A 72,089-nucleotide genomic window follows, 5' to 3' on the forward strand; every position below is an offset into this window, starting at 1 on the left:
GATGATGTCCCAACTCCCATCCATAAAGAAAAAGCACCCCTATGCTTTGACTTTAATGTTATGGGAGTTCTCTTTTCGTATGAAAAGAATGAGCCAACGTATAACGAAGACAACTCTTTGCTCATTCAAAATGTACTACAGAGTGATGACTTTGATCCTTCCAAACTTATCACTCCAGCAGAGGGTCTAGTTCAAGGATGGCAAAAGACTGTGAAGGTGACTACTCAAAGTGGAAGAAAGATCTCCATAACAACCGGCCAAGGACCAATGTTCGAAGAGTCATCTAAATCAGAGTCTTACCCTATCGAGTCTTTTAAGTCTTTAGTCGTAGCACCCCCTCTTAGCTCTTCTTATTTAGCGTCTTCCCCTAGAATAGTTAATAATCAAGTCCCAACGGACATAGCTTTATTTGATGTAATGGTTTTTGAATTCAATAATATGACTTCTTTTGCTTACTCCTCGTATCATTCCTTAACTCAAGATGATGAGCATTGCTTAACTAACAACGAAAGTGACAAAGAAATATTTAAAGCAATGGAAACACTTGAATGTAAAACACCGGTAATTGAGGATACTGAAACGGTTGATATCTCAAAAGATCCAACCATTAAAACAGAATTTAAAATCGAACTAACACTTAATAAAGGTGAAAGAACCGATTTTATCAATCTATTAAAAGAATTTATTGATGTATTCGCTTGGTCATATGAAGATATGCCAGGCACCAATAGATAAATAGCTCAACACACAATTCCATTAATTCCAGGAATGAAATCTGTAAAACAAAAGTTACGTCGAATGAAACCCGACGTAGCTCTTAAAATAAAAGAAGAAGTACAAAAAAAAAATAACAACAGGTTTTATCAGGGTATCCAAATACCCCGAATGGGTTGCGAATCTAGTCCAGTTCCGAAGAAGGATGGAGAGGTACGAATGTGTGTCGACTATTGAGATCTAAATAAGGCAAGTCCAAAGGAAGACTTCCCTTTACCAAACATCGATATTGTAGTAGATAATACAGCAAACCATACACTTCTCTCATTCATGGACGGATACGCAGGGTACAATCAGATCCTCATGGCAGAAGAAGACATGGAGAAGACAACGTTCATAACACCTTGGGGCACTTATTGCTACACAATGATGCCATTCAGGTTGAAAAATGCGGGTGCCACTTACCAACGAGCATCAACTGCTTTACTCCATGACATGATGCACAAGGAAGTCGAAGTTTATGTAGATGACATGATTGTAAAATCAAAGGATCTACCAGGGCATTTGGTAGCTCTAAGAAAATCCTTTGAAAGATTAAGAAAATACAACATGAGGTTGAACCCATCAAAGTGTGCTTTTGGAGTCACCTCAGGGAAACTCTTGGGATACGTCATTAGCTGTAGGGGAATAGAGATAGACCCAACCAAGATCAAAGCAATCATGTCAATGCCACCGCCCTGAACCAAAAAGCAAATTTGGGGATTCATTAGCCGGTTGAAATACATAAGTAGGTTCATATCTAAATTGACAACGATATGTGAACCAATATTCAAAAAGCTTAAAAAGAATGTGCCAGTAATATGGGATGACGAGGGTCAAATAGCCTTTGAGAAGATCAAAGCCTATCTCGCTAATCTTCCTGTATTAGCACCAACACTCCCAGGATTCCCTCTTAGGTTGTACTTAACAGCCACCAAAGAGATAATAGGGGCTATGCTCACAAAATAAGTAGAAGGAAAGAAGAACACCATCTACTATCTAAGAAAAAATATGCTCGAGTATGAAATATGCTATACACCACTTGAGAAATTGTTCCTCGCATTGGTGTGGGCCATAACCGAGTTAAGACATTACATTCTCGTTCATACGATCTTCATAGTATCTCGAATGGACCCACTCAAGTATCTCTTCGAGAAATCTACACTAAATGGGCGAATATCGAGATGGATAGTGAACCCATCCCAATTAAATGTAAGGTTCATGCCCCAAAAGCCTATTAAAGGATCCGTGGTTTCAAATTTCTTATCGGATTTTCCAATAGAAGATTCCATGCCTATACACGAGAATGATTTTCTAGATGAAGACTTGATGGTCATAGAAGATGATATGTGGACTCTCTACTTTGATGGAGCCTTAAACCAAAAGGGATGTGGTGTAGGAGTACTATTGATATCACCTAAAGAAGAACATGTTCCAATCTCCATAAAGCTAGATTTCGACGTTACCAACAAGGCTGCAGAATACGAAGCATGCATGGTAGGCCTCGAAACAGTATTGGCGTTGGGAGTAAAGAAATTCCGAATTTTTGGGGATTCTTCGCTGATCATTAATCAAATTTGCAAAAGATGGAAAGTAAGGAGTGAAAGCTTGGCCCCTTACCAAACATACTTGGAAACTCTCACAAACCAATTGGAAAAGGTAGAATACACATATCTACCTAGAAAGGAAAATCAATTTGCTGATGCCTTGGCAAGACTAGCCTCAATGGTTAGGATTCTTACGGATATTGAGCAAATGCCCTTAACAACAAAAAAGAGGCATAAACCAGCTTATATCTAAGCAATAGAGGATGACAAAGCAACCCGGGAAGAAGAAAAAGAAGAGGAAGAGCCTTGGTATACAGACATCCTCCATTATGTCACAAAGGGAGAATATCCACCCATGATTACAAAAGAGAAAAACGAGCCTTAAGACTTTTGGCTTCCAAAAATGTACTCATTAATGACGAGTTACACAAAAGGGTACCTAAAGGTCGAACTCTTCTATTTGTAGGAAAAAAGGAAGCCCAAAGAGCTATGAGAATAGTCCACGAAGGGGTATGTGGAGCACACGTTAATGGCAAAATGCTAGTCCTAAAGATAATGCGCGAAGGGTATTATTGGACTACCATGAATAGGGACTGTCATCAATATGTCAAAAGATGCCCTAAATGCCAAATATATGCTAACTTGCAACATGTTACTCTGTCTCTCCTCTACACCTATACATCACCATGACCATTCTCAACATGGGGAATATATATTATTGGAAGAATTACTCCTCCAGGAACAGAAGGCCATGAATACATATTAGTAGCAATTGATTACTTCACTAAATGGGTTGAAGCAAAATCATATGCTAAACTCACTGCAAAATATGTGGCACTCTTTATCGAAAGAAACATCATTTGTCAATATGGAGTCCCACATGAAATGATAAGTGACAATGGAACTCACTTTCAAGTAGATTGTGAAGAATTGTTACAAAAGTATGGAATTAAACACCATCATTCTTCTCCATATAGACCTCAGGCCAATGGTGCAGTTGAGGTAGCTAATAAAAATTTAAAGACAATCATTGTGAAAATGACAGAAAATTACAAAGATTGGCCTGACAAACTCCACTTTGCTCCGTGGGTTATCGCACATCAATTCGGACGTCAACAGGGAATACACCATTTTCCTTAGTATACGGAATGGACGTCGTACAACCTGTAGAGCTAGAAATACCTTTTTTACACATCACGTTAGAAAGTAAACACGATGAAGTAGAATGTACTAGAGCGAGGTATGAAGAGCTAATTCTACTTGATGAAAAACGACTAGAGGCTCTAAATCATACTCAATGTTATCAAAATCATATGGCTAGACACTTCAACAAGAAATTCAAGATAAGAAATATCAAAGTAGGAGATTTATTCTTAAAAGCATTAAGGAAAAATGTTATAGACCCAAGAGGCAAGTTTAGACCCAATTGGTCTGCGCCATATATTGTCAAAACTATCCTATTAGGAGGAGCTACAAAACTGACTGATATGGATGGCAATGAGTTCTCAAACATGACAAACCTTGACCAACTTAAGAAGTACTACCCATAATTACTTGAGTAGGACACTCAAGAGAGCTACGTTTGGCTGGATTCCTTAGGAAAGGATACATAGGCAACCCTTATAGGGTGCGGCCACTTTAATTTTTATAAACCTCGCATTTATTCACAATTCTCTAATGTATTCACAATTTTCTAATTTATTAATAAATAAGTAGCAAGATCACTAATTCTCTAATTTATTCACAATTCTCTAATTTATTCACAGTTCTCTAAATTATTCACAATTCTCTAGTGTATTGACAATTCTCTAATTTATTCAAAACTAAGTACCAAGGTCACTAATTCTCTAATTTATTCATAATTCTCTAATTTATTCACAACTATATAGCAAGATCACTAATTCTCTAATTTATTCACAATTTTCTAAAGTATTCACAATTCTCTAATTTATTCACAATTCTCTAATTTATTCACAACTAAGTAGCAAGGTCACTAGTTCTCTAATATATTCAGAATTACCCATTAAAACAACCTTAAATTACACATTAAAACATACCAAAATTCAACTAATTAAGTAACACTTTTACTAATCTCTAATGTATTCAAATTAATCATTAAATCAACCTAAAATTACCCATTAAAACATACAAAATTTCAACTAAGGAACAAGGTTACTATCTAATCTATAACGTATTAAAAATTTCCCAATAAAACAAGAAAAAATTAAGAAAAATTAGGGTAAAATTATATTCAAACCTTAACTTTAATTTGCTTAACAATTGTTTAAAATGCAATTGAAAATAATATAAGTACATATTTCAAAATAATTGTTCAATTTTCAACAAAAAAAATAAAAACTTACCCTAATTTAAGCTAGTTGGAGGTGGAAGCTAAGAAGAGGAGAGATTGAGGACGACCCTCGGTGGTGGAGGAACCAGCGGCGGTGGCACAGCGTTGGAGTGGTGGCGACAGCTGCGTAGTGGTGGAGGCGGCTATGGTGGAGTGGTTTTCGGACCTCAGAAAATGAAAGAGAAAGAAAAGGGAAAGAGAAGGACATGGGAGAAAGAGAAGGCGGTTGTGGTGGAAGGTTTTTGACCCTCCGCCGGCGACGGTGGCAGCTGTGGTGGAGGGAAAAAGGGGAGAATGCAGCTGAGGGTTTTCGCGAATGCAATAGTGCGTGAAAACTTGAAAATGAAAATGAAAGAGAAAGAGAAGGAAGAAAGGAAGGGGAAGGATAAACGCGAGGTTTTTTTTTTAAAAAAAAAGCCACCGGTTCATTGGCAATGGTTCAAAACGGTGGCCTACATATTTTTGCCACTGGTTTGAATTGAACCGGTGCCATTATGCTCCCCCGATTTGAACTTTCCCATTTTTAGCCTTTTTTGCCACCAGTTTGGACTGAACCGGTGGCAATATAGGGGTGCCTTTTTCATTTTTTCTACTAGTGAATTAGTGCAAAAATCTGCAAACGCATCCCAGAAAAGTTGTCTTGATGACAGATGTCAGTGTCGACCGACGAACAGTGTCGCCTGGCGACGAGGACTTCGCCAACTGACGAAGACCAACATCTGGTGACAGACTTAAATTTCGACGTAAATATTTCCGCATTAAGTTGGGCGAATTTCGGTGTATTTCAGAAAATTTTGACTTTCGTACTCGAATATTTTCAGAAAAATAATTAAGTGTTTTTATTGCTTTAATAATGGAGATTATAATGTAAACGTTGATTTAATTAAAAAGCTGAAAATTGCATTAATAAAATAAAGTAAAATTACATTACTGATGGAATTTAAATAAAAGCTTAAAAAAATAAATTAACTTGAAATTTAAATTTTCCTAATAAGTTGAAAGTAAAGAAATGATCTAATCTTTCTTTTCTTTCTTTGCTCTCTTCAAATTCTTGTCAGCTTCTTCTTCCTCATCCATTACTTTTGCTAGCAAGCATCCTTTAGAGGATCTGCATTCAATTTTGGCGTAAATAGTTTCTCCCTTAGCCAAAACACCATGTTTCATCTCAACCCATATCTTCTTTTCTGTATAGTCAACTTTCCTTTTCTCTTTGCCTTTAGTAGTGTCTTTCTTTCTAGGCATCATAGGGGTTTTAAATTCAAATTTTTCTCCTAAGCATTCCTTAACAGGAGCTATCTTGTCTCCTAGACGATTTTTCACATTAGTTTTATTTTGATCTCTCTTGTCCTTTTTAGGCCTATCAAGTAGCCAATGCTTCACATCCTTGGATAAAGAAGGAGGAACCTTTTGGGTAACAATTTCCCATAAAGGCCTAGCACTCCAATAAGCATCAAACCTCTCCACTTCTTGTGAAATAAGAAATTCATAAGGACAACGAAGATCTCTAGAAGGAATGGTTTGAGCAAGGCTGCACTGCCTTTTTACCCTGCAGGGGTAATAAAAAGTCAACTTGGATAGGCTTGGAGAACGGCAGAAGGGTTGCTTGTTGACACCAACCATTATCTCAATTTTCCACCATGGGATGATCCATTTTATAGCAAAATTATAAGAGGCGAATATTTTGCTCCACTCCCGGCGACCCATCTTTATGGAAAAATGCTTCTTTCGCCTCACACAACAGTTTGGTGTATATTTTTCAATGTTGTCAGGAAGACTAATTACTTCTAGCCTCTCCACTAGCCACATCTACAAAAATTCAATGCAAATAATTTGTATTACTATACAAAAATATATATTTTTGATTTCTGTAATTAAAAATATATTTTTCTACCTGTAATAAGATTGGAGAGCCTCGAAAAGGTGCTTTTGGATTTTTCTTTGATTCATCCAAACTAAGCATAGTTTCTCCAATAATTAATGGCATTGGATTCCTCCTTGATTCAATTTGTTCCATCACTGACACTAAAATTGCTTGACCCTCACGATTATTTCCACTAGTGAGGAGATATTGGCTAAACATGCAAAAGAGAAAAGCTCTCCTTCTATTAACATTAAAAGACTCAGACCAAGTGATGAATACCTTTCATGTCATTTGATAATCGAACGAAGTGAAAGTGTGAAAAGTCTAGTGATGAGGATGTTTTTATTAAAATATTTCTCTTTCTGATTTTAAAAATATTTCTTTTCTTACTCTACTTTATGAAAAATAGTCAGTCCAATTTGGTTTGGTTCATGATAAGGGTCCAATAATAGTGTAGTTTGATTGGACTCAAAAAGAGCTTTTCAATGATATATTATAAGCCCAATTCCGTTGAATTATGAGGAAGTTATGGATTAAATTAAATTAGGCCCAATGATTTTACATGTGCCCCAATGATCTAGAGGAGGGCCTATTAATTATTATTATTCCTAAAGTGATTAGGATTGATTTTAATCTTCTAGGAATGTCTAGAAGGTTCTCTTTAATTCTAATGATGTTAGGATTGATAATTATATTTTAAAAGATGTTTTATTTGGTTAAAATATGTTAAATTTGATTTTAATACTGCTTGGATGCAGAATTACCTGCAATCGGTTTGAAAGGTAATTACGCGTGTAAAAGTGCGTTGACTTTTAAACCAGCGCGAGACGACAGAGTCGTCGGTAGGCACTGACTTTCGTCGCCTAGTGCTGACCTTCATCGTCTGGAGACAAGGTTGTCGTCTGGCGCTGACTCTTGTCGTTTGCGACGGGAGGTATTTTATTCTGAATATGATTTTCTTTGATCCCGTGCTATTTTCTTATAAATAGGAGTCGTATCTCCCTGTTTTCAAATCATCAACACCCAGAAATCTCTCTCTCTCCAAAACTAGAAGCTTTCTCTCTCTATTCTTTTTCTAAACCTTCGCTTTTACAAAATTCCTCACTCTTTAGTTCTAGACACACCTAGCCAAGTTCAAAGTTGCATTTGCCCTAGACGTGAAAGGTTTGATATTTTTGAGGGTTTGGTCCCAAATCTCTTTTTTAATTATTTAATTTAATTGTTTTGTTTATTCTTTTCCTTGAAGTTATTAATGTGTGTATTTTGTTATTAGAAAGAGGTACGAGGCATCGTAGTAAGTAATTTAATTTCTTTATTGATCTTTTGATATAGAAATCATGCTTAGATTATTTAATTGATTACTAGTATCATATTTAGGGTTAATTAATATTTCTAATATTAAGTATGATTATTGGGATGCTTCCTATTTATTTCCTAATATCATGTTAGTATCATGTTAGGGCTAAAGCTTTGATTTTTAATGTTTAGTGACATGCTAGGGTTTTGTTATTAATCTTGTTATTATCATGCCTAGGATCTTGCTAATAATATTATGCTTTAACATGATTATGATATTTATGCTTTATTATTATAATGATTATTATGTTGCTAGATATTTATTATTATATATTGCTTGATCACACCCTCTCTTGCAGGATTAAAGTGAATTTATACTTGTAATCACGCTTAATAAGATAATTAATAATCTTGTTTAGGGTTAATATAATTATAATTCAAGTGATCGCCAATAATATTTTAGTTTGTGCATTAATATTTGCAGGGAATAATTTCAAGCGTTAACCCCCTAGCTTGAACCCCACTGTGATCATACACTAAAGTACGGTGGCGTCCAAAAGGGAAGAAGATAGAGCAAAAGAGTCGCCAACAAGTTTTAGGAACTTGTAAACCGTTCACAGGGTGAAGGTTACACCCCTTAACGATCCAAGAGATCGTCAACTCCATAAGTTCTTGAACCAAATAAGGGTTCGGGGATGAAGGTACAAATCCAACCTAAAAGAGATTGAACCTGCCCTAACAATAGGCCTCTACTTTATTACGATCGTATTCATGTGCGCTTTTTGACTAACATGCAATCAATAGGATTCACCCTAAACCTTTTTATCTATGTTGGTTGAATTTAATGCACAAATAAACTATTACTGGCGATCACTTGAATTAAAATCAAATTAACCCTAACAAGATTATTAATTATCTTATTAAGCGTGATTACAAGTACAAATTCCCTTTAAACATGCATAAAAGGTGTGATCAAGCAATAAAAATAAATATCAAGCAACACAATAATAATCAATAAATAATTATAACAATAATTATAATAACAATTATAATAATCATAATCATAATAATCATGTTAAAGCATAATAATAATAGCAAGATCCTAGGCATGATACTAACAAGATTAATAACAAACCCTAGCATGTCACTAAGAAATAAAAATCAAATCTTTAACTCTAACATGATACTAACAATCATAAATATTAGGAAGAACATAGGAAGCATCATACTTTTAATCATACTTGATATTAAAGTTACCCTAGACATGATACTAAGAATCAAAATAACAATCTAAGCATGAACTCTATATCATAACATCAATAAAAACCATTAAAATACTTACTTTGATGCCTCGTACCTCTTTCTAATAACAAAATACACAAGTAAGTAACTTCAAGGAAAATAATAAACAACAATTAAATTAAATAATAATTGAAAGAGAGATTTGGGACCAAACCCTCAGAAATTAAACCTTTCACGTCTAGGGCGAAGGCAACTTTGAATATGGCTAAGTGTATCTAGATCTAATGAATGCGAAATTTTGTATGTAAAAGCTAGTTTAGAAAAAGAGAGAAAGAGAGAGAGAGAGAGAGAGAGAGAGAGAGAGAGAGAGAGAGAGAGAGAGAGAGAGAGAGATGGTGAATGATTAAAGAGAATGAGAATGAAAACTGGTTGTAGGTGAATGAAAACGGAGTTTTTAATACGTTATTTATAGAGAAAATCAGCCAAAAAGATAAAATTATTAAAATAGAGCGTTGACGCAAAAAAAAACCGAACCAGCGCCAACGCTGGCTGTTGGCGCCAGGCGCTACAGTTGGCGTTTGGCGCTGATCTGGAAAATTACGCGTTTTCCTAAAATCAGATAAAATGACCGTACAGGAGGATAAAATCGTATTTTTCCTCAAAAATGCTCTTTGATTTTAATTAAAACTCTAAAAAGTCAACAAAAGTCCATTTATCAACGCTAATTGAATTAGGAATGAAAAGAACCTTCAAGAAGAATCTAGAAGACTAAAACCATTCTTAATTGCATTAGGAATGATAAATCATATTAGGCCCTCCCCTAGATCATTGGGCCGCATATAAGGCTCAAACCGGACCCAGTTTAGTAAATTGGCCATAACTTCCTCAATATTCATCGGAATTGGGGTTATAATATATCGTTGGAAAGCTCTTGTCAAGCCCCATCCAACTACACTACTATTGGACCCATATCATGGACCAAAAAACTGGATTGGCTGTTTTCTTAAAATAAGTTTTCAAAAACAGAGAGAAGAGAAGGAGAAAATTAAAACTATCCGCAACACTAAACTTTCCACACTTTTGCTTCATTCGATTATGATTCGACGCGAAAGGTACTCATCACTGGGTTTGGTTTTGAGGAGACACAAATGGGTGTCTACAGAAGCCCCAACTTTGACTGAGTTTGGAGAAACGCAAATTTTGAAAACAAAAGTCAAAGTATCGATAGGGACGAAGAATGATTCAGAACGTTCCGCGATCCTAAACCACTCTTGAAACGCCGATACCTGCAAACTAGCGTTAGTTAAACTGATAAAAGTGTTAAGAAACACGTATCTTGCATCGTCGAGCACACGTCTCTGAAAGTAACCGATTGTTTCGATGACCTCCTGCAAGCTAGAGAATGCCATCCTGCTTGAAAACCGCTACGCCTGTAACTGCTTCCAATATAGAAGACTGCTTCGCCTGAAACGATCCTCCTCCGCTATGATAATATTCCACGTCCAAGGGAATACCATCGAAGATTGTTTCACTTGAAACAATCCTCTTCCGCTATGATAATATTCCACGTCCAAGGGAATACTATCGAAGATTATTTCACTTGAAACAATCCTCATCCGCATTGATAATATTCCATGTCCAAGGGAATACTATCGAAGATTGATTCTCTTGAAACAATCCTCAGTTGTTTGTGACAACTCTCCACATACTAGGGAACGCCACCTTGTTGTTTCGATGTTCACTCGTCTCTGAACAAAGAGCTTCTTTTTGATATGTTCACGCGCCTCTGAACAATAGAGCTTCTTTTTGATATGTTCACGCGCCTCTGAACAATAGAGCTTCTTTTTGATATGTTCACGCGCCTCTGAACAATAGAGCTTCTTTTTGATATGATATTCTAAATGATGTGTCCACGCGTCTTTGAACAAAGAGCTTGATAATAGGATGCCCACGCGTTTCTGAGCAAAAGAGCTTGTAGGAAATCTTCACGCGTCTCTAAACAAAAGAGCTTGAAAAGGATTGTCTACGCGTCTTTGAACAAAAGAGCTTGAAAAGGATTGTCTACGCGTCTCTGAACAAAAGAGCTTGATTGATATGCCCACGCGTCTCTGGACAATAGAGCTTGAATGAAATGTCCACGCTTCTCTAAACAAAAGAGCTTTGATGATATGCCCACGCATCTCTGGAGCAAAGAGCTTTGATTAAATGTTCACGCGTCTCTGAACTAAAGAGCTTTGATGGAGATGTTCACGCGTCTCTGAACAAAAGAGCTTTGATGATATGCCCACGCGTCTCTGAAGCAAAGAGCTTTGATGGAGATGTTCACGCGTCTCTGAATAATAGAGCTTCGGTACTTGAACGTTTGTTGCGATAATATTCTGAAGAAGAATTTCCGAAGACCAACGTTTGTCGATCTCTAAAGCTCGCTTGAACTTTGCTTCCGCTAAAACCATTATGTCGGTGTCTCCATGATAAGCCAACGCTTAGGCGCTTTAAGCTAAGTGAGACGATATTTCATCAGGTCGACCACTTATTGTGATTGTAATCAAACTGACTACTTAATCAAGTCAAATTGCTTATAGGGGCTAACTGGCGTACCAAGGAACCCAAAATTGCCGTATGAGGTCGAAATCACCTTTCTGAGAGGCTTCGAGCTCTGTCGTTGCTGATATATCTCTGGCACCAGGAATTGGAGTAGGGTCTTCCCTATTCTGCTGCACCTGTATTTATTTTTTACTATAGAACTTAGCCAATTTCTTTAAATATCTTAGGGTTGACCTAAGGTTTAATGTAACTTGACTCATTGACTTGACACAACTCAAGGTATAAACTTGACTCGCTGTGATTGACTCGAGGTTGACTCGACTCAAACTGTTTGACACATGTGTTAGACTCAAATCAAAGTGATATGACACGACATTACTCAATGTGTACATGACTCGTGTATGCATTGTAATGTGATCGTGCGACTCGAAAATGCAAAAAAGTAAAAAATTTCCGTCATTTTTGTGGAGGGTACCGACTTTCTCCCAAAAAAGAAAGACGCAAAAAAGAATCGAAGTTTTGAAGATGCATGTTGAATGAGCTTAGTTAAATGTTGTTTGATAATATCTCTCATGGTGCAAGGATTAATCCATCCTAGGCTATCTCAATGGTTGACTCAATGATGAAATTATTTGGGTAACTTAGGCACGGAGGCTAAGCACTTCATACTTCGTGATGCAATGACAATTATGAGTGATGAGTGGTGTTGATATGACAATGCATACTTCAACGTGTGTTAAGATTTCATGAAAAAGGGTTCCTAAGGGAAGTATATTTGGTCATATATTTGTGTAGTGTGTGATAGTGACACTAAAGTTAGGCCGCAAAGGCTAAGTGTGTGGAGAAAAGATGTTAAAGAGTCAAACGGTGGTAACTCTTAGGCTAAGTAAGCTAATGACGTAAGGATCAATCCCCCAAGTCTAGCTCTAAATGAATAGGGATGAGCATAGGAGATCCCTTGATATGATCATGGTGTAAGTGTGAATGCATTTTTATTACGGCCGCACCTCGATGTGAGGTTGCCTACGTATCCGTTAGGAATCCGGCCGAACGTAGCTCTAGCCGAACCTCGCAAAATGTGTGTATACCTCAAAAAGGTCTTTTTAAGGGTTGTAATGTGGTTAGGCTAAAGGTTTTAAGAAGAAGGGGATAAAGGCTCAAGACCCTAGATAAGCCCCCAAGGTGTGCAACCTTGCTTTTGAATCTTTATTTGTATTTTCATGCTTGAGGTTTTACCCTTTTTTTAGCTCTTTTTGCTTTAGCATTTATTTTAATAAGTGTGGGCAATCTCGATCATGCGGTCTATCACTCACTTGGCATTCATGTTTCTTAGGCACGGTACCGAGCACTCGATAAGAGACGCAATCTGAGCATGTTTTATCAAAGATATTTTCATATCAAAGACATTGGAACACTTGCCCTTTTATAAACTTTTATTTATTTATTTTTTGCTTATTTTTTTTCTTTTGAAATCACTCAAGCCTTTTTTATAATTGCATAAGTTACACACCATCCCATCCCAAGGTTAGGTAGATGTAGGTAAAAAAAGAAAGGTTTATCGTTAGACGAGGCTCAAAGTGGTTTGTGAAGAAAGGATTGCATATTAGAAAGGTGAAAGGTAATATGATGTGGCTACAAGGGGTGCCTTAAATCATTGGTATACCTTGTACTTAGTTCGACATGGTTTTTTTTTTTTTTTTTTTTATGCAATATAATGAAATGATTATATATAAGGAAATAAATGCTCATTTTTATTAAAATAAAATATATAATGATCCTACAAAGTAAATCTAAGGAGAATAAAAAGGTGCCTATGCTAGACTTATTGGAGAAATGGTAAATAAAAAAGAAATAGAAAAAAGAGGTCACGAAATCTTGTTGTTGAAGCTCGCCCTATGTCTTGTGTTGTTTCTTTTATCATCACTCGCTCTTCTTGTTAACTGGAGGCATGGGAAGCTTGTTATTATCAATCAAATATTGGATATCCTCCTTTAGCTTCCAACATCTCTCAGTAGCATGACCCCTACCTTGATGGTACTTGCAGTGTTTGTTTGGATTCCAACTAGGCACTCTCTTCCCAGGCGGGGGATTTGAAGAGGTCCAATAGGAGTAATGATTCCCTTGGCATGGATTCGATCGAAAGCATCATCGTAGCTAATTCCAATAGGGGTAAATTCCCTTTTCGGTTGCTTTCGATTACCCATGGCTAGGATCTCACTAAGGTTGAAAGTACAAATACTATTACTATAGTAGGTGTTTTTGGAAGAAGAAGGATAGTCGTTCTTTTTCCCTTTACAGCCACTGTTACTATTGTCACTAATCTTGGCCTTCTTATCGCGCGAAGGAACATGAAGGAGATTTGAATCAATGAAGTCTTGAACATGATCCTTGAGGGCGAGGCACTTTTCAGTAGTGTGACTGGGACCTCTATGGTATCACAATAGGAATTTAGAACCCAATTGGGAAAACGTTTTTCAGGTGGAGGGTCTTGACCTTGATCGTAAAGACAGCCAAAAGCTTCATTGTAAGTCATTCCTATTGGTGTGTATTCTTCAATGGTTCGTTTTGCCTGTGGCTTAGGAGCATTGAGTTCTTCATTAAAGCCTTGGCGAGAATTTTGTTCGATGGCTATTACCCGATTTGCTAATCCTTCTACCACATTCAAGAGCATGGCAATGACATCTTGCAGTTTTCGAACATCCTCTTTTAGACTTGACGAGTCTTCCCTGGTATTATCTAAGAAAAGACTTTCATCCTGCCCAATTATGGCCACCTCATCGAGAGAGGTTATATAAGTTGTCTCGATCATGGGCTCTCCTATAGGTATGATAAGAAGTGATGGATCGAAGGATGTTTGATCTTCTTCGATGTCTAGAATCACAGAAGTTTCATTGTTATCGATCAGATCTTGAATAGCTTCGTTGAGTTTCCAACACTCCTCGGTGTCGTGACCCTTTCCTTGGTGATATTTGCAGTGCTTACTAGGGTCCCACTTTGATGGGCCCTATGGGCATGACTAGTCCTTTATGATGTAGATTCTCGAAATCCATTTCATAACTCATACCAAGTGGAGTGAACACTCTTTTTGATCTTTGGATTCGTGGTTTAGAGGCGTTCGTGGCATGTACTTCACTAATGGAGAGGAAGAAGAAGGATGGTCGTTCTTCTTTCCTCTCGCACTATTATCTTTCAGAAGGTCATCTTCAATATCAATGATTATATTATAGACAGCCTTGAAAGTATTCAAATTGTGTTGGTATTTTAAGTTTTTTGAATACTTCCCTTGGAGATTCTTGATAAACATCCTCACAGATTCTTTTTCGGTAGGAGCCTTGACCATATTAGCGGAAGTTTCCCTCCATTTATTGAAGAAAGACGTCAACCCTTCGTTTTCTTTTTGTTTTAACATCTCAAGTTGTCTGTGGTCGGTTTCGTCTTGGATGTTGCACTTATATCTATCTATGAAAGCGTTTGTTATCGACTCCCAAGAAGAGGTTTTTTCTTTCTCGAGAGAAAAGAACCATTGTTGACAAACGGTTTCGAGAGATAGTGGGAACAGAGAGGGGAAAACCTTCTTATCGATACCCTTAATGTTCATTATGGTTTAGAAAGCTGTTAGATGAAAGTAAGGGTTATTTGTTGCCTTGAATTTAGGAAAGTCAGTGGCGTTGAACTTATGTGGAAGAAGTTCCTTGTCCAGCGAGACCCCTTGTGAACTCATGCCCTGAAATTTGTAGTCACTAGATAGCTTGCTTAAACTCTCTTGCATGAGGTTCATCTGTTGTTGCTTCACGGGATCATCGATCTTGAGTGTAAGGAGCTTCAGTGTCTTAGTCACGGTAACCAATTGGTTCCTAAGCTCATTCACTTCTTCTTGACTTGCCATTATCTTTTCAGCCTCCCTCTTTTGACGAATTGGTTTATCAAAAATTAAGACTTGAATAAAGAGGTTATCCTTGATTAATCGCCCTTCTCTCCTCGACCAAGTAATGTGGAAAAGGAATTTGGGGATATTCATTGTTAATTATCTGACTGAAACTCTATTCAACATGCAATGGATGGAGGAGGTAAATAAAGATTGGAATAGAATGTGAAGAAAAATGACGTAGATGGAGGGATATGAAGAATTAGGAATAGAATGTACCCCCCAACTCAAATGACGGAAAGACCGACTCATGCATGGACCTAAGACATGGTCATGGTGACATATACTCAAAGTGTGTGCTAAGACTAGTGAGTGTAGGTGATATGTTAAGACTCGTGTCATGACCATGCGGCTAGACTATGTGACTAGACTCAATTAATGACTTAACAAGGTATTATTGACAGCGAAATTTAACCGACTTAATTTAGCAAAATGGTTAATTAGACACTAGGTGATGACTCGATCAATAATCCGAACTGTCGGCAAAACGACAGGACTGGCGTCGCACTGTGTAGTGTAACGCCAGACGACAGAGCTGTCGCTAGGCGCCACACTCCACAGAGTGGCGCTACAGCTCATCTTTTGGCGCCAATGCTGGAGCTTCAATCTGAGACTGTTTTCGGTGATATTAATCAACAAGGGCATGCCTAAAGTCGTACTAGGTCAATTCTGATTAAAATAATAGACTTTATTTACTCAAATTAATTAATTAATTAATTAGGCAAAGTTATTTTAGTCATTAATTTATTTAATCTCAACACAAGTCAAACAAACGGTTAAGAAAACATAGCATATGCGCAACAAATAATGCATAATTAGTCAAGTAGGCACAATATGATGCAATGAGTTTGCAACCTAACCATAGCTCTAATTCTCTAAAGTTCGGGATATGGTTTAGTCAATAGAGGGTCCATGGTTAATTGTCCGGATGCACCACGCGGAAGCCTTACCGTGAAGGGTTGGCGCGAGTGGATGGGACACCGCGAGTTTTAGAAAAACTCGCTTCCATGGTTTGGTGAATTCAACATTCTCGGATGTACCCTTTGTTGCTCAGAGCGTTCAATCAGGTGGATGGAGCATGAATTCCTAGAGGGTTTAAAAAAGTGAGAAAAAAATTCAATCAGGAAGTAGGATCGAGCAAACAATACGAAAAACTGGTCGAAATTAGAACGCATATTTCTGGCTTGGTATTGGAGGAATTTGGCGCCAGCAAACAGAGACTGGCGCCACGTTTTAGCTGTAGCGCTTGGCGCCAATGCTGGCGTCTGGCGCTACAGTTAAAATCCTGGCGCCAATGCTCTGGCCCCTGGCGCTGATTCCTACATGCCTCAGCAGCTTTTTGTGCTTGATAAAATTTTTCAGTTTCGCGCAGTGTTATTTCGGTCCTAGTTGTGAAAGATATTTCTCAAATTTCCAACGTGTAAAATCCTATGTTTTAACTCATTACGGATGGTCTTTCCAATGAGATCTTTTTTATGCATATGACAATAATGTTAATCAAAATTACGCACATGAAATAATTAGAATGTTTCGAGTCTCATCCACTCATTCTAAATCATTGCCGAAACAAATTCAGGAATTAAAATAGAAATCGTCCCTAGTGGAGTCGCCAAAAACTGTAGGGAATAATTTCAAGCATTAACCCCTAGCTTGAACCCCAATGTGATCATAAACTAAAGTACGGTGGTGTCCAAAAGGGAAGAAGATAGAGCAAAAGAGTCGCCAACAAGTTTTAGGAACTTGTAAACCGTTCACAGGGTGAAGGTTACACCACTTAACGATCCAAGAGATCGTCAACTCCATAAGGTCTTGAACCAAATAAGGGTTCGGGGATGAAGGTACAAATCCAACCTAAAAGAGATTGAACCTGCCCTAATAATAGGCCTCTACTTTATTCATATCGTATTCATGTGCGCTTTTTGACTAACATGCAATCAAGAGGATTAACCCTAAACCTTTTTATCTATGTTGGTTGAATTTAATGCACAAATAAACTATTATTGGCGATCTCTTGAATTATAATCAAATTAACCCTAACAAGATTATTAATTATCTTATTAAGCGTGATTACAAGTACAAATTCCCTTTAAACATGCATAAAAGGTGTGATCAAGCAATAAAAATAAATATCAAGCAACATAATAATAATCAATAAATAATTATTACAATAATTATAATAACAATTATAATAATCATAATCATAATAATCATGTTAAAGCATAATAATAATAGCAAGATCCTAGGCGTGATACTAACAAGATTAATAACAAACCCTAGTATGTCACTAAGCAATAAAAATCAAATCTTTAACCCTAACATGATACTAACAATCATAAATATTAGGAAGAACATAGGAAGCATCATATTTTTAATCATAATTGATATTAAAGTTACCCTAGACATGATATTAGGAATCAAAATAACAATCTAAGCATGAACTCTATATCATAATATCAATAAAAACCATTAAAGTACTTACTTTGATGCCTTGTACCTTTTTCTAATAACAAAATACACACGTTAGTAACTTCAAGGAAAATAATAAACAACAATTAAATTGAATAATAATTGAAAGAGAAATTTGGGACCAAACCCTCAGAAATTAAACCTTCCACGTCTAGGGCGAAGGCAACTTCGAATATGGCTAAGTGTATCTAGATATTATGAATGCGGAATTTTGTATGTAAAAGCTAGTTTAGAAAGAGAGAGAGAGAGAGAGATGGTGAATGATTAAAGAGAATGAGAATGAAAACTGGTTGTAGGTGAATGAAAACATAGTTTTGAATACGTTATTTATAGAGAAAATCAGCCAAAAAGATAAAATTATTAAAACAGAGCATTGGCGCACAAAAAACCAAACCAGCGCCAACGCTGGCTGTTGGCGCCAGGCGCTACAGTTGGCGTTTGGCGCTGATCTGGAAAATTACGCGTTTTCCTAAAATCAGATAAAATGACCGTACAGGAGGATAAAATCGTATTTTTCCTCAAAAATGCTCTTTGATTTTAATTAAAACTCTAAAAAGTCAACAAAAGTCAATTTATCAATGCTAATTGAATTAGGAATGAAAAGAACCTTCAAGTAGAATCTAGAAGACTAAAACCATTCCTAATTGCATTAGGAATGATAAATCATATTAGGCCCTCCCCTAGATTATTGGGTCGTATATAAGGCTCAAACTAGGCCCAGTTTAGTAAATTGGCCATAACTTCCTCAATAGTCATCGGAATTGGGCTTATAATGTATCGTTGGAAAGCTCTTGTCAAGCCCCATCCCACTACACTACTATTGGACCCATATCATGGACAAACCAAACTGGATTGGCTGTTTTCTTAAAATAAGTTTTCAAAAACAGATAGAAGAGAAAAGAACTTAAAACTATCCCCAACACTAAACTTTCCACACATTCACTTCATTCGATTATGATTTGATGTGAAAGGTACTCATCATTGGGTTTGGTTTTGGGGAGACACAAATGGGTGTCTACAATATTCAACCAACATAGATAAACAGGTTTAGGGTTAATCTATTGATTGTATGTTAGTCAGAAAGAGAGCATGAATACGAGAAGAATAAAGTAGAGGCCTATTTTTTAGGGCAAGTTTAACCTCTTTTAGGTTGGATTTATACTTTCATCCTCGAACTTCCAGTCATGGTTCCAGACCTATTAGAGTTAACGATCTTTTGGATCGTTAAGGGGTGTAACCTTCACCCTGTGAACGTTTTACAAGTTCCTAAAACTTGTTGGCGACTCTTTTACTCTAGCTTCCTTCCCTTTGGACGCCACCATGCTTAAGTGTATGATCACAGTGGGTCTCAAGTGTGGGATGACTTGAAATATTCCCTACAACTTGGCAGTGAGGTATACGTGTGATAACGATCATTTTTTCATGTAGCGATCATGTTCAATCATTGTTCCTCGCTTATTAGAGAAGATTGAGATATCCCACGCAGACGAACATATTAGTTTCTCATTATAAGTGAGAAGACCAATGCTTAAGAGTTGTAAAAGACATCTAAAGTTGACGTCGAGGCTGTCGATATATCGAATCAATTTATCGTATTAACTCTTTTTTCTTTCTAGGCAATGTATATAGAACTTGAATTACCTTGGTAATAAATAGCCCTATTATTAAAAGAAAATCAGATGATTTTTTTAAAAAAAAAATTTAAAAGTGATAGTCATCTCATTTTTCTTAGGCGAAAGATATGGAAAACATCGAATTTAGTTTGATTAGATTGCTTTAATAACATGATGTAATCAAGCCAATGGCTATCAAATCATCTAAATCATTTTTATATGATTTTGTAATCATAACTCAACACTTCATGCATTTTATTTATGACTACTCAATAGTAGGTCCATATGTGAAAATGCCTAAGGTTGGCCATTTTTTCATGGTATGATGATTTTGGTACATGGTTAGGGTCTACCTCAAGGAGGCCCTTTCCAAGGTTGTAACATAGCTAGGCTTGGGGTTATGAAGAATGGACAGGCTCAAGTGTACTCCCAAAATCCCTTACTTTTGGTGCTTCTCAAATTAAAACATTTATACTTTGTGTGATAACTCCTACATTAGGTGCCTTTTCCTTGTCATCTCTCTTATTTTTTTCTTTCTCTTATTTTTTTCTTTCTCTTATTTTTTTTTTTTGACAAGTTTTGTTTTGGGTTTAGAACGATTTTTTCCCTTTGCATTTAATCTTTCCTTTTGGGTTTAGACTAACTTTGTGTCCCCCCTCTTATGTTTCGTTCTCCCAATTTCCTATTTGTAGCTTTGCACCATTCCCATCCCAAGGTATGGAATAATGTAGGTTGAATAACTAAGGCTCAATTGTCGAGGCTCATAAGGGCTTCCAAAAAGATGGATTTTCTCTAAGGTTAAGAACATAGGATTATATTGTGGAGTTTCAAGTTGCCTCCTGTGTTGGTGAAATCGTCATATCCTTTCTTTGTGGGCCTAAGATAGACCTCTTTTCATTCAATACATCTTGTAAGCCAAAGCTCATCAAGATTCTTAAAGTGTTGAGTATGTCTGCCTTTTGATATTGTCTGTTTGTATGTATACGTTTTATTCAAATTCAAGTAAAAAACAATAAAGAGATTGAAAAGAGAACAATATAGACGTACTTGAAAATATATTTTTTATTCATTAATTAATGAGAGTACAAAATAAGTAGATTCGACAGAATGAATCTCTTAGTCTATCATAAAAAATACAAAGGAAAGAAACAAAACAAGACCTAGGGTGCTACAACTTGAATTGTTGACAACTTCTTGAGATTGCGTCTTTAAGCTTTGTCCGTTTCCGACGTAGGCGAAATCCTCTCTAAAAATCAAGTCCATCTATATAATTCATGGTTTTATTTATCAAGTCCTTTTCAATTAATGTTCCTACAGTATAGACTATTTGAAATGTGTCTAAACCAAGGTATTGTAAATGGCACTTGTATGGTGGAGACATATTGTCTATGAACTTTGGCACAAGTTCATGATCCAGAGGTCTTTGTGAAATAAGAGCAATTTTTTATCGCCACCTAGAAAAGAAGTCAATGAAGCTTTCTTCTTCCCCTTGCTTAAGCAATTCGAGATCGCGCAAGGTAGTTATGAGCTCGATGTTAACTCCATATTGAGTTAAAAATGCTTTTACAACGTCACTCCAAGTGGAAGTTTGTTTCTCATCGAGGTTATAAAACCATGATCTAGCAGTTGGGTCCAATGAAAGAGGAAAAAAAACATGCATATAGGCTTGGATCAACCCCTTTCAATGCCATAATTCCAATAAATCTCATTAAGTGAGTCTTAGGATTGTCTGTAACCTTAAAGGTTGGCAAATCTGTAGTCAAGACCTTTTCTGGGAGAGTCTTGCCACTAGGTTGTGGTGCAAGCTCATAATTGAAGTACTTATTCCCTGAGTTAGCTCGAAGGACAAGTTTCTCCAAGGCCTCTACTCTTTCGGCTCTTGCTTTTTCTTGCCAAATGTTTTCTTTTTCATTTTTTGCTTTTATTTTAGCCTGTTTTGCTTTTTTATGAGCCTTCATTTGGGCTTCTTCTTCTCATAGGACCTTTAGGTTTTGGAGTTCCACTCTTAGTTTCTCCAATGCTGGTTTGTCACCCATGATTGGACTAGTATGCAAATGTGGAAGATGATCTAGTAATGTGTACCACGAGAAATTGAGCGCGTTCACTTAAATATTTTCTGCCAAGCATTCAAACAATGAATCAAAGTAAAAATGATTGTTTTATTTCTTTTTTTTAATCCTTGTAATACGAATTCACTTTAAGCAAGTTTGTTGATGAAGAATGAATGTCAAAAAATTCACGAACAATCATTAATGGAATGTCATGATTTGTGTTGACTTCAACAAGGTAATCATCTAAGGATTTTACTTTAAATGAATTGTTTTCGAAAGAGGTAGAAGAGAAAGACAAGAAAGTTGGAGTGAAAATGCTCATCAAATTTTAAGGAATATTAATGAACCCGAACATACTCCTTAAAATGATCATATACTATGTTATTTGTTGATCATTTAGATTGCAATAGAGATCTATATCATATTTTTTTCAATTATGATTCTCATATTGCTCATCTTAAAAGGATAATATATTACTATTTGCTTAAACAAAATGATGGCCTCCGAATGTAAAATCCTAGGAATAATTAAATCATTTTCTCGGTTTTATCATTCATCATCTCTTTTTTTTTTTGGAATAATTATTTTTTGTATCATTTTTTTTAAGAACGATTTTTTTTTTTTATTGTGTGTGGCAAACATCCCAAGTAAGGTTCTCGGGATTTTCTTTTTCAACCATAGAAGAGGTAAATAAGTTATACTCTTAAATCAAGGTTGATCAATTACAACTAAAACATGATGAACACGAAAGTAGTCACGTTTAAGAATAAACATATTGATGACGTCCTATTAAGGGATGCAGACTTCTAATGACGAACCTCATAAGAAGTAATGTCATTAGTTCGATTATAAAGTACGTAAACGAATCATTATGATAAAAATAGTATCGCTCTTTATTTTCCGTCTTGCACTAAGGTGAAAAGTGCATTTTAAGAGTAGCATCTACCACATACCTTTTTTTTTTTTTTTTGCAAAAACGCAAAAAGAACGATTTAAAAACATTTTTTTTCGAATTTTTTTTAAACCCAAAAAGAACAATAAAAAAAAGGAAATTTTGACTTTTACCACCTAAAAAATTGGACAAATTGTTTTTTACCACCTACTATTTTAAAAGTTGTATTTTAACACCAAATAATGATATAAAAATTGTTTTTACCACCTACCGTTAAGAAAACCGTTAAATCTAACGGTGTTAAAAAACATTCTTCGATTTTCGTGCCCGAAATATGTTTTTTTTTATAGGTTTAGGGGGGAATTTTGGCCCTACGTGTCCAATTTGAGGTCAAAATTGATAAAAAATGATCGAAAATACCTTCTTTTGCGTGTTCACGCAATTCGATGTATTTTTAAACACGCAAAACGAGGTATTTTCGATCATTTTTTATCAATTTTGACCTCAAAATGGGCCCATAGGGCCAAAATGCCCCCCTAAACCTATGAAGAACATATTTTGGGCACGAAAATCGAAGAATTTAAAAACATTTCGTTAGATTTAACGGTTTTCTAAACGGTAGGTGGTAAAAAACAATTTTTTGAGTTTTATTTGGTGGTAAAATATAACTTTTAAAATAGTAGGTGGTAAAAAACAATTTGTCCAAATTTTTTGGTGGTAAAAGTGAAAATTTTCATAAAAAAATTCGATAAATTTTTTTTTTCGTTTTTTCTAAAAAAAAAAAAATGAAAACGACGATCAATGTAAAGGTAACTAAGTTAGACAACGTTGTTAGCCAAAGAGATATTTTTTAGCACCTACTTAACGATTAACCTTGAAGCGGTAATATCATTTTCCTTGTATGATATTGCTCGTAACTAGTCAAAGTCAACGTTGAACAGTGGGCGCGCGCAAGACTTAGAGTTGCGCGGAGGTGCCGCGCGCAACTTCTGAAATTGCGCTTGGAGGGCGCGTGCGACTTTGACAGTTGTGCGTGCCACCTGGTATGTTCGACAATTTTTCATTTTTTTTCTTTTTTTTTTTTGCGAAAATACAAAAAGAACGATAACAAACTTTTTTTTTTCGTCGTACCATAATTTTTGCGAATTTTTTTATTTATTATATCTCTAGGGAACAAGTTGTAATTAGTTAGATTAGGCAGAAAGCACATATTCATGTAGTCACATAAGCACATAAAAGGAACCGTCAAAGCATACAATGCCATTCTAAGGTCAAGGCTTGGGTGTCTAAAGGAACCATATCTTAAGGGACGATGCACGAATCAATCACTCAACGTGTTGACCCATGACATAGCCCTGCCAACATTTTGTTGGCGATATGGGTGGGATGATTGTTTTTTATTTTGGGATAGAAGCCTAGTGTTGGCAACCCCTAGTCAATGAGCCAATCCCCAATGGTTAAAGTGTGTTATGATTATGCATGATGAAATGTTGCTTGTTTGATTGTTACTTTTGTGCAAAAGAAAGATATTATGCGTTCAAGTCTCGTTCTCTAACTAGAGATTATTCAAGTTAATTCGCGTTACAACCCATAGGCAACCTAGTGTTGGAAACCTTGGACCATAACTAAGAACTAATCTTGTAACCTCTAAGTCCCCAGTTGAGTTGCCACTGTAAGGAGGGTATTCCCATCATAGCGGATCCTTCTCCTTACATGCCCATGACCCTTTAAACACCTAGGACCACTTGTTAGGGTGTATTAGGATTTGAATTCCTGACTGTTTGGGGGACCTTGAATTAGAATTGATTATATCATTACGCTTTTTTGTAAGAAACAAGTAGGAGTCGCCAATGAGTTTTAGGAAAACTCATAAACCTCGTTCATGCCTTTCTCCCATGTGGAGTTCATGAGATAATTAGCACGAATCGTAAGTTTACCTATGTCCAAACTGGTCTACATAAACCAGAAATGAGTTCGGGAGCGAGGGTATTAAGATAACGTTCACTTTAGAGGGGAATCACTATCCTAGCCCTAGTGCGACCTCTACTAGCTCTTCATTTTTTTTTACAATTTCATCACCAAACAATATATGCAACGCAATACCTAAAAACTAAGTTAGTTGATTTTATTTACACGCATCAATCACGTAGGAATTACATTGCAAAGTCGTTATTCTTTATTTAATTCAAATTCATGAAAGGAGCAAAAATAAACCAGATTTGCCTTGGCTTACGTGTTCAATCAATAAATTAATTATTTAATTCTAATCTTATTTAACGCAAGATACTATGTGGAATTGATTAATTAAATATCCTTTTAAAGTGGTCAAACAACACTATTTAATTGATTAAGGTTCTTTTAAACAAGAAAAGTGAATATGATTTATCTAAGCTAAGTGCTCGGGAATTTACCACTTCTCTTTGCTAGATCTCCGTTTAGAACACTTATGGGCTCCTTCTTGTTCGGGAACCTCCACCGTAGTAACAAAGATTAAGAGGGGTGAGTGTTTAGGGCAAGAGGGTTTGGTTGCACACAAGTTCACAAGTTTTCTGCCAGCGTTTTAGGTTAATTTCTATGTATTTAATCCTTGTATTAAGCCTCTATTTATAGGGGATGGATGCAATTAGGGTTTAAGCATTATGTTGCAGCAGGTGTCGCGCGCATCTGGATGAGTTGCGCGTGACATCCCAGCGCAAGTGATTTAGTTGCGCTGCTATGGGCAGCGTAACTGGAAGTCTTGCTTGCGGCATTATGGTAAGATTCGATTTCATATATTTATGAAATTCTGAATCTTCCGCGAGCACATCACTGGCAGTTGCGCTGGGTGTCGCACGTAACTGTATTAGTTGCGCGCGCCAGACCAGCGCAACTCATTGAGATGCGCACGGTTTTTTTTCTGCGGCAACATTAAATTTAACCTAGGCGCCTCTAAATCCGTCATTATTGGGTCTTAAGCATGGGCCTTAGTCTAATTATGATCGGGTTTAGTTAATTGGACCTTGTTTGTATTTGTTTTTGGGTTAGGCTAGTCTATTTGTGTCTTTGCGGTTTAGCCAGTCATTCATAAGTATTTCACTTTGATCCAACATGAAGATGGTTTTATTTATTGTCATTGCACTTCCTGTTGGGACATGAGGCCAAAAGTAGATGTCTACACCGCCAACAAGTTTTTAAGAAACTTGTAAACTGTTCACGGATCATAAAAGACACCCACGATAAAGGGACAACGAAAGGCAATAACAATTGACCAGTGAAGGTTACACCCCATTCATAATACATGAGATTAATAACTCCATATGGTTCGAAACCATAAAAGGAGGATCGGGGATGATGATATGAAGTGAGTCATGGAGTCACAATCGCCCGTATTGGCCTCTACTCGATTCTTATAGTGAAAAGCGATTCCTGCAATCTCAAAAGCATACAAACAAAGATTCAATTTGCTTCAATCTATTATTAGGCTAAATTGTTTGAATATTAATGCAGCACATAATTTTAAAAAAATTGTGATCACTTAATTAAACAACAAAATTAAAAAGGAACCTAAACCGGTTGTCCAAATTATCTTATTAGGCGTTACTTTCATTACATATTCCTTTTAACATGCAATATGGTGATCATAAAAATATAATAGAATAAACATTAATATAGGAAGCAATTTAACAATAAATCCAACAATTAATATATGACAAACATAATAAAAATTGTTAGAAAAATAACAGAAATAAAAGGAACATGATTCCTTACTCTAATTTTGTTTACTTGCAATTACAAAATAATAAACGCGTTGGTAACTTCAAGGAGATCAATAAACAATAATTGAAATTAAATTAAATTAAGGTTGATTTGAGGCCAAACCCTCAAACAATTCTACCTTTCATGCCTTGGTTTAAGGACAGAACCTCGGGTAAAGTATGGGCTTCTTGGACTGCTTGGGGGAAGTATTGTAAGAGAATAGGGTAGGCTAGAATTTAGGCTAGAGCATAGATGAGAAAATAGAGAATTATTTGATGCCCCAAACTAAAGAAAAGAGGGGGGTATTTATAGAGGAAATGAGCAGGAGATCACACAAAGCCCTAGAAAAGATAAGAGCCATGGAAAAACCCTAATTGGGCACCGTGACACGGTGTGTTTACCGCAACACGATACTGGATACCGTGTCACAAAATTTTCCACCATGGTGTGGCAGATGGCGCCGTGTCACGGTGCATAGTTTTGCCCAAAAAACGTCCTGATTCATTCCTAACTTAATTCTTAATAATTAATGTTCTGTATTTTTAAGTGTCGATTTATAATTCCAGGCTTATTTAAGTTATTATTCGTTAATCGGGCTTAATTAATAAATAATACGAAATGAATTAAAAAGGTTCAGGCCAAAGTGTAAATTTTACTATGCATTGACTAAACATTAGGATTGATTCGTTGACTATTTTGTGAGCTAGGTAAGATTGAATATGGATTTTAAGCACTTCCGGGATTAAATACTCGACCCGACCAATAATGGCAGTGAAAGGTTGTTCATCATCGGGTTTGGTTTCGGGGAGACATTTGTAGGTGTCTATAAAAGCCCCCACTTTGACTAAGTTTGTAGAAACGTTAATTTCAAAAACGATAGTCAAAGTATTCGATTGGGACGGAGAATTATTTAAGACATTTTGTGATCCTAAATCACTCTTTATACGCCGATACCTGTAGAAAAACGTTAGTTCCACAGATAAAACAGTAAAGATAGAATGCTAATCTATCACTAGTGTATCGGTGGAAAATATGTTCGATAGTATCTAACACTAGTGTATCGGTGACGAATATGTTCGATAGTATCTGACACCAGTGTATCAGTGGCAAATGAATTTGGGAGTTTTCTATGCTTGAAGAAATCCACCGAATGAAGTTTGTTTTGATATTTTCCATGCTTGAGGAATGATGATAGATGATATAATCACTGACTTCTTCGCCTTAAGAGGTGGCAACAACCGACAATTTTCTATGCTTGAGGATTAACTTGTCTGATGATGAGATTGCATGTATGTGTGTATCGAGAACCTTGCGATGTGAGCCCGTGAATCGTCTTTTCCTGGGAGATGATCACTAAAAATGATGATGGTTCAATTTTCCTCGAACGTGGGTCGTAGATGGTTCGCTTGTCCCCGAACGTGGGCTGTAGATGGTTCGTTGTCCCCGAACGTGGATCGTAGATGATTATACATTCATGCCGAGTATATTCGACTATATTAGGTACTCAAAATATCAGAAGTATGATTTTAATGCTTGCTAAGGGTAAAATGGTAATTTTGGTACTATCTAAATATCAATTAGAATTTCTCGCGAGTTTGCAGTGAAGAAATAACTGTCAAAAGCTGCGAAAACCCATTCAAATTGGTCAAAAGATGCTTGGAAGATTTGCTGAAAAAATCCTACAGTTTACAGGACATACGAGCGCGTGCACCGTTTCACATGGCTGGGAACCGTGACATGGTATTATGTGCCTTTACGCGGCGTGATTTACCGTGTCACGGCATACAGACAGTTGACACGGTGTTTTTCCTTTGCCTTTATATTCAAAAATCGCGACTTCTTCCTCATTCATTTCTTTACTGCTCGAGTTCGCGTTCGTTGCTGGTGCGGTTTTTCAGGCTTACCTCACTTGTTTCTTTACCGTTTTTGCTCCAAATTCTTGTAAAGTTCCTCATTTTTGAATTCCTACAAGGATCCATGTAAGTTTACTTGCCTCTTGTTTCAAATGTTGCTACAAATGAGAAATTTTTGTGTAAAAATCCTTGAAAAATTAAATTAGGGGTTTTTATGTTGAGCTTTTATGTTGAAATTCTTGCTATGATTTTGCTTGTTCATGTATTCATGTTGGTTTGTGAGCAATTTAAGGCCAAAATTGCATGATTTAGTGAAGAAATGAACAAATCACCATTTTTGGTGCTACTTTGTGCGTGAATGGTGTTCATGTTGTTCTTGTTGTGTTTTGTCCTTGAAAAGATAATATAATTGTTGTAGATTTTTGTAAACCATGCTATGATGTGTAGATCTATTGTTTTTTGCAATTTTGAAACATGCTTTGTTTTGCATATATACTGCATTGTCATGGAGAACATAGTGTCATACGGCTAGGAAAATTATACATAGTATTAGTTTGTCTTGAAGAAACTAAATACTAGAAATGATTCCATTATTTTGCTAATTTTTTTAGCCTTGAGGTAAAGATATAGCGTATAACGGAAAATGCGACTTTAGGTAGTTGTAATGTTGTTTTGAATAAATAACTAAATAACTTAGGAAATGATGCTAAGTATTTAGATTTTTATCTTTCATTAACATAATAGCATACCTAGACAACGCAATCGAGATATTTCTACTCATGACCGGCATCAGGCCTTGAGAGAGGACACTCCCTCGGTTCCCGAGGATATGGAAGAGGTTTGGATCCTAAGCCTCGCCCCTCTATGAGCAAGGGTCAGTGGACCCTACCTTCGTGGACACCAAACGATCTAGTTTTCTATCGTGAGAACCATATTTCTCACCGTCAACTTCCCAAATTAGTCGATGGTGTACTTCGCCATCATGGTTCTAGAGCTGGAGACTTGATTCCCCATCTATATAGGTTCATCATAGGAGATCCCATTACCAACACATTATGGTTGTCAACTGGTTTAGGAGATGTTTACTTAGGGTTGTAGGATTTCGTAGCCCCCGATGCTGTGGTTCGACAGTCGTTCAAGCCTTGTTGGAGTATATACGGGATACTACTAACAGTTTCCACTTCGCTTGGGGGGGATGATGGTGACTCCTCTCGATTTCAGCATGATTAGTGCCCTGTGTTTCATTAATCGGCTCGTTTAGCAGATACCTGACCTCACTTGGGGGGCGAGTGAGGTAAAAGACTTGTTAGGTCCCATTGTTCACCATATCAGGACTCGGTCGGTGCCTCGGGGTGGTCCTCGGAGTGGTCGGTAAGAGTCAGCTTCTGTTCTTGCCCACGATTTGGATATTTTTGAGACGACACATGAGCAGGGAGTACGAATTTTCATCTTGATCCTTATTTCCGGGACTCTTTCTCATGAAAAGAGTTTTCGCGCGCTTCTCTGCTACCTGTCGTCTCTCACCAGGATCGGTGAGATAGGTTCCTTTAGTTGGGCTGGTCTAAGGTATGCCGATCTATTCTCGTCGCTACGTCATAGCTCTAGGTAGCTAAATGATCAGTATCCTGTTACCATCTATGGTCTTTGGAGTTGTAGAGGTGACGATCCTTTTTCTTCGTGCTTTACTTTTATCGGTTTGGCTCATGTATTTAAAGATTATTCTTGTTGTAGCTATGATTCTATGAGTACTTTCCAAGATTAGCCCCTCGACGGCTTCGAGGAGCGATCAACGATTTTCCTAATGGTGCCAGCTGGCGTGACCGGGGCGAGTCTCCAGTGGACTTAGTACCGAGTCTACGAGGGTTGCTGTACCGAGGTACCATCACTTTTGGCATAAGGATCGACTTTACAGTGTATTTCTTTCAGTTTTTAAATATTTCTTGGCATTCACTGTTTTCTTTTATCGTTTTCAGGTCCTGGTCGAGCTTCAGTATTGACCCTAGGCTGCCAAGACTGACCTACCCGAGGCTTTGGAGCGGCCGACGAATCGTACCGTCTTCTTTGGTACAACACGGCTTGTGTGGTAACTTGGAAAGTGCGTAATCCGTCAGCATAGCGTTGACCGCTTTCTAGTGCCATTACCTCCGCCTACGTCGATGTTGCACTCACGCTTGTTGGAGGCACTGGTGAGCGAAAGAGAGTGCTATTAGTTTTCTTGGAGAGAGCTCGTGCGTGTGAACGGAGATTATTTAAAGGATCTACTTCCTTACTTGGCTCCTCCACCCCGTCTTCCTGAGGTTTAATTTATGAGAATTTTCTTTATGGTAGTCCTTGTTTAAACCGTCAAATAACTTGATTATTCGATCATATTTTAGGCAACTGCTTATCGTAGGGGGAGGATCGAGATCCCATTCCAGTTTGTCCGTTACCTGGGGATGATTGGTATGTTCGAGGATCATATTGCTGATGCACTCGAGGGTTTTAGAGAGGCGCATGAGTCCCTGCCTGAGGAGTTAGACCCGGTAAGCTTTCTAACACAACTTTCACTTTTCTTAATATTGCTTGTTACTGGTTTCTTACTTTCAGGTCACACACTCGGATATGATGGGCATGATGAAGCTGGTTGATGCTCCGAAATATTGCATCATCAAGCTGCGACGTGGTGCAAGTTGTCGGAGCGGTTCAGACAATATTTACGAAGTATATTCGCATGTTTTTTCCATGTTTATTTTTTTCTTACACCACTGTTATCTTCTTATTTGTTGTCTTTTAGGAGTGATAGAGGTCTCGCTCGTGCTCGAGGCATAGAGGCTCGGAGGAGGGGGAACCTAGTCCCTGCGTACGATCACTTGAGATTCATCAGCATTCTAAGACCTTGTGGGAGCATCCTCAGTCTTCTCAACTGTTTCTGCAATTTAAGACCCAGTGGCAGAAGCCTTAGTCTTCCCAGCCATTCCAGCATTTTCAGACCCAGTGGCAGCATCCACCGTCTTCCCGGCCATTTCAGCCTTCATAGCCTGAGTTTAGGCCAATCATTACTGTTGTGGATTAGAGCTTACATTCGGTTCTATTGTTCGGGACAATGCCTCCATCGACGATGCCTACATCTTGGAGTCAGCCTATGCAGTTTACTAGTTGGTTAGGGCCTTCCATGAGTTTGTCTTCTACATGAGTCACGGGGACTAGTAGGACACTACTCCTCGTACTCAGATGATGGAGGGCCTTTTTAGTGCGCCATTCCTTTACTCGTAGCCTTAGCAAGACATTGGTTGTAGTTCTTCCGGATCTAGAGAATTTTGACCGAGTGTTTTTATTATGTACTTGGTTGATGACATTTGACATTATTTATGTGTTACTTTGTACATTTTATTCACACTTTTTATATTTGACACTTTATTTATCAATTAGTGTGTATGTTAGTGTGTGCCTGTGACTATTTGTGTGTGACTGTGTATTTATTAACGACGCGAAAAAGATCCGTAGTTTCTCGTAAGTGGAGGGTACCGACCTTCTCCCAAAAAGAAAAAAAACAAAGAAAGAAAAAAGTTTTACAGCTTCACCAAAATAAAAAGAGAAAAAAATAAAAAAATAATAGTAAAATGGGACAAATTTTACAACTTCCTCAAAATAAAAAGAAATAACAAAATAAAAGTAAAATAGGACAAGTTTTACAACTTCCCCAAAAGAAATAACAGATAAAAATAAAATGGGACAAGTTTTACAACTTCCCTAGGCCAAATTAAAAAGAAATAACAAATAAAGATAAAATGGGACAAGTTTTACAACTTTCTAAAAAAGAAAATAAAAATAAAATAAAAATAAGGAAATTTTAACTTTTACCACCAAAAATCAAAAAATTATTTTTTACCACCAAAACTTCTAAAAATTTTATTTTACCACCAAAAAAAGTTCTAAACACTATGTTTTACCACCTAACGTCAAGAAAACCATTAAATCTAACGGTTTAAAAAACATTTTGGCCCTCTGGGTCCAATTTGAGGTCAGAATTGACAAAAAATGATCGAAAATGTCTCGTTTTGCAGTTCACGCAGCTCGGGGTATTTTTAAACACGAAAAATGAGACATTTTCGATCATTTTTTTTTATCAATTCTGACTTAAAATTGGATCCATAAGACTAAAATGCCCCCACAAAACCTCTAAAGAGCTTGTGTTTGACACGAAAATCGAAGAATTTTAAAAATTCCGTTAGGTTTTTAACGACAGGTGGTTAAACATAAATTTTAATTTTTTATTTGGTTGTAAAATAAAAGTTTTAGAAGTTGTGGTGGTAAAAAACAATTTTTTGATTTCTTTTTTTCGGTGGTAAAAGTCAAAATTTCCTAAAAATAATCTACTATATCTATAACTCTTAAAAGCCAAATTGGTGAAAAAATGGGTATCTTCTTATGAACAGTGTACTGACTATTCTACCCCTAAAAAACTAAAAAAAATTTATTGACGTCTTTACCCTTTTACTTACTAAGGCAGGCTACTTTGGTTTTCTTTGGATCAGATCAGTCCTTTTCTCTACTTAGTTGCTTTCTCTCTCCTCTCCTTTCTCCATGTTCTCTGATCCTCCATGGAAATAGCATTTGAGGTTAAATTATTTTCTTTTTATTATTAAATTATCGAATATGAGACTTTCTTACTCCATATTTTTTTCTCCATTGAAGCAACTTCCGAGCTTTTTCCGTTCCTCCATTAAAGCAAATTATGAGGTTTCCCATTTATTGAAGCAGCTTAAAAGGTAATGTGTTTTTCAATCATCACGTTTCCATTTTAAAATCGGATTTAATCTTTGTGAATTATTATCAGATTTACTTCGATCTATTTTGAGAAAAAAATTGAAACCAATTTTATTAATATTTGTGGGTTGAATATTTTAGGGTTCAATTTGATCAAAAATTAATGTCGGGACCTCCTGATCAATTTACTCACTTGCATTCTGGGTATATCAAATTCTGGTTAGTGAAGTTTTCTTAATCTAGGGTTTTAAAAGGGATTTATGGGTTTTATTTTGGATTAATTTTGCCATTTATAGGGTCAGCCCCTAATTTCTTGTCAATTTTTTCAGGTATTAAGTTTCAGGAATTATGGCTCGAGTATAAGTCAGTAATCTAGATCTTCAAGTCACTGGACGCAAGCTTGAGTTAATGGTGTCCTTGGCAGGTTCTGATTTTTTAAAAACTGTCTTCTAGGATTTTTTTAAATAGTTTTTTAATGAATTTTGAACTAGGTTAGTGTTTATTTGGATGTGATTCTAGAATTGAGATTTTAAGTTCTGGTTGCTACTGAATTAAACATATGATTTTTTTTTGGAATTGTTGGGATCTGAGTCATCTGGATATTGTTTTGTGTACTAAATCGTGTTTTGACTTTGGTTGTGTGTTGATTTATTGCTGAATTAGTGTAGATTTATGCATTTTCTATGAATTATTGATTATGATTTGGGTGGAAATTTTAGAGAATGTAGAATGGGGGTGATACGTTTCTTATTAGGGATTTGGGGTTAGAAATAGGATGTTTTTATTGTTAAATTATGTGGGATTTTCACATTTTTATTTTTTGATTGAAATAGTGGTTCATGTCTTCTGCATCATGCTGCAGAAACGTAATGCAGGTCAACTTTTGCGTGGAGATGTCTTAAACACTTATTTAAAGAATGCAGTTGCTGAGAAGATGACTTTTTTCTGTCAGAGCAAGGGTTCAGAGATGGAGCCCACTATTTCTGCTAATGAGACTCTCTTTGTTCGGAAGCTCCCTTATCTGAATGCAAGGTAATAGTCTTTGAATGTTTTTATTGTTTGATTGTTGTGCCATTCTTGCTTGGGTGAGAACATTGTTATAGTTTACAGTTTTTTGTGTTTTAGCAAGACCTTGAAGGCTTAGAGATGTCTTCTGTTATTCAATTTTATTTTCAGATTACTGTGGAGTTCTCAAATTCGACTTGCATAGGTGATTACAATTTGAGTGTTCCATTGTTTCTGGGTTTGTGTAGAGCTTCAAGCTCAGATCTTTAGGCAGTGTTAGTTTCATGATTTTGTTTGGGTATTTCATCTTTGCTTGATTAATTGATCCATTTTTACTGTTGTTTACTTTGATCGATGGTTTTTTTGTTTCATGCAGGCATCGATTTATGATTTTGTCTTTTTTTTCAAAGCTTTCAAATTTTGGTATTCTAATATCTGATTGTAGTTTTACTTCTTTATATGGCTAATGAGGAGCTCACTTGCTCTGCTGTGTTGGATTTCAGGCTGAAAGAGGAGGAGATCTAGAAGAATATTGAGGCTCGTGAGTTTATTCAAAGTCAGAGGAGACTAAACGCTTCTTCCAGCTTCTCTTCGCGTAGTTGGGCTGCATCTGTTTTTCAATATTGGAATAGGTAAATGGTCTCTCCTAATCCTAAGAGGAGACTAAACGCTTCTTCCAGTTTCTCTTCGCGTAGTTGGACTGCATCTGTTTTTCAATATTGGAATAGGTAAATGGTCTCTCCTAATCCTCAAGCCTTACCATCATTTTCTAATTTTATAAGCCATTACCATTGTTTAGGTAATTAGCATACTGTTTGTAATTCCATTTTTTATGCTTAGTCTTGTAGTTAGATGAAGAGCTAACCGTTTTATTACACTGTGCAAGACATTATGAGTTGCCACCTTGAATCGTCTTGTAAAAATTTACTTATTGTGAGGCAGTCTCATGTGAGATGTTGCCTACAGGAATCATGAAATCCAATTCATTCATCTGATTATGTTATGATAATCTCTATATTCGGTTTGCTTTTGTATGTGAGTTGGCTGTCAGCATAAAATTGCTATTTGTTGATCAAGTGGAAATTGCAGCATAAATTTTGATGATATTGTGTAAATGTGTAATGAACTAGATATAGGAGGTAACAATTAGGATTGCACAATGAATCAGCTAAGTGCTTGAGGAAGAAGGCAGAGAGTAAGCTAAAAGAAATGTGAAAATCAGGATGTCTATATAAATAGAGGGTAGGATGAGGGGATCACAAGAAGAATTCAGAAGTTTAATATAGCTTTAATTAGCTTTGTTAGAGGATCAAGTCTCTTGAATACTTGATATTTATTGTAATAAAATTCTCAACCAAATTCACCATTTTCATCTCTTCATCATTTTCTTAAACATGCTGATTTATAACATGTTGTTGAAGGTGCGACCTGTGGTTGAAACAGGATATGAAACTTTGTTGCTTTTGAGGTTGCTGTTGGAAATCAAAATTCCTTCCCTTCGTAAATATTCAGTGAGTACCAAGGATGCATATTATTCCAGCAATATCTTCATATCATTTATATAACCTCAAGCCATTGAATGATATTTGCCTTTAATTTGGATGAAAGTATGAAATTGTACCTTTTTCTTGAAATTATATGACACTAATTTGATGATTGAATCAACTTTAGTTGCTAATGTGTTGCAGAATTCTTTAGTGTTGGGATGAAATTATGAAATTTCCTTGTATTTATGACCCTAATTTGATGATTGACTTGACTGTAATTTGGTTGCTAATGTGTTGCAGAACTCTTTAATCTTGGGATTAAACTATGAAATTTCCCTAAATTTTTTACCCTAATTTGATGACTACATTGACTTTAAATTGGTTGCTAATGTGCTTCAAAACTCTTCGATGTTGGGATGGAACTATGAAATTGCCCTAAAATTGTGACCTTCATTTGATAATTGAACTAAATTTGGTTGTTAATGTGTTGCATATCTCTTTTAGTGTTAATATTGAACTCCATGAATTTAATTGGTCTTGAATATACTTACAAAGGAAAATTACAAACAAACTTTATTATATTGTATGAAAATTCTTTTACTATTTGTTTACCTTTTTAATTGTTGTAAATTTTTTTAAAAAAGAGATCGCTTATTTTAGATTTCATAACTTCATATGCTGTTAATTAATGTTTGAATTCATGCAGAATGTTCCGTTAGATTTTGCTAAAGCACACTTTGGTTTGTTTCCAAAATTAACCAATGTTGTTGTGCATTTTTATGATACTCGATTTGATGCTCAATTGAAAAATAAGATACGCGATGACAAACTTATCCAATGTTTTATCAACAATCTTAATGTATTTGTGCTATTGGAAGAATAAGCCCAAAATATTTGGTAAAGTGAAATACATATGATATATAAAATTCTCAGCTTTGTATATGAGAAATAAGTTTTTAAGAATATTGATTTGTAAAAAATTCGTACAAATGATTTAAATTTTATTTCGCACATAATTGTGTAGTTAATATATAATCCAAAAAATAGAACTCCTTCATTTAATGGACAACAATATTAAATTTGGGCCTGCCACATTTTGCATTGGTTATACTTACATTTAAAATGTTTTTCAATAGGAAATTAACACATTCACTAAATTAAAGGATTGTTCTATAATGTCAAAACATTAAACTTGTAGATTCATAATTGATTTATTTATCCCGATAAACAAAATACTGCGCGCGCATCGCGCGCGTGCTCCACAACTAGTAAAGAGAAAGGGCATTTTGGTTGATAAATTTGACTTTTCCCATAATGCCCTTCTCTTTTTGCACAATTACATCTAATAACAACAATTCAAAAAAAAATTAATAACTTCCCTAACGTGGTACTAATTAAAAAAATAACTTTTCTTGGGTGGTTAACTTAGGCCTATTTTTTTGATATTCACTTGCACTTACAAGCTTCTCGTTTGTTGTTTAGTACTAATTCATTTGCATACATATATATCTTTCCCTAATTTAAAAATAAAAAAAACAAAATAACTATCCTTAAAACTAACTACTCATGCCACATTAAAAAAAATAACCACCAAAAAAAACTTTTTTTTTAAATTTTTTTTTACAAAATCAACGTACAAAAACTGCTTTTTATTTTAGTTAAAGTAAAACTGCTTTTTTTTAGTTTAAATAAACTGCTTTTTTAAATTAAAAAACTCTTTAAAAAAATACAAACTACTTTCTTTAATCATACATATATCTTAGGAACAAAGTGGTTCAAAAAAAAAAAAGAACATTAATGATCTTTTAGCCATGGTCAATTTTTATCATGGAAAAATTATTAATTTCTTTATATAACGGCAATATTATTTAACGAAATAAAATTATAAATTATGAATAAATTAAAGTAATAAATTTTTTATATTGTACACGCGTATCATGTACTTCTTAACTTGTAATAATAAAGGGAGAATTTTAATAGGAATAAAACATTTGAAAAGGAGAAATGGTTAAGGAAAACAATAGATAATCCGGAAAAAATAGGTCGAGGATAAAAATTAGTGACGCGTAAACACCGCAACACGTGTAAATACCATGTCACGATGTAGGATGCTGCGCCACGGTGCTTTGTCCCGTGACACGTGGTAAGACAATCTGTTGCGCTGCCTCCAGCAGTGCAACAAGATCACTTGCGGCGGTCAATCGCGCGCAACCCATTTAGATGCGCGGGACACCTGCTGCGGTAGAAAGCTCAAAACCCTAATCATGTTCCCTCACTATAATAGGGGCTTAATACGAGGCTTTAACACACAGAAATTAACCCTAAATGCTGGCAAAAAACTTGTGAACTTGTGTGCAACCAAACCCTCATGTCCTAAATACTCACCCCTCTTAATCTTTGTTACTATGGTGAGGTTCCCGAAAAAAGAGTAAATATGTGTTATAAACGATGATCTAGCAAAGAGAAGTGGTAAATTCCCGAGCACTTAGATCAATCACCTTTATTTTTATTGTTTAAAAGGACTTTAATGAATTAATTAGTGTTCTTTGATCGCTTTAAACAAATTTCTAATTAATTAATTTCACATAGTATCTTGCATTTAAAAAGAATAGAATTGAATAATTAATTGTTGAGTGATCACTTAAGCCAAGACGAATCTTGTTTATTTTGTTCCTCTCACGAACCTGAATTATATAAAGATTAACGAATTTGCAATGTAATTCCTAGGTGATTAATGTGTGTAAATAAAATCAACTAACTTAGTTTTAAGTATCATGTTGCATATATTTGGTAATGAAATTGTGAAAAAAGGAAGAGCTAGTAAAGGCCGTAACTAGGGCTAGAATAGCGATTCCTCCCTAAAAGAAACGTTATTTTAGTACCCTCGCTTACGAACTCATTTCAAATTTACGTAGACCAATTTGGGCATGGGTAAACTTACGATTCGTGCTAATTATCCCTTGAACTCTACTTGGGAGAAAGTCATGAACGAGGTTGATGAGTTTTCCTAAAACTCATTGGCAACTCCTACTTGTTTCTTACAAAAAAGCGTGATGAGAGTATTATTGCTTATTCAAGGTCTCCCAAACAGTTAGGAATTCAAATCCTAATACACCCTAACAAGTGTAAATTCCTAGGCTTTTAAAGGGCCATGAGCATCTAAGGAGAAAGATCCCCTACGATGGGAACACCGTCCTTACAGTGGCGACTCCACTGGGGACTTAAAGGTTACAAGATTAGTTCGTAGTTATGGTTCAAGGTTTCCAACACTAAGTTTCCTATGGATTGTAACGAGAATTAACTTGGATAATCTCTAGTTAGAGAGCAAGACTCGAATGCATAATATCTTCCTTTTTCACAAAAGTAAAAACCAAACAAGCAACATTGCATCATGCATAATCAAAGCACACTTTAACCATTGGGGATTGGCTCATTGACTAGGGGTTGCCAACACTAGGCTTCTATCCCAAAATCAATAACAATCATCCCACCCATATCGCCAATAAAATGTTGGGTGGGCTATGTCAGGAGTCAACACGTTGAGTGATTGACCTGTGCATCGTTCCTTAAGATATGACCTTAGAATGACATTATGTGAACCTTGGCTTATTGTATGCTTATGTGATTACATGACTATGTGTGATGTGTTAAGATAGCTTTTTTTTTCTTTTTTTAGTTTGGTTTAGGTTCCCAATTACGAAGTTGTCTCTTTGTAATTTTGAGTCATATTCGAAGGGTAACATAAAAAAAATTGAATTAAAATACAAAACAAAAAAACCTGCTCGAAAAAAAAAGTTGCACGAGCAGGTGACACGCACAACTCATCGAGTTGCGCGACCACAACCAGCGCAAGAGATTAGGATGCGCACGTCAGCCGCGCGCAACCTAGTTACTTGTGTGCGCCTTCTGCTACGAGCCTTTTTTATTTTGCGAAAAAACAAATTGGCTCGTTCAAACAATATCTTCGTTGAAGAATTGTTTAAAGGCGATGTTATTTGTTCGAATATATCTTGCGTTCTTTCCTCTTCTTTTATCCCTAAACAAGTGTATTTATTTACTTATCCTTTCGTACTTCTTTTAGGGTCGGTTTCAATCTTGGGAACGAAGTTTCCTGGGTGCTCGCATTCTACGTTTACCACCAAACAATCCACCCCTTTCAAACCACCAGCCCTCTACAATAAGTTCTAGTCCAACAACAATCATCCATAGAGAAACTTCAAGAAGAGATTGCTCGCTTGAGAGAAGAAAAGGATCAAGAGGCCGAGGAGAGAAGAATTAAGAAACTTGAAAAAATTGAAAAGAAAAATGCCGAAGCTTTAGCTTTGCAACTAAAGATGGAACAATTATCCAAGAAAGAGAAGTCGTTGGAGAAGCTTGCTCTTCGTTCTACAATGAGGAACAAGTACTTCGATGCAGAAAAGTTTGCTCCTCCTACAGGACTCACTTTACTAGAAACGTTTGTAGCTACGGACTTGCCAATATTCAAGGTGACTAATAATCCACAAAACCATTTAATGTGTTTTACTAGAACTATGGCTTTAAAGAGAGTTGATCCTAAGCTTTATGCTTTGACTTTCCCTTTATCTCTAGAACCAACCGCGAGAGAGTGGTACTATGGGCTAGATCCAAAATTCAAAGCAACATGGGAAGATGTAGTCTCGGCTTTCATTACCCAATATGAGAGTAACGTAGAGTACAAATCAACTCTACGTGAAATTGAAATGCTTAAGCAAGGCAACGATGAAGGTTTCCTTGCTTTCTATGGTAGATGGCGAGAAAAGGCGGCCCACCTTGCTCAAAGGCCACCTGAACTCGAGTTAGTACAAAAATTCATTGACAACTGTCATGAAACGTACAACAAACATCTACGTTACCTTGGTTTAGACACTTTCCAAAAGGTCTATTATGTGGCTACTAGGATTGAAGATGATCTTGCTAAAGAAAAAGCAAATAAGCGTCATCATCATCAACCTAAGAATAACTATAAGAAGGGGAATTATAACACTACATCTTCTACCGTTGTATTTGCGACTTCTACCAAATACAATAGCACAACTCAATATCAAAGTAATGATCCTCGAAGAAGATGGACAAAAGAAAGAAAATTTACACAATTCCCTATGAGTTACAAAGAGTTGTTAGAAAAATTAAGCGAAAAAGGTTTACTTACACCAACAGGGCCAACGCCACCCACTCCACCAGAAGAAGATATGCCCAATGGGATAGAAATGCATATTGTGCTTATCATAGAGGTGTTGGGCATGATACTGAACGTTGCTATGTCTTAAAGCACAAAGTACAAGATCTAGTAGACGATGGGAGAATTCCCATGCCTAAACCCAACAACAATGTATCCCCATTGGGGGTATTTCACATTGATGAGGAACATATGGGAAATGATACGTTCAATCCTTTGGACTACATCACACCTATAGGGAAACCTCTAGCCACAACACTCGTAGGGGCAACTATCGAAGTGTGTGGATTATGGGATGAAGACTTTCAAGAGTTATATGTCTCTAAGTACGCCGCCGTCCCACCTCCACCTTGTCTACAAAATGAGACATGTGGAGCGCTTGAATGGGATCATTTCATGGGAAAGTCGCAAGATTTATCAAATTTCTCCTTGGATGAACAATGACATCAAGCACAACTAATGGACGGAACATCTTGAAATTGAGGCACATTCAAAACCTCTAGAAGAAAGTTGGTTCACGAGTCTTATAACTAACCCAAATGAGATAGATCATCTAACTCCTTTTGGGCGAGTTTATCAAGCACAACCAAATGGATCTTAGACCACTCAAAATTAAACTCAAGGTCAGCTCAAAATTTAATACCACCTCCCCTTGAGGTGGAAGATCCATTGGTCAAACAACTTTGCTAATACAAGACGAATTTTAGCATTTGGGAACTCTTAAGTACCTCTAAAGAACATAGGAATTCTCTTATGAACGCTCTGACGGCTTTGTCTATAAGCACAAACACAACTCCCTAGGATCTCGTTAGCTTGCTTACTAGTGAGAAATCTAAAAAATCAATCATTTTTACTAGTGATGATTTGCCTTCAAAAGACACTACCCACAACAATGCATTATACTTAATTGTGGGATGTAAGGGATACTACATCCCTCTTACTTTGGTGAACAATGGGTCAGCTGTAAATGTGTGCCCATTACGAACTGCAAAATATCTAGGCCTTAATTCAGAAAAAGACTTCAAATCTACAACACAAAGAATTAGGGCCTATGAAAACTCGAGGAGATTAGTGTGTGGAACTGTTAAACTACCAATTACCATAGGCCCAATTCAAAATATGGTTGAATTTCATGTCATGGATATCAAACCTACATTCAATCTTCTTCTTGGACATCCTTGGATACATGAGATTGGTGCAATACCATCCTCACTTCATGAAATGGTTAGGTTGAACTATCAAGGTCATCCTATGACCATACATGCTTCTCCTCTCAAAATAGCAATAAAGGATCAATCACTTCTAGAAATAAACCATGATAATGATGAATAAGACACGTGGGGATTTGCCGCAGAGGCAATTTGCACAATAGAAATGGAGGAGATCCTTGAAGAACCATTCAAGCTTGATCCATACTCCACCCTAATAGTAAACAACATCTTATTCAAGAGTAGTTACTTTTCGTGATGCCTTTGGGAATAGGATTGAAGAATTCTCTCGTACTTCCTATCCCAAAGAAAAGCTTCTCCTTTGGATTGGGATACAAACCAACTAAAGAAGAACTAGGATCTCACGATGCTAAAATCAAAGCACGTAGAGACAACAATAAGAAAGGGATAATCACTTTACTCACATCCTAAAATCAAACCCTTAATGGACAATTCATTAGGGAGGGAGAGGATTACCCATGCTGTGACTTTCCAGATTCCCTAGTTCTAGAAGGTATCAAGAAGCCTGAATTCGAGATATAACACGATTGCTATTCTTGAATGACGATTTCGAAATCGTTCAATCAAAACACCTAACTCCATGGTGTTATGATAGGCAAGCATTCAACTTGCTATTTGGCCTAGAGCAAAATCATGTTGCTACAATGACTAATTAGAACGCCATCCAAGATGAAGCTTTTGACCCAACCTCATTGATCACCCTTCTAATGAGACCTTTGAGCACGGATGGAGGAAATCTTTCAAATGGGCCAATCATAAAGGTGATAAACTGGAAATCATCACTGGCGAATAGAAGATGTTTGAAGAATCTGACGATGAGTCCACTTAAGATTTTGTAAGAAAGCTGAAAATTTAGGCCTTGTGGCAATTACTAAGTCTTTATTTTCTAGTTCTAAGGACAAAGATCCCAAACATGATTCTTCTCTTGATGTACTTTTTGTTGATTTCAATAATATGAGCTCTATTTCTGAGTATATGTCTTCTCTTGAATCTTTTAAATGCTATAACAATCAATCTAACGAAGATGATAATATTAACAAATTGGTTGAATTAATGAATGAGCGAGAACAAAAGAACCCTATAATCGAAGAAACTAAAACAATCAATATAGGGACCAATGAGAACAAAAGGGAAGTCAAAATTGGCTTAACTTTAAATCCAGAAGAACGATCGATCCTCATATCGATGCTCAAAGAATTCGAAGACGTGTTCGCATGCTCATACAAGGACATGCATGGAATAGATAGGGAAATTGCGGAACATACCATTCCCTTGAAGCCTACTTCTACACCAGTTTAACAAAAAACTTTGACTAATGAAACCAAATGTCGCTCCGAAAATAAAATAAGAAGTACAAAAGCAATTAGACACAGGTTTCATTTGCGTATGTAATTACCCAGAATGGGTAGCAAACATCGTCCCAGTACCTAAAAAGGATGGACGAGTTCGCGTGTGTGTCGACTTTAGGGACCTTAACAATGCTAGCCCTAAAGACGATTTTCCTCTACCTCATATTGACATATTGGTAGATAACACGGCTGAGCATGCAATGTTATCCTTTATGGATGGATACGCAGGTTATAATCAAATTCTAATGGCAAAAGAAGACGAAGAAAAGACATGATTTATCACCCGTTGGGGTACATAGTGCTATACAGTCATGCCATTTGGTTTAAAAACTGCAGGAGCTACGTACCAAAGAACGGCTACGACTCTCTTGCATGATATGATGCTTAAAGAAATAGAAGTGTATGTGGATGATATGATTGTAAATTCCAAAGATAGAATGGGACATATAAAAGTATTACGCAAATTCTTTACTCGCATAAAAGAATATAAAATGCGATTGAACCCACAAAAATGCACCTTCGGAGTAACTTATGGCAAGTTACTCGCATCTGTAGTATGAAAACGTGGTATTGAGATCGATACCTCTAAAATAAAGGCAATTGTTGATATGCCTGCCCCTCAAATAGAAAAATAAATTAGGGGGTTCCTTGGTAAACTACTGTACATAAGTCGATTTATCAACAAATTGACTATGACTTGTGAGCCAATATTTAAAAAATTGAAAAAACAGGAAAAACATGAATGAGACGATTAATGGCAAAAGGCCTTTGAGAAAATAAAATATTATCTTAAAAGTCCACCAGATTTAGCACCACCAGTACCGAAACTACCTCTTAGGCTATACATCACAGTCACAAATACGGCCACAAGAGCCATGTTAGCACAAGAGGTAGAAAAATTCGAGCGTGCAATATATTACATAAGTAAAAAATTCATTCAATATGAAACAAAATACAACAAATTGGAAAAAACATGTTTAGCATTAGTGTGGGAAACTAAAAAATTACGACATTATATGCTACCACACACTACTCATGTGATTTCGCATAAAATTCGATAAAGGACTTGTTTGAACAACCACCCATACAAGGAAGAATATCCAAGTGGTTGGTAATGTAGGCCGAATTCGAACTAAAATATATTCTTGAAAAGTTAATAAAAGGGAAAGTCATATCTGATTTTCTGGCCCAACATCCTATTCAAACAAGTCATGCAGAATCTACTCATTTTCCGGATGAAGAGATTCTCATGATGCAAGATGACAAATGGGTAATGTACTTTGACGGTGCATCCAATAAAAAAGGATGTGGTGTGGGAGTGTTACTCATAAGTCCAGAGGGAGAACATACTCCAATCTTTGTTAAACTAGACTTTGAGGTTACTAATAATGCCGCGGAATGTGAAGCGTGGATTATTGGACTAGAGGCAGCAACTAGCATAGGTGTGCAAAAATTAGAAGTATATGGAGATTCTAGCTTGATAATAAAATCATATACTCAAAAAATGGAAAATAAAGAACTCCATAATGATATTATACCAAGCACACCTAGAGCAACTCATCGAGCAATTTGAACATATTGATTTCAAATATCTCCCAAGGGATGGTAATCAATTTGCCGATGCGCTAGCAAAATTAGCCTCAATGATCAACATTCCTGATCACTTAAATATGATGTCATTATGAGTTGATAGAAGAGAAGAACTAGCGTATTTCAACGTAGTAGAGGAAATAAATGACATCAAAGGAGATAATCTTTGGTATGATCATATCCTCCAGTATATTACTCGTGGCACATATCCTGAAAATAATTCATCGAAAGACCAACGGACCTCGAGAACACTCGCAGCCCAATATAGTCTATTAAATGGTTAACTATGCAAAAAGGGACCTAATGGTTAAAGCTTATTGTGTATAGACCAACCAGAATCCACACGCCTTATGCAAGACACTCACAAAGGTGTTTGTGGACCTCACATGAACGGAAAAATGCTTGGTTAAATAATCTCACGGCAAGGGTACTATTAGTCCACTATGGAACATGATTGCATACAATATGTTAAGAAATGTCCAGAGTGCCAAATGTTCGCTAACTTACAACATCTTCCACCATCCGAATTGTACAATCTCACTTCCCCTTGGCCTTTCTTGACTTGGGGAATTGACATAATTGGCAAAATTTCTCCAACTAGAATAGGAGGAAATGAGTACGTACTAGTAGCCATCGACAACTTTTCTAAATGGATCGAGGCTGCTTCTTACGTAAATATCACTTCTAAACATGTCGCAAAGTTTCTTGAGCGAACCTATTCTTTAGATATAGAGTTGCACACGAACTAATTAGTGATCAGGGATCTTAATTCAAAGCAGCAGTAGAGAGCTTCTTAGCTCATTATAAAGTAAAACATCACCCATCTTCATACAGACCTCAAATGAACGGAGCTGTAGAATCGGCAAATAAAAACATAATAGTCATCATTCAGAAAATGGCAGTAAATTATAAAGACTGGTCGAATAAATTACACTTCGCTTTATGGGGTTATAGAACATCCATACGAACATTAATAGGAGTAACTCCATACTCCTTAGTTTTGGGAATGGACGCAGTTCAACCAGTTGAACAGGAAGTACCATCCCTACACATCGTAATCGAAAGTAAGCTACTAGAAGCTAAATGGGTAAGAGTGAGGTATGAAGAGCTTTTATTCCTCGACGAACGACGATTAATTACTTTGCATCATGTAGAAGTATACCAATGACACTTTGCGTGATATTTTAACAAAAGGGTATGACCCCGAAATATTAAAGAAGGTGACTTTGTTCTAAAAGAGGTTAGAGGTCCACCAACCGATCCAAGAGGGAAATTCAAACCTAATTGGATAGGACCTTACCGCGTAATTGAAATTCTATCCGGGGGAGCTATCCGATTAATGGATATTGGGGGTGATGAAATTCGCCAATTAATAAACATTGATCGACTTAAAAAATATTACATATGAAATCCGGATAAACTCGTCATTCATTAAACAAACCTTTTTTTTAGCATTCAAATAAAGATTCTAAGGGTTATGCACTTTACCAAACACCACGGTAAAGTTCACAACACTTGGGGGGTAATTTATAAAAAAAAAATTACACTCGTAGCAAATGTGTTGCGCGCAACTAGAACGGTTGCGCGTGGATGTCATGCGCAACTAGAACGGTTGCGCACGGATGTCATGCGCAACTAAATCAATTGTGCGCGGCAGGATTGCACAACCTTGGATGTTGCGCACGCCACCTGATGACAAACTGCGAGCCCAGAACTTTACGCTCAAATAAAATCTCGATTTTTACTTGCGGTAAAAAAAGGGAGCGTTTCTCAAACATCATATACTCGGAAAATAAAAAAAATTAAACTTTGATTTTTGTTTTATAAACAAAGCTTGATTAATTTTTAATTTAATTTCTAAAAAGGGAAATAAAGAAAAATTAAAAAAACGTAATAATTTTACAAAAAAACCATGCAAAGACCTGATTTCGTGGTACGAATACGTAGGCAATATTTATGATTCGGTCATATAAATGAAAAATAAATAAAGCTAATTTTATTCCATTCAAAATAATAAATAAAAAAAAAAACAAAAGACATCATTGTACTAGATAATAATTAAAAAAACATAGTAGTGATTACACTTTATTCGAATTAAAACTATTAACAATTGTGTGACACTCTAAGGTTTTACTATATCCTCAATTGTCACGATGGACGGAGGAGTAATTTCCATTGCAGTATTTTCGGCAACCTAGGAGCTTTCCCCTTCGCTCTTCTTCTCAACCCAAACGTTCTTCTTCAACCTTGGAATAGGGGCTTTTTCAATTCTTTTCCTTTTTCCATTGTCATTTATTGGAGCCTTTTTGCGAGGATTTGGTGAAGGTTCCTTAATCTTCACACCCTTTTGCCTGGGTTTAGGTAGAGACTTTATTTTTGGCTCCCTTGAACGAGCCTTAGGTGATGAGGAGAAGTCTTTCTTCTCACTCCTTTGTTTTGGCCATTGGAAGGATTAGTAGTGGCCGAATGCATCAAAGGCTTAGGTTGATTGCGGGACAAAGCGGCTTGATTTTGTGATCGAGCCTTATTTAGCTCTCCCTTGTCCGCCGCATTCATCTAAGCCTTGCAGAAATAAGATAAAACAATACTCGCCGTGGGATTTTTCACTACCCACCTAAGAAGACTTTACCAATATTCCATCCAACGGGGAATTCATTCGGGTTTAAAGATCACATCCTTAGGGGCATCACAATCTCATGGGGGAATAATTTGTTTCATCCTATATTGTCTCACCAGCTTGCAAGGAAAGACGTAAGTAGTGCTAGAAAGGCCTAAAAGCCTAATGTAGGGAAAATTAAAACTATTCCCAATATACTACTTATGTTCCACCAAGGAATCACAAAGCGTATGTTAGGAACCCCATGACAGAAAAAAGACGTCCATTCTTCTTCATTCTTATGCTTGTAGAGGATTCGACGTCCGCGGAATGTTCTTACTCCGTTAGCCTCAAGATTTTGTGGTTAATCAACGATTTGCAAATGCTCCATGAGCCAAATATGAAAAAAAGGAAAAATTATTGTGACGTTATATAAGCAAGTGGCGCGTGCATCATATCCAGTTGCGCGCTCGCGTACCACCCGCGCGCATCTCAGAAGATTGCGCTGGCATGAACAGCGCAACTTCATTACTTGCACTGAAAACATGACGAAAAAAAACGTACGTGTAATAAGAGTGAAATTCCCGTGAAACCGTTCTCGTTAGGGTCCCCTCTAAGGCGATTCAAGCAAAGAACATTTTCCGCTAGAGCTAAAGGGGCCGGTGAGTGACACCCCTCTATTTGCTCCACTATGGACACCATGGAATAATCTCCGTACTCCTTACCTGTCCTAAGTAAACAATTGACAACAAGAAAAAACATAAAGCACGAATCTTAAAACGTTGTTTAGTCATCAAGTTGTCACAAGGGGCGACAAAGTGTTCAATAAATTGAACTAAATTCACTTGTTGTTCAGTACCCATATTGGCCATATCATTGTCATTCAAACAAAAAAATCTTTGGAAAATAGATTTGTATTTGCACAGGGAGAGTATTTGTAGGGAAACCTAATAGTTAGGGGCATATGTCACAGGGAGAGTATATGCAGGGAAACCTAATAGAGCCTCAAACTCACCTGGTAATGGGACTATTTCATCCCCTTTAAAAAGGAAAAGATCGTGATTCGAATCCCAATGATTAACAGCGACATGAAGGAAGTCAAAATTAATAACTAATTGCATATAGTTCAATAGAGGGTCAAGGTGGTATATTTTGAAAGCTAATTTATCCTCAATTGAAAGGGAAGTGACCCAATGTTTCAAACGTTACTCAAAAGTTTTTGTCATTATTCAAAAAAAAGGAGAGAGGGAAAGTAGAGAGATTAATTCTTTTTCTTTATAATACTACTAACGAATGAATGCAAGATGATGAAAAGCCTACACGAAACCACGTTTAAATAGATCTAAAAGGGGCAAAATTTTGGCAATTTTTACTTAAAGGAAAGTCTACCCGCAGGTGGCGCACGCCAGCTGCGCGCATCTAATTTACATGCGTGCGACAGCCGCGCGTAACCCATCTTGTTGCTAACGATCTGAGTGTCACGACATGTTTTTAGGCATATTTCCGTATTTTTGAACCACAAAATAACGGAATATTGACGAAATCTTATGACTTATCATACGCTTGACTTTGTTAACGCTTGTTTCCTTTCTTTTACCTCTTTCCTTGTGTCATTTATTTTATCATATTATTTTCTTACTAACTTCTTTTTTTATTATTTATTATTTATATTTTATTTTAGTTTTCTTTATTGCCTTTTCTCACCTTTTCTTTTCCTCTTCCTTTTCTCCTTTCCTTTTACCTTTTTCCCTTTATTTTTTGTTCTTTTGTTATTTTTTCGAGGGGGGTAAGTCGAGAACCCTTTCCATCCCTCGGAAATTTTTTCTAATTTTTCTATTCAAAACAATAATAATAATAAAAGAGAAGAAACTCATGGAAACAAAAAAAAAATATAGGATATATATACAAAATATGTTTGTCATATGTACAAAAAAAATATATAATAAATGTACATTTGTTTCCCAAAAATAGAAATATATAATAGGAAATCCAAATGATCGGCGACTCCCGGACGGCTGTTGTACATACTGCAAAATCCAAGACAAAGATTATTACACAAAATGTGTAATAACTTTGACAAAAAAAAAAGAAGAGAAAGAAAATACTTACTGTGACCATCCGATGATCATGGCATGACAAAGCTACGAGGGCTCTCTGATAAACAGCTCGGAAAGCACCAAAAGTCCTCACCATGCCGTTCACGGTTTCTCGCGGAACCTGTTCCAAAAAAATACAAGGACAGTATCAAAATAATGTATATGATAAAAAATAATTAATATATATACAAAATAAACATACCGACTCAACCGTCTCAGGAACGAACGGTATGTCCTCATCCTCCGCTACTGGGAAAATCTCACGAAGTACCGACCCAAAAGCATCAATATACGTGATCTCCGCCGTAGGAGGTACCGAACCACCTAGATCGACTCGCTGATAATACAATAAAAGAGTCAAAGTTTCCTTAAATAAAAGAAAAATAAATAAAAAGAGAACGTAAAAATACTAACCGGAACAAAAGCTGGAAAAGGATTCAGCCTGGATGCAACGAATGTCAAGTAAGATGCATCCCGTAGCACTAGCTGCTTTGTTGGATAACCAAGGATCACCTGAGCTCGATCCTCGTTAGACAGCAGGTCTGGACGCCGCATCCGGACTAGAGGGTCCACATGAACCAAAGGCTCCTCGGACAAAGCCTTCCAGAGAACACGCGCACCTAAAAACCAAGCGTTTGTCCTCTAGAGCACCGAAAGTCCCTGAAAAAGGGCCTGGAAATGGCAACGAACCATGCCAGACCGGACAGCCTAAGGGACTCCGACAATAAAACTCCAAGGACGGAGATCGATCTACACAATCACATGAAAAATCATCAAAGAAATGATAATAACAAATATATACATGTGTTGTTAAGATACTCACCAACGCATGAGTCGCTGAAAGAATCCTCTGGCGAAATTCGCCGGCTGAAGTCAATCGCTTCTTCTTAATCGTGACCAGACGATGGCCAATAGGAAAGCGGGCCGCCCCAAGCATCCAAGAGGCTAAGAAAGGCAGGTACGAGTACCTCCAAGCCTAAAAGAAAGAAAATTAGATCAAAAGGAAAAAATGGTGATTAAAAGATAACAAAGTTAAAAATAAATGCGCACTCGAGGATACGACCATGCCACAAAATGGAGATCCGAGGCACCTTAGTAGCCGCCACAGAATCCATCACTCGGGTCGCCTTGCCAATAGCTGTAAGCATACGGGATACGACACTTCCGCCCAACTCAGGTTACCTACTTGCCCCAAATCACTGAGGCAAATGAGCAACCAAATAACGAAACGCTCTCCCCGATCACTCAAAATAGTGACGGAAAAAACGTGAGCAATGTATATCTGATCGAGCTACTAAGGTGTACACTGTAGATCAACCTCATTAGCCAACAACTCGTCAGCAAGAATTGAGTACAGACAAGACTGCGCATACAAGTGGAGGGCTGCTGCAAGGCGGTCCCCCACAAGGTCACGCAGTCTCTTGTCTGACCCATTAACGACTTCCATAATTACAGGCTCACCTCTAAAAGCAAAATTCGTAATCATAGAGAAATTGTAATGGGTAACCGTCATCTCTCCCCATGAGAAATGGAAAGTGTTTGTGGAATCCCACGAAAACTCCAACAACCCATGAAGGAAAGCTTACAACGCAGGCTGACTGGATAAATCCCGAAGCGCCTCTAATTGGGGGCTGATCCAGGAAAGCTCCATCACCTCCTTTACCACGTCGGTTAAACTCTCATAACGGCCCCTTAATTCACCCGATCCGTACAAGCGCATGTTGGGCTCACTCTAACAAACAAATGAATGTAATACGGTTATGGCTTGTGTTAAGAAAAAAAGAGAGAAACAAAAAAATGGAGACGCGAAAAAAAATCACTATGCCACGCCAACTCCTAATCGTGACGTGATGGTCTGGGTCCCACTTAAGGACCCGAGGGTCCCAGTTGGGAGGAGCCTCCAAGACCACATCCTCCTGGCGACGTCGATCAGCTACGACGCGTCGCTCTCGAACCTCCTCACAAGGACGTGTCACCCTCTTTCGAGGGCGAACTGCCTCGTCAGGAACAGGAACTTCTAAGTCCTCCTCGGCATCGACAAATGGAGGGGTATCCATGCTATAAACGGATAAAGTTCCCTATTAGTTTATTTCCTAAAAACTGGGACTATGCTAAATATGTACTTGTAGGGAATATTTCAAGCATTACCCCTAGCTTGAACCCCACTGTGATCGTACACTAAAGTACGGTGGCGTCCAAAGGGAAATAAGATAGAGCAAAAGAGTCGCCAACAAGTTTTAGGAACTTGTAAACCGTTCACGAAGTGAAGGTTACACCCCTTAACGATTCAGGAGATCGTCAACTCCAATAGGTCTGGAACCATGACTGGTAGTTCGGGGATGAAGGTACAAATCCAACCTAAAAGAGATTGAACCTGCCCTAATAATAGGCCTCTACTTTATTCTGATCGTATTCATGTGCGCTTCTTGACTAACATGCAATCAATAGGAGTAACCCTAAACCTGTTTATCTATGTTGGTTGAATATTAATGCACAAATAAATCTATTATTGGCGATCACTTGAATTATAATCAAATAAACCCTAAACAAGATTATTAATTATCTTATTAAGCGTCATTACAAGTACAAATTCCCTTTAAACATGCACAAAAGGTGTGATCAAGCAATAACAATAAATATACATCAAGCAACATAATAATAATCATCATATTAATAATCATAATTATAATCATAATCATAATCATGTTAAAGCATAATATTAGCAAGATCCTAGGCATGATACTAACAAGATTAATAACAAACCCTAGCATGTCACTAAGCAATAAAAATCAAAGCTTTAACCCTAACAAGATACTAACATGCTATTAGGAAAGAAATAAAAGGCATCACAGAAATCACAATTGTCATATTCTTTACCCTAAACACGATACTAGGAAGAATTCTTTTAATCATTCTTGATATTAGAAATTACCCTAAACATGATTTCTATATCATAAAATCAATGTAAACAATTAAAAGCTCTTACTTGGATGCCTCGTATCTCTTTCTAATAACAAAATACACACGTTAGTAACTTCAAGGAAAATAATAAAATAAACAATTAAATTAAATAATTTAAATAGAGATTTAGGACCAAACCCTCAGAAATATCAAACCTTTCACGTCTAAGGCGAAGGCAACTTCGAATTATGCTAGGTGTGTCTAGTGCTAATGTATGAGGAATTGTGTTTGTAAAAGGGTTAGTTTAGAAAGAGATAGAGAATCAAGAAATTCTTGATGAAAGTTGATGATTTGAAAAAGGGGAGATATGCTCAATGTATAGAGAAAAAAGAGGGTCGAAGAATAAGAAGAGAATCCGAATTCGAGTCGAAATAAAACTCGATGGACAGCAGTTTTTGCGGATTTTGTTTTTATCATATCTTTTGATCCAGAAGTCCAAATAAGACATATAATATGTCGTTGGAAATTTCTTGAAGTCTAATTTCCAACCCAGTTAGAATAAGATAAAAATATTTTTTAGATAAAAAGATATAGACGAAATAGTAGGACGATGTCAGTTTTGGATAGAGTTTCATATCTCATTCATATCTTTATCGTTATATCTCGGATTTAATATTATAATATATCATTGGAAAGATAATTTCAAGATCTATCCAACCATATAATATTTGGATAAAGATTATGAGGCACGAAAATAAAATCTGACCGTCTTTGAACATCTTTAAATTCGAATAGAATTAGGATTTAAGAAAAAGGAAAATTTTTAAAAAAGGAAAGTTTTTATTTAACTCAAATTCTTTGATCTTATCTTTTCAAAAAGGATAATTAAGAATTGGATTAGACCTCTGGACCCTCTGGACTCAAATTCTAATCGATCCTAATTATTTTAGGAATAGGATTAGACCTCTGGACCCTCCACATGATCATTGGGCCGTAGGTAAGATCCGGTTCGAGCCCAGTTTAGTATTTTAGCCATAACTTCCTCATTATTATTCGGAATTGGGCTTATAATATATCGTTGGAAAGGTCTTTTCAAACCCCATCGAAATACACTATTATTTGACCCATATAATGGACCTAACTAAACTAGAATATACGTTTTTCAAAAATAGGGTAAGAAAAGAAATATTTTCAAAAACAGAAAGAAGAGATATTTTAATAAAAACATCCTCATCACTAGACTTTTCACACTTTTGCCTTGTTCGATAATCAAATAACATGAAAGGTATTCATCACTGGGTTTGGTTTTGGGGAGACACATTTGGGTGTCTACAGTACTAGACCCATTTCGGTAGCATAACGGCTACCAAATGGACATAACACAAAAATTGAATGCCACCTGTAGACATCTACTTTTTGCCTCCTGTCCCAACTTGAAGTGCAATGACGATAAATAAAACCATTTTCGTGTTGGATCAAAGTGAAGAATACTTATGGATGACTAGCTAAACCGCAAAGACACAAAAAGACTAGCCTAACCCAGAAACAAATACAAACAAGGTCCAATTAACTAAACCCGATCATAATTAGGCTTAAGCCAATGCTTAAGACCCAATAATGACGGATTTAGAGGCGCCTAGGTTAAATTTAATGCTGCCGCAAAAAAAAGCCACGCGCATGTCAATAAGTCATGCTGGTCTGGCGCGCGCAACTAATTCATTTGCGCGCAACACCTAGCGCAACTGCTAGTGATGCGCTCGCAGAAGATTTAAAATTTCATAAAAATATAAAATCGAATCTTACCATAATGTCGCGCGCAAGACATCTAGTTGCGCTGCCCATAGCAGCGCAACTAAATCACTTGCGCTGGGATGCCGCGCGCAACTCATCCAGATGCCCGCGACACTTGCTGCGGTAGAATATTTAAAACCCTAATTGCACCCATTCCCTATAAATAGAGGCTTAATTCGAGGCTTAAACACACAGAAATTAACCTAAAACTCTGGCAGAAAATCTTGTGAACTTGTGGTACTAAACCCTCTTGTCCTAAACACTCACCCCTTTAATACTTTGTTATTACGGTGGAGGTTCCCGAACAAGAAGGAGTCCATAAGTTTTCTAAACGGAGATCTAGCAAAGAGAAGTGGTAAATTTTCGAGCACTTAGATAAATCACATTTACTTTTCTTGTTTAACAGAACCTTAATCAATTAAATAGTGTTGTTTGAACACTTTAAAAAAGATATTTAATTAATAAATTCCACATAGTATCTTGCATTAAATAATCTTAGAATTGAATATTGATTGATTGATTGATCACTTAAGACAAGGCGAATCTTGTTTATTTTTGCTCCTTTCACGAATTTGAATTAAATAATGAATAATGACTTTGCAATGTAAATCCTACATGATTGATGCGTGTAAATAAAATCAGCTAACTTAGTTTTAGGTATCGCGTTGCATATATTGTTTGGTGATGAAATTGTGAAAAAGGAAGAGCTAGTAGAGACCGCACTAGGGCTAGAATAGCGATTCTCCTCTAAAGGGAACGTTATTTTAGTACCCTCGATCCCAAACTCATTTATGGTTTATGTAGACCAATTTGGGCATGGGTAAACTTAAGATTTGTGCTAATTATCCCATGAACTCCACATGGGAGAAAGGCATGAACGAGGTTTATGAGTTATCCCAAAACTCATTGGCGACTCCTACTTGTTTCTTACAAAAAAGTGTAATGATAGAATCAATTCTAATTCAAGGTCACCCAAACAATCAGGAATTCAAATCCTAATACACCCTAACAAGTGTAAAGTCCTAGGCTTTTAAAGTGCCATGGACATCTAAGGAAGGATTCTCTATGATGGGAACACCCTCCTTACAGTGGCGACTCCACTGGGGACTTAGAGGTTACAAGATTAGTTCTTAGTTACAGTCCAAGGTTTCCAACACTAGGTTGCCTATGGGTTGTAACGAGAATTAACTTGGATAATATCTAGTTAGAGAGCGAGACTTGAACGCATAATATCTTCCTTTTGCACAAAAGTAAAAACCAAACAAGCAACATTGCATCATGCATAGTCATAGCACAATTTAACCTATGGGGATTGGCTTATTGACTAGGGGTTGCCAACACTAGGCTTCTATCCCGAAATCAATAACAATCATCCCACACATATCGCCAACAAAATGTTGGGAAAGCGATGCCATGAGTCAACACGTTGAGTGATTTATTTGTGCAGCGTTTCTTAAGATATGGTACCTTTGGACACCCAAGCCTTTGACCTTAGAATGGCATTGTGTGTATCTTGGCTTATGGTATGCTTATGTAATTACGTGACTATATGCGACGTGTTAGGATAGCTTTTTCTCTTTTTTCTTTAGTTTAGTTTAGGTTCCCAATTACGAAGTTGTCTCTTCGTAATTTTGAGTCATATTCGAAGGGTAACATAAAAAAATCGAAAAAAATGATGGCAAATATAAAAAAAAAACGCTCGAATTAAAAAAAATATATTATTACGAGCAGGTGGCACGCGCAACTCAATGAGTTGCGCGACCCCAACCAGCGAAAGTTATTCGGATGCACGCGCCAGCCGCATGCAGCTTAGTTACTTGCGCGCGCCCACTACTACAATTCATTTTGATTTTTCGAAAAACAAATTGGCTCGTTCAAACAATATCTTCATTGAAGAATTGTTTAAGGGTGTTGTTATTTATTCGAATATATCTTGCATTATTTCCTCTTCTTTTTTTGTCTTCTAAACAAGCGTATCGATTTACTTATCCTTTCGTACTTCTTTTAGGGTCGGTTGTCAAGATTGGGAATGAAGACTCCCGGGCACTCGCAATCTATGTTTACCATCAAACAATCCACCCCTTTTTAACAACCTTCCCTTGGCAACTAGTTCTAGTCCAACAACAATGTCGGCCATTGAAGAACTTTAAGAGGAGATTCTTAGTTTGAGATAAGCAAAGGCTCAAGAAGCCAAGGAGAAAAGAATTATGGGGTTTTTTTTTTGTTTTCTTTTTAAAAAAAGAAAATTAAGTCAATCATAAGCTAACACATGTATAGGTAACCTGCTACATCAGGTTGGATGACATGTTCGGTGCAATAGAAATTAATACCCCTTAAAGCTGGGAGTGATAAATAATAATTGAAAGTATGGATTAATTTGGGCGGACGAGGCAAAGTTCAGATTAATGGGAGCAATTTTTCCAAAGAATTAAGAAAATCGAAAAGGCTAAAAAGAAAAATGCTGAAACTTTAGCCTTGCAACAAAAGATGGAACAATTGTCCATAAAAGAAAAGTCGTTGGAGAATCTAGTTCTTCGTTCTACAATGGGGAACAAGTACTTCGATGCAGAAAAGTTTGCTCCTACCGCAAGAATTGCTTTACCGGAAAAGTTCGTAGCTACGGACTTGCCAATATTTAAGATGACCAACAATCCACAAAACCGTTTAATGTGTTTTACTGGAACCATGGCATTAAAAAGAGTTGATCCTAATCTTTATGATTTGACTTTCTCTTTATCTCTAGACCCAACCGCGAGATAGTGGTACTGACAGGGTAAAGTCATATCCCCTAATCAAAAGTAAATACCTAAATCCTCTAACTAAAGTAGATTGGGAAGTAGGGTCGATCTCCACAGAGAAACAAGTCTTTTTACTCCTAATTAATTATTATAATCTAAATTACCTAAGTAACCAATATTTATATTTGAGTATGAAACTAAACTACAAAGAATAGGAATAGGGAGAAAACAATATATAAAAGGATCTAGGGCATAGGTTCACCAATAAATAATACTCCAGGGTAAAACATAGTAATCAATCATTGACATTGCATAAATAACATGATTAACAGGCTCTCGCAATTTATTAATCAACATAGATCTAACAGGCTCCCGCAATTTACTAGATCTAAGTTCTTATTGAAAATAGCCATTAATATCAAATTAACATCTGCTCGATTCATCAATTTAATATTGCTATACTTTTACAAGCCGCAATTGTAAAACATTAAAACAATTCAATAGGAAATTATCATGCAATATCAATAATCAATAATAGTCAATCATCAATGCATCAATTAACCAGATTGTAAAGGGCTTTCGCTACGTATTACAATCACAGAATTAATCTACCGGTATTAAATCTCATCTCTCGAATCTTGTCTTAACCATTTATAAATTAACTTGCCTATTTAAACTAGACCTAAACATTAATTCTCATCTCTCGATTCTTGAATCAATATTGTCAAACTCATGCATAAAAGATAGGCCTAATCTAGTCACAGAGCATTAAATCAATCAATAAGAAATTAATCTAGCATTGATAATCAACAACAATAATTTACCCCTTCATATTATTTATTAGATCCCCATAAACCCTAGAAATTAAACTACTCACAAATCATCATGACTAAACTAATCAAATAAATAAATAAAAGCATAATCAAGGGAGTAAATAAAATAACATAAATTAAGGGGGAAGAAAATGTTACCAAAAAGTAATCTGGAATTAATGGAAAAATTAAGGACAAAAGTTTAGAGAAAGAATTCTAAGAGAATAATTAAGAGAGTAAAGAAAGAGTAAAGAGGAGAGGAAGAGAAGAAGAAGAAGTGATACTAAAATCGTATTACGGAGGAGTATTTATACTCCGTACAAAAATCCTAAGCTAAAACAAATTAAACTACGTTAAACATCAACTAATAAAACACGCGCCCGATCGGGCGAGGCACCGCCCGATCGGGCGCGCCTTTTTTGTTTCTAATAGAAATCTCGCGCCCGCCCGGGCGCGTCACTGGGCGCCAGCCTAAGCTTCTCCCGCCCACCCGGGCGCGCCTCCAAGCGCCAGCCTTTTTGGCCGGGCGGCTCATTTGGGCCACTATTTGGACTTCGATTGGGCTCCAATTCTTCGGGCCAATCTGGGTTTCCTCTTTGGGTCTTAAATACTCGGTCCAAATGCCCCGGTATCACCTATACCGAGCCCTTAATCACCGGTTCAATGGCTCTAACCGGCCCTGGGCTATAAAATCTGGTCGTGTTTCTCCAATGCTCATGATTGCTCCAAAATATCTCGGGAAAATACTCCAAAAGCATAAATCCCTGCAAAAGCCAACCAAATCTACGAAAACACTAGAAAACACCAATTAGTAATAAAAGTGGCTCTAAAGAGCCAAAAACACTACTAATTATGACCAAGGGACGGGGGTAAAATAATATATAAAATAGACACATCAAACTCCCCCAAGCCAAACCTTTGCTTGTCCCTAAGCAAAGATCTCATCAATGAATCAATAAATATGCTTCACCCCAAAAGTAAAAATCAAGCACAAACGATTCAGGGTAAATCAAATAAACATGCTTCAAAGTCAACCAATCAAATCCATCCAATTACCTTTCTTCCCTAACAATTGACAAATAGAGCAAACCACAAGAGCATATAGAATTCAAGACTAGTGCTCACACACTCTACTCTCATTTATGTGGCGAGTAAAAGATGTACTCGGTCTCTCTCCATCCAACCCCTTTATGTGAACAATGCCCTCCAAACTCACACTCTCGCGTGTATAAACAATGAACGCTCAATCCTACTAGTCGACTCGAAATATGCCAAATCATAACTTGCATTGATAAACAACACTTTCACATTCATACAATTCTACGCACAAAGGTCGGAAGGTCTTTAAAGCTTGTAATGTAAGGCTAGGGAAAAGGGTAGGAATCATTTGGGAACAAGTGAGAGAAAAGCTATCCTTAAGGGAGCAAAATCCTATCAAAAACCCATGATCAAAATAAATAATGATCAACATCTCCTACATAACCAACTCTAAACATCAACCAAATATACTCCAAACAATATAAACAATCCCAACACTTACAATTTCACTCATAAAATATAATAATGAAGAAGTAGAGTGAATAAACAAACTTTATTTTCCAAACTTGAATATTTCATTAAGGCTCAAAATTATTTTTCTTTTGATCACCCTCCAACTAGAACATTTGAACATTTTTTTCTCTTGAAGTTCACTTACTTTTTCACATTTTTTTTTTCTTTGAACTTCTATTTTTTTTCCATAACATCATGGTTTATTTTTTTTTCAAGAAAATATAACTCTCAAACTCATTAAAAATAAACATGAATAATTAACAAAACAACTTCTCAAAAGCCCGCCCAAATTGTGCAAATAATAAGTACACTACAAACTCCCTTACCTCACTCACTAATAGCTCCCCCAAGCCAAGCTTGGGACTAGTAACCAATGGGGCAAAATAGGCTTGTAATGTGGCTAATAAACAACAAAAAGTCAAAACAACAACATGGGTAGCAAGAAGGGAACAAATGTATCTACAATGTCTGGAGGCTACCTAAAAGAACAAATGCCTTCGTCCTCCTCAATGTGCATAATAATGAATCATATAAACATTACTTATAGTTGCAAACCAATACTCAAATTCATTGACATACCAGGAACTATGGAACTATCACACATTTCCTAACCAAATCAACTAGTCAAGCACTATATTCACAAGTAGTTGGACAAAATTGACGCATGTAAAGGTTTCAAGCAATCAAACATCATATCATGATAAACTAATCCACAATGCCTATCATCAAACACCAAGGATCAAAACAAATTTCTAATGTAAGGGGCACAGGGAAGCATAATTTATAATTCATTGGAATGTATTTTTGGTTTTTTTTTTATTTTTCAATTTTTTTATATATATAAAGAAAGCAATAAAACTAACCTAGAAAGCGTAAAATCTAACCTAAGAAAACACACCAAAAAAAAAAAGAAAAGAGAAAAAGAAAAATACCAACCAATATCTCCCCCAAGCCAGAATCAGACAATGTCCTCATTGGCTCGGAAACTAGCCCAGCATAGCTAGTCCTCATCATCCTCGTCCATCGAGCCGAAACCCGCACCTCCACTGCCACCTGCACCACCTGCACCAGAAGAGCTACCACCATAATAGTCAGCGTGAAAACTCCCCCCGCCGGTCCCCCGAAAGGTATGTCCAGCCCGTACCCGAAAAAGGAAGAATAGTCAGAGTAAATACCACGAGCAGTGGGATCCCTACCGTATCCCTGGGGTGGAGGCTGAAACCAGTCAGGGTGGATAGCGTCGTCGAGAATGTTGCCCCGACGAGCATAATCATCGTACATAGGGTAGAAAGCTCTACCCTGGTTCCTCTCTAGGTACCCTAACCTGTGGTCAATAGAGCCCACCATCCTCTTAAGGTCAGTCTATGCATGCTCAATACGTCCTAGGGCCTGAACTATACTCTGAAAATCCCAAATTGGGTCAGAGTCAACATGAGGGACTTAATGGGACATACGAGGTGGGGAGAAAGCCACCTCGGGCTGGGGCTGAGGTGGTGGAACTGGTGGTGGTGCCTGCCCCCTAGCGTTGGAAACTAAAGCATCATAGGTGTAAGAAAGTTGCCCTGGGGGAAAGGCGGTCAAGTCTGAACTGGGAAGGGGAAAAATAGGCAAAGGTTGCTCGTTCCCAGTCCGAATACACCAAAAGGGTGTCTGCTCGCTATCCGGCCTAACCCACCCCACATCCTCAAAATACTTAGCAGTCATGTAGGTATCTGGTCCACAGTTGGTCAGCTAGTGGGGTCCGTCTACTACAAAATCGGCCTTTTTCACCGCTAATCGAGTGATAAGGCCACCAAAAAAGATAGGGGACTTGGAAGTGGTGCTGGCTGCGGCATGCCGACTCAGGTGATGAACTATGAACCTGCCTATGTTCAATTTCCCGAACCCGTATACATAGTGACCTATTATAGCTAGTTCGTTGGTTTGAGCGTTATGAGGCTTGGCCCTACCCAAAAAACACAATCCCGCAAATCTTTGCCAGATTTTCGGGACAGCGTGGTGAATGGGTTTGGTACTAGCATGTTGGGGGTCGGGGGCAGGTAAACCAGTCAAAGCAAAATATAAATCACCCATTTTATAATCTTTATGCCACTGGTGAGATAATTCAGAATTTAATTCAAAAATTTTACAGAATTCAACAAAAGTTAAACTAATATTTCTATTATTTAACCTGAAAAATAAATTAGGCCCATTCCTACTACTAACAACATGAAAAGTGGACAAAAATTCACAAGTGAGTTCTCGGTATGTAGGATAATGCATGTCAACGAATTTTCTCATGCCAATATCATTCAAAAATCGTTTAACATAATCAAACAAACCATATGATTCCAAGGTAGGGCGGTGCAACCACCGAGAAGGGATTACCTCACGACCGACCAAATGCTCCAATCGTTCTTTCTGTTCCCGGCTCACGATCCGGATCGTCGGCCAATACGGGAGCTGTAAGTCTGGGTCGTACTCCTCCCTCGAGCTGGACCTCCTACCAAAAATTGATCTTGCCCTCTTTGAAGCCATGTAGAGAAATGGGTCGAAAATATTTCGAATTAAAACTAAAATTTTTTTGTATGAGAGTGAAGAGGATGAAGAGAGGATTACAAATATATAAAAAGTTTTGAATTTGGATTGGTAATGGAGGAGAAATCTTAGAGAGAAGTCAGAGAAAATTTGAGTTTTAGAGAGAAAAAGTAATGAAAGAAAGAAGAAATGAAGAAGGAAAGAAGAAAAGAAGAAGAAAAACGAACGGCTTATACTCGCGCCCGGTCGGGCGGTGGGTCGCCTGATCGGGCGATCTGAATTAATACCAGGTTATTTTTCGCGCCCGGTCGGGCGTCCGTCGCCTGGTCGGGCGATCAGACCGAAAATTCCCTCCTTTCTCTCGCGCCCGGTCGGGCGCCAGTCGCCCGATCGGGCGATCTTTTTTTTTACCAAAATCTTCCCTTCTCGCGCCGGGTCGGGCGAGGCTTGCCTGATCGGGCGAAAAATGAAGTCCGTAAATGTCAAAATTCGCGCCCGGTCGGGCACGTCTCGCCCGGTCGGGCGCTTCTCGCCCGGTCGGGCGTAATTACTTGTTTTTAGAACCCTGCTCTCGCGCCCGATCGGGCGAGCTTCGCCCGGTCGGGCCCGAGACTAAATCGGGGAAAGCTAATTTCCTTCTGTTCTCAAAAAGTTGTCTAACTCTTTTCCTTCAAACCTGTACAAACACTCATAAAACTCATTAAATTCACTCATCTCTCCTCACCTAAGAAAACGAAAAGAAAAACTAGTCTAAGAAACATTAAAAATACGGGTTGCCTCCCGGAAAGCCCTGGTTTATCTAGGTCCCGCACGACCTTCTTACCAAGTATAATTCCTAAGACCCTTAGCCTAACGCTTGATCGGGTGGTTTCTCACCCGGTCTAGCGATGTTTAGGCTGCGATGCGGCTTCCTTACATAACCTGTGGGACGCCAAGTTGCCTTATCTTGTGGATCCTCCTTGACTTGGGATGGGGGATCTTCAATGCTACGCACTAAAAACCCTTCTTCGATCGAATATTGCTTCAACTTGTCATTGCGTTCAACACTTGCAACTCGATCTGGCGGAACACTTACCGTAGGCTCGATTTGCACAACTTTCTCGATCGGTTCCACTTGTTCATCCTCGAAACCAAGACCAACATTGTAGAGTGCTCTTTCTATTGCATTGACTTCCTTCTGCCATTTGTCTATCTCATCTGAAAAGGATGCAACACAAGATACCGCCTCCAAGGGATCTTTTTCAAGTGCTTGGGGCTTATTAGAATAATTGACAACCGCGGTAACACTGAAACATTTCTCCTAAATCATGGAGCTTTTGGGGGTATTATTCAGATTAAAAACCACTTTATCGTCCCCTACTGATAGTGTTAACTTACCACTTCTAACATCTATGACTGCTCCTGCAGTGTTAAGGAATGGTCTACCCAAAATAATTGGGGTTTGCATATCCTCAGCCATATCAAGAACAACAAAATCCACAGGTATATAAAATTTACCTACTCTGACGGGAACATCCTCTAAAACACCTAGGGGGTATTTGAAAGAACGGTCGGCCATTTGTAGAGTTACATTGGTAGCTTTTAATTTACCCATATTCAACTTAGAACACACAGATAATGGCATGACGCTAACACTAGCACCCAAATCACATAATGCATTATCAATCAGAAGATTACCAATATGACAAGGGATAGAAAAACTACCTGAATCTTTCAATTTAGGTGGAGACTTATTTTGAAGTACGACACTACACTCTGCAGTGAAAGCTACTGTCTCTACCTCACTAATAGACCTTTTTCTCGTCAAAATTTCTTTCATAAATTTTGCATATGAGGGGATTTGTGTGATCAATTCAGTAAAGGGAACTGTTACCTTCAAATCCTTAACCACCACCAGGAACTTACCAAACTGTTTATCCAAGTTTGTCTTCAATTGACGATTGGGGAAAGGAAGTTTGATAATTGGCTTTTGAGCATTCTTCTCTTTATCTAGGGTAGCCACCTTCTCCGGAGTTTTACCCTGCAATGTAGGATTAGATGTGTTAGTATTATCCTCTAGCCCTACAGGGCTAGCAACTACATTGTTTGGTTTAATGGAATAAAGATTAGCATTATTTAATAAAATAGTTTCATCAACTCTGGGCATAGAGGGCCCTTCATAGTTTGAAACACTCCTTAGAGTGATTGCAAATGCTTGATCCGTAGGCCTAGTCGCCTGTGCCGACAGGGCTCCTTGTTGGCGTGCTTGTAGAGTAGCGGAGAGTTGCGCAATTTGATTATCTACAATTTTATTATGCGCTAAAATTTGATCAATTGTCGCATCTCTGCTCTCCATGTGCTTTTGCATATTGACCAACATTGCTCTAATTTCCCCCAAAGAAGGGTTGGAAGATGAGGGGAGTTGTTGTGGTTGATTCTTCTGGTTAGCATTGGGATGATAATACTTCTGCTGTTGTTGCTGTGGCACCTGTGGTTCTTGTGGTGGTGGATTTTGAACATTAGTGCTCCGATAGGAAATGTATGGATGATTCCGATACCCAGGATTGTAAGTGTTGGAGTATGGGTTATTCTGCCTATAAGCTTGAAAGGCATTAACTTGCTCCACGGAACTCCTGCAATCCTGCTCCCAATGACCTACAATACCACAATTTTCACAGAAAGCCTCATTAGAATTGTTATTAATTGCAGAAACATTGGCTACGTTAGCAGTGCTCAGATTATCTAATTTTTGACAAATAGAGGTCAGTTGGGCTTGCAAAAAGGATACAGAGTCGACACTATGTTTCCCCTTGTTAGCAAATCCTCTGGGATTCCCATATTGGGAATTGTGTATCGCCATATCTTCAATAACCTGACCTGCATCATCAACATTAATATTCATAAATCTCCCACTAGCCGCAGAGTCTAAAATTATTCTAGAGGAATTTCCAATGTCGTTATAAAAGGCTTGGATTAACTGCCATTGTGCTAAATTGTGGTGAGGGCATTCTCTTTGTAAGTCCTTGAACCTCTCCCAAGCCTCATATAAAGACTCATCGGCTTCCTGGGCAAAGTTCTGAATCGCACTTCGTAGTACTGTTGTTCTCTCTGCAAGATAATACTTGTTATAAAAATTCAAAACAAGAGTTTCCCAGTCAGTAATACCAAGTGTAGTTCTATTCAAACCATTAAACCACAATTTAGCTTTTCTAGTTAAAGAAAAGGGAAAGAGAATCTCCCTGATTTGGTCTTGAGTGATCCCGGCTTGCCTGATGGTGTTGCAATATTGACAATAGTCGGCAATGTGAAGATTCGGGTCTTCACCCTTGGCTCCACTGAATTGCTTCCTCTCTATCATCGTTATAAATTGGGGTTTGATTTCGAATTGAACCCCATCAAGAGCCGGAGTAGGGGTGAGATGTGGAAAATCCGTGAGCTTTGGTTGTGAATAGTCACTAAGCTTCTTTGGAACCTCCATCTCTGATTCTGTGTCTGATGATACCTCTAAATCGCTAGAATCAGTTGGAGGATCGCGGTGATTATTGTTAGTATCACCAGAATCCGCCAGAATTTGCTTGTAGAAGTTTTTCAGTCTATGGAAGGAACGTTCGATCTCAGGATCGAATGGGATATAACCTGATCTGGAACACCTGGGCATAAACAAAAACTAGAAGCAAATATGAGATTTGTCTCAGAGAACTAACGCTCTCTGAGACAAAAAGGGAAATAATCTAGACTACAAAAACAATCAGAAATAAAAATAAAACCGTTTCCCCGGCAATGGCGCCAAATTTTGACAGGGTAAAGTCGTATCCCCTAATCAAAAGTAAATACCTAAATCCTCTAACTAAAGTAGATAGGGAAGTAGAGTCGATCTCTACAGGGAAACAAGTCTTTTTACTCCTAATTAATTATTATAATCTAAATTACCTAAGTAACCAATATTTATATTTGAGTATGAAACTAAACTACAAAGAATAGGAATAGGGAGAAAACAATATATAAAAGGATCTAGGGCATAGGTTCACCAATAAATAATACTCCAGGGTAAAACATAGTAATCAATCATTGACATTGCATAAATAACATGATTAACAGGCTCTCGCAATTTATTAATCAACATAGATCTAACAGGCTCTCGCAATTTACTAGATCTAAGTTCTTATTGAAAATAGCCTTTAATATCAAATTAACATCTGCTTGATTCATCAATTTAATATTGATATACTTTTACAAGCCGCAATTGTAAAACATTAAAACAATTCAATAGGAAATTATCATACAATATCAATATTCAATAATAGTCAATCATCAATGCATCAATTAACCAGATTGTAAAGGGCTTTCGCTACATATTACAATCACAAAATTAATCTACCGGTATTAAATCTCATCTCTCGAATCTTGAATTAACCATTTATAAATTAACTTTCCTATTTAAACTAGACCTAAACATTAAGTCTCATCTCTCGATTCTTGAATCAATATTGTCAAACTCATGCATAAAAGATAGGCCTAATCTAGTCACAGAGCATTAAATCAATCAATAAGAAATTAATCTAGCATTGATAATCAACAACAATAATTTACCCCTTCATATTATTTATTAGATCCCTATAAACCCTATAAATTAAACTACTCACAAATCATCATGACTAAACTAATCAAATAAATAAATAAAAGCATAATCAAGGGAGTAAATAAAATAACTGAAATTAAGGGGGAAGAAAATGTTACCAAAAAGTAATCTGGAATTAATGGAAGAATTAAGGACAAAAGTTTAGAGAAAGAATTCTAAGAGAATAATTAAGAGAGTAAAGAAAGAGTAAAGAGGAAAGGAAGAGAAGAAGAAGAAGTGATACTAAAATCGTATTACGGAGGAGTATTTATACTCCGTACAAAAATCCTAAGCTAAAACAAATTAAAACTACGTTAAACATCAACTAATAAAACACGCGCCCTATCGGGCGAGTCACCGCCCGATCGGGCGCGCCTTTTTTGTTTCTAATAGAAATCTCGCGCCCGCCCGGGCGCGTCACCGGGCGCCAGCCTAAGCTTCTCCCGCCCAGCCGGTTGCGCCTCCAGGCGCCAGCCCCTTTGGTCGGGCGGCTCATTTGGGCCACTATTTGGACTTCGATTGGGCTCCAATTCTTCGGGCCAATCTGGGTTTCCTCTTTGGGTCTTAAATACTCGGTTCAAATGCCCCGATATCACCTATACCGAGCCCTTAATCACCGGTTCAATGGATCTAACCGGCCCTGGGCTATAAAATCTGGTCGTGTTTCTCCAATGCTCATGATTGCTCCAAAATATCTCGGGAAAATACTCCAAAAGCATAAATCCCTGCAAAAGCCAACCAAATCTACGAAAACACTAGAAAACACCAATTAGTAATAAAAGTGGCTCTAAAGAGCCAAAAACACTAATAATTATGACCAAGGGACGGGGGTAAAATAATATATAAAATAGACACATCAGGTACTATGGGTTAGATCTAAAATTCAAAACAACATGGGAAGATGTACTTTCGGCTTTCATTACCCAATATGAGAGTAACGTAGAGTTCAAATTGACTCTACGAGAACTTGAAATGCTTAAGCAAGGCAACGATGAAGGTTTTCTGGCTTTCTATGGTAGATAGCAAGAAAAGGCGGCTCATCTTGCCCAAAGGCCACCTGAACTCGAGTTAGTGCAAAAATTCATTGACAATTGTCATGAAAAGTACAACAAGAATCTATGTTACCTTGGTTTAGACACTTTTCAAAAGGTCTATTTTGTGGCTACTAGTATTGAAGATGATCTTGCTAAAGAAAAAGCAAACAACCTTATCATCATCAGCCTAGGAATAACTACCAGAAGGGGAATGATAATACCTCATCCTCTATTGATGTATTTGCTACTTCCACGCAATATAATAATACAAATCAATATAACAGTAATGATCCTCGAAGAAGATGGACAAAAGAAAGAAATTTACACCATTTCTTGTGAGCTACAAAGAATTATTAGAAAAATTGAGCGAAAAAGGTCTAATTGCACCAACAGGGCCAACACTACCCACTCCACCAGAAAGAAGGTATGCTTAATGGGATGTCAGTGCTTATTGTGCTTATCATAGAGGCGTTGGGCATGATATTGAACGTTGCTACGTCCTAAAGCACAAAGTACAAGATCTAGTATACGGTGGGAGAATTCACACGCCTAAACCTAACAACAATGTATCCTCACTAGTTGCCTTTCACATTGATAAGGACCATATGGGAAGTGATACGTTCAATCCTTTGGACTATATCACACCTATAGGGAAACCTCTAACCACAACACTCATAGGGGAAACTAATGAAGTGTGTGGGTTATGCGACGACAACTTTCAAAACTTATATATCTCTAAGTATGCCGCAGTCCCACCTCCATCATGTCTACAAAATGAGACAAATGGAGCGCTTGATTGGGATCATTTCTTTGGGATGTCACAAGACTTATCAAATCTTTCCTTGGTGAACAATGGCATCAAGCACAACTCATGGAATATCTTGAAATGGAGGCACGTTCAAAGCCTCTAAAAGAAAGTTGGTTCACGAGCCTACAACTAACCCAAATGAGATAGATCATCTAACTCGTTCTGGGCGAGTCTATTAAACACCACCAAATGGATCTTCGACCACACAAAATCAAACTCAAGGTCAAGTACAAAACCCAATACTACTCCACTCGAGGTGGAAGATCCATAGTTCAAACAACTTTGCCAATCTAAGGCGAATGTTAGCATTTGGGGCTCCTAAGTACTTCTAAAGAACATAGGAATTCTCTTATGAATGCTCCAACGGCTTTGTTTGTAAGTACAGACACAACTCCTCAGGATCTCGTTAGCTTGCTTACTAGCGAGAAATTCGACAAATCAATCATTTTCACTAATGATGATTTGCTTCAAAAAGACACTACCCACAACAATGCATTATACTTAAATGTGGGGTGCAAGGGATACAATATCCCTCTTATTTTAGTATACAATGGGTCTGATGTAAATGTGTTCCCATTGTGAACAGCAAAATATCTAGGCCATAATCCAGAAAAAGATTTTCAATCAATAACACAAAGCATTAGGGCTTATGATAACTCGAGGAGATCGGTGTGTGGAACAGTTAAGCTACCAATTACCACATGCCCAATTCAAACAATGGTTGAATTCCATGTCATGGACATTAAATCCACATTCAACCTTCTACTGGATGTCCTTGGATACACGAGCTTGATGCAATACCATCCTCACTTCATCAAATGATTAGGTTGAACTATCAAGGGCTTCTTATGACTATACATGCTTCTCCTCTCAAAATAACTATAAATGACCAATCACTTCTAGAAATATGACACATTATACAATCTCTTTTAAAATTATTAAAGCATATAATCAATTTGAAAGTCATCTAGAGATAACAAAATTGTAGAGTTAGGGTTTGAATTCTAGAGATTGTAGAGTTAGGGTTTGAATTCTAGAGTTAGGGTTTGAATTCTAGAGATTTTTCAATTGAAGGAGAGTGAGGGAGATGAATGGTTTTGATGAAGATGTATGATTTTTGGTGAAATTGATTACAATAATCAGATTCATTAGGTAAAGAGTTAAATCATATTAGTAATTTAATTAGATGTCTAAGTTGTTTAAGTAAGGGTAATATGGTCATTTTGTTGGCAAAAAGTTACTAAAAATGGAAAGAAAAAAATTGTTGCACATAATAGATAGCAACCGAAAATGGCAAATGTTTCAAATAACCGTTAATAGAGGTAGTAAAAAAAATTACATAAAAAAAATGAGTGTTATTCATGCGTGACTAATTAATATTTTGAGGAAGACTAATAGCTCTTCAATAAACCATTAATCTACATTGTAAATACATATGACTCATATGAGCTTTTGAAGATTAGGCTAATTGTTCCACTTGATAAAGACTTCCTCTATAAAAATTAACAAACTACGAGTATGAAATAATAGGATAAAGTAATTATGGTATTTAAAGGTAATTGTAGAAATTAAAATACGGAAAAATAATAATATTCATACTTAATAAACAATATTCATACGTTATAAACAGTAGATGATTTTAATAAAAATATTTCACTTAAGTTAGTAAATATGCTATAAATATATGTTGTCTAAAAAAATGCTATAAAATATATGTAATATCTATAATATTATATGGTAGAAATTGTAAAGTAGGTTATTAACATTTTTATATTCACTATACAAATTGGGATACATTCATATAAAGTATGATATTATATTCATACTATTATTAATTCTTTATAGAAAATAAATTGTAATTATTTCATACCTTTAAAAAATGAATAACTCATGAAGATGCATGTGAGATTTGCAATCAAACTAAAATCAGTATTAGGTTCACGGTTTGTTTGTTCTTTAATGAAATAGATTAAAATTAAAACATACTTCACACATGGAACCATATTTTACAAAGTTTGTTTGTTTGTGATAGATCTACACATGGAGCCACATTTCACAAAGTTTTCAAGAGTTAAGAGAAAGGCTTCTCATAGAGAAACGTCAACGACAAAAAACTAATGAATTCGGTGATTTATCATTTTACAATTAATCATTTCTTTACTTGAATTAAAAATATGTCAAACCTTATTCAAATATATATGGATGTATGTAACATAGAGAAAAATCAAGGAGAATGTCTTGGAGGATCAAATTCATTCAACATTGGGAGTAGACACCCTACGAGAGACATTTAAAATGGTTAGGTTTATCCAAATTTTTCTCAATATATTTATATATTTATATATCTTTATTAACATGATACTAACATTATTTATTCTTATAAACATTAAAATATATTGTTTGTTTATTGTAATAGATCAATACATGGAGCCAAAATTTAAAAAACTTGCAAGACAAAAGAGAAAAGCTATTATCATGGAAAAGCACCAACAAAAGTGAACTAATGATCTTGGTAATGTATCATTTTCCATTAAGATGTGTTTATCTTTTATTTGAATTAAAAATTTGCCAACCGGATATATATGAAAATAGGTAACATAGAGCAAACATAATTAAAAACTTGTGTATGATCAAATTCATCCAACATTGGTTATAGAATCCCTATGAGCGACATTACAAATGGTCAGGTTTATTCACTTTGTTTTTTAAGTGTACAATATGTTTTTAATTCTTATCATCATTTAATCACACTCTACAATACTCCATATGAAAAAAATAAAAAAAAAATGACTAATGCTGCAATAAAGATGTCTACACTTGATTGAAATTTTGATAGCTTTTGAGCCATGTATTCAATTTTTACCTTGAAAAAATATACTTGTACAATATAATGCATAATATTAATACTCTATAGATATTCCTTTTCCTACTAAATATTTTTCATGTATGAGAATTCAAACTAACCAATAAGCTATTCCTTATTGCTAAAAGCAAAGCATGTTCATAACCAACACAGAGGAAAGAAAATGTCCCAATTATGTGGCAATGCTCAAACCAAGACAAGGTCTGCCATTCCGACATCGAGAACAAAAATCAATACTTATGAACAAGTATCCAAAAAGGTCAACAACAACATACCAAACCTGGACACAAATTTACATTTTGGTAAGTCCATAATTATGAACGATTAAAATGTGTTAGTTTTATGCTTTATAATTTTATAGAACTTATTCTAATAACAGGTGATATTCATTCTAATTCGACACTGGATACTATACAAATTCACAATGATACTCAAGAAAATCAAGGTATGTTACTATAATTTATAAAAATAATAGAGTTTAGGTTGATTTCCCTTATGTAGAATTATTATATTGGTGCTGCTATAATTTTATCTTTTATAAGAACTTCAGTTTATAAAATTATAATGCTAATCACTAGTAGAAAAAGGCTCATTTACGTTGCTAATTTATAGTGTATTTGTGTCGCTTCTATGAGTATAGAACATCATTAACCGTTCTAATATCTTCATAACATGTAGGGCCTTTAACATAATTAAACAAAATTCTCAAATAATACTTTTCATCGCATCCTAGGGGGGCATGGTATATTCTTTCAATTGAAAACGAATTTTGCTGTTTAGCCCATATGCCTTCTTTCCATGCATATTCCGTTGGAAACTCAATGTAAGTGAGTTTTCTAACCTTTGCATCATTCTTATTACGTTCCATCCATGCTAAGAATTGAGATTTCCTTATAGTAGGTTTATTTATGACTGCATCTATAGGATCATCATCTTCAAATACTACATTTTGCTCATCAGGAAGATGAAAACTTAGTCTTTTTACGGAAGGAAATCTGTAATGCATGTCAAATCCGAAAATTCTCCATATTGCTTCACATGGTGAAATATACAT

At 36.7% G+C, this 72,089-nt stretch overlaps 1 long non-coding RNA gene across 3 annotated transcripts; it reads left to right on the plus strand.

The window, feature by feature from the left end:
• The first annotated feature begins 32,449 nt into the window (after positions 1 to 32,449).
• Positions 32,450 to 36,902, plus strand: LOC110712675. Of its 3 annotated transcripts, none has more exons than XR_002509657.1 (6): positions 32,450 to 32,726; positions 32,803 to 32,876; positions 33,016 to 33,093; positions 33,204 to 33,298; positions 33,737 to 33,906; positions 34,383 to 35,245. It is a non-coding gene; the product is annotated as an uncharacterized LOC110712675 (long non-coding RNA). The 3 variants fall into 3 exon arrangements; XR_002509656.1 differs by adding an exon at positions 35,323 to 36,902 and having other exon boundaries at positions 32,451 to 32,876; positions 34,383 to 34,607; XR_002509655.1 differs by having other exon boundaries at positions 32,453 to 32,876.
• Positions 36,903 to 72,089: the final 35,187 nt, after the last annotated feature.

Source organism: Chenopodium quinoa, unplaced genomic scaffold (assembly GCF_001683475.1).
Source record: "Chenopodium quinoa cultivar QQ74 unplaced genomic scaffold, ASM168347v1, whole genome shotgun sequence".
NCBI lineage: Eukaryota > Viridiplantae > Streptophyta > Magnoliopsida > Caryophyllales > Amaranthaceae > Chenopodium > Chenopodium quinoa.